The 72,089-nt window shown below is 34.6% G+C and overlaps 2 protein-coding genes and 1 pseudogene across 2 annotated transcripts; 2 read left to right on the plus strand and 1 right to left on the minus strand.

The window, feature by feature from the left end:
* Nucleotides 1-18,846: 18,846 nt before the first annotated feature.
* Nucleotides 18,847-27,003, plus strand: LOC115979728 (ankyrin repeat-containing protein ITN1-like). Its single transcript, XM_031101791.1, has 4 exons — nt 18,847-18,984; nt 19,066-19,145; nt 24,274-24,742; nt 26,847-27,003. The coding sequence occupies exons 3-4, from the start codon at nt 24,328-24,330 to the stop codon at nt 26,951-26,953; spliced, it is 522 nt and encodes a 173-aa protein (XP_030957651.1). The 5' UTR covers nt 18,847-18,984; nt 19,066-19,145; nt 24,274-24,327; the 3' UTR covers nt 26,954-27,003.
* Nucleotides 27,000-49,379, plus strand: LOC115980676 (ankyrin repeat-containing protein At5g02620-like). Its single transcript, XM_031102905.1, has 4 exons — nt 27,000-27,050; nt 43,887-44,416; nt 45,040-45,114; nt 48,570-49,379. Exons 2-4 carry the CDS (start codon nt 43,904-43,906, stop codon nt 49,263-49,265), a joined length of 1,284 nt encoding a protein of 427 aa, XP_030958765.1. The 5' UTR covers nt 27,000-27,050; nt 43,887-43,903; the 3' UTR covers nt 49,266-49,379.
* A 16,037-nt stretch (nt 49,380-65,416) lies between these two features.
* On the minus strand, nt 65,417-69,492 carry LOC115978705 (annotated as a pseudogene).
* Nucleotides 69,493-72,089: the final 2,597 nt, after the last annotated feature.

Consider the following 72,089-nt stretch of genomic DNA (forward strand, 5'->3'; position numbering starts at 1 on the left):
GAAATACAAAGTCATATATTCGTAAATTTACAGAGATATACGAAGAAGCGTTTGAAGGCGAAAGGCGGTCATTGTCAACGAAGTCTGAGAGAACTCTTAAAAATGGGCACTTGGCGTTTGGATCCAGAGGTGCAAGACAAAGGACAAGTAGAAAAAGAAACAGGGACAGAATCTGTAGATGAAGGCGCAGGAAAGGCTACAGCCATTGAAGAGAAAGGGCAGACTGCAAAGAAAACGACGTAAAGAATGCTGTTTCTGAAATCAAAGATGTGACAGGCAACAGCATATCCAAATCGGAGATTCTAAGGTCCGCCGGTGAGACCAATTTGTTGGTAGCCACGATCATCGCAACTGTCACCTTCACCGCAGCTTTCACCGTGCCTGGTGGATACGAAAGCGGAGGTGACAATAAGGGATTGGCAATATTAAGCAAACAAGCTGCTTTCAAAGTATTTGTGATAGCTAATGCTTTAGCTTTTGGTTTTTCCACTGCCTCAATATTAGTTTACACGTATTCGGCTAATATTAGAAGGGTGTTATTATTGACTGACAGAAAAAGAAAAACAGAGCTTGCCCTTCTATTGGCATACTACTCTATTATAGCAATGCTGATAGCATTTATATCAGGAGCGTACGCAGTGGTGCCACACTCTTTGGGGATTTTTGAAGCCGTCTTTATATGTTTTTGCTTCTATAGTGGCATGCGGATTTTCTCGCCGTAACTTATTGATAGAATGGGTGTTTATCTTTTATTTTTTTTAACTGACTCTTGTGGAATAGCCTCAATCATGTTCATGATTGCTTGGATCATTAATCTACTTATGAAGCTTGGATCATTAATCTACAAATGTACTAATAATATTTTAAATTATGGCACATCATCGATAGGTCACTTTCATTCCTCATGTTTGAATTTATTAGACTCTGCTGAATTATAATTCCCAATGAAATAAATGCTTGTATAAAATGTTTCACACCTTGCTATATACAATTTTTCACATAATGTCCACATTTTTATACAAGCATAATGGACATTATGTGAAAGAATGTACACACTATTAGATGAAAAACAATTAAAGCATTAAAATTAAAGAAGGGACTTTCTTTTTTATAACATTTTTTGTATTGGAACTCTAACTAACTAAATAAAACAAATATATTAATCAATCAAATTAACTATATTTATCTATATTTAATTAATTAAATTCATTAAAAATATAATATTATCCACATCGAATTATTGTATGATCATATGACTACCATAGTTAAACAACATCAACTAATAAGATCTGTTTTGTTAATTAAAATTAATTTTTGTTTTTACAAATCAATTAAAATCTTAAATTATCCTGCGGATGCATGTTTATTGTAAGATTTGTTGTAAAAGTGAAAGCTCAAATACTAAGATTGATTGCAAAAATATTATGAACTTGACAAAGATTTAGCAAATAAGAATGACGAAAACTTGAAAAATAGACAACCACCCACAAAAGAGAATACTAAAGAATTATATGGTTCGATGATAGCCTACATTTATAGGCAACAACAAAAGTAAAATTTCACTAACAAATATGAAGATACAAATATAGTGTAGAGACACTCTCATAACTAATACCAAAATCCTCAAAACCAAATAGCTACCTCGCACAAATACAAAGATTATGGACAGCACCTAAAATAAAGTGAAAATTTTCTTTATACCGCACATAAAATAAAGTGAAAATTTTCTTTATACCGCACACCACCCTTTAAAAGGCATCTCTCTATGTCAAACCAACAAACTAATCCATATAGAAATTACAGCAGAGCACAGACCAAGTGCTACCAAACAGTTTGTGTCACTCTTGCCAAGACAAAGCCACAATGCAAAAATAAACAAATAATAAATTCAGAACACTAACAAACGAGATCTCTCAAACTAATTCAATGTTTCTCCCCATGTGGGAGGACCCAGAACTAAACCCACCGAATTTTTTATTGTCTATTTAATATTTATAAGACTTCAATACCTATTTATTAGTGGACAAGAAATACCTTTCTTGGTGGACAAGATGAATACAACCCTTTATAGACAAAGAGACCTATTACTTGTGTTGGAGCATTTTAATATTAAATAATTAAAATGAGTAAATGTTATAACATAAATGTAAAGATGTGAGAGTGAATATGGAAGATGAAGAGTTGTGAAAATGTTTAATTCCACATTGAAAAGGAGAGAGACTATTTTATTCTTTTTAATTGTGGTGATTAATGGGCTAACATGAATTGTCTCAGATATTGGGCTAGATACGTGCGCAAGGGGGAGGTAAAGAGTGGAGGTATCAAAAATGGAAATGAATCAGCTTGTTGGAGATCTCAACAAGCCCTTTCGCTTTAAGGGAGCCCATTTCAAGAGGTGGAAAGGAAAGGTGCTCTTCTACTTGAGTCTTCTCAAAGTCTCCTACATCCTTACTGACAAGAATCCGTCAAAAGTTCCTACCGATGAGATGAGTGAGGAAGAATATATTCTCCATCAAGAAAAAATAGATAAGTATACAAAAGATGAATATAATTGTTGCTCTTATCTATTGAATTGTCTTGCCGATCATTTCTATGATTATTATGATACAACTTACAATTCTGCTAAGAAAATTTGGAAAGCTTTACAAAGCAAGTATGATACCGAGGAGGCAGGTGGAAAGAAGTATGCTGTTAGTACAAGACTTCCAAATGATTGTGGCAGGATTGAGATCCGAAGGCATAAAGATTGGAGAGAATTTGGTGGTAGCTGGCATAATTGATAAACTACCACAATTTTGGAGGGAGTTCCAAAAGACTTTGCGGCACAAACAAAAGGAGACATCCTTGGAAACTTTGATCACATGCATCCGTGTGGAGGAGGAGGCTAGAGGACACGATGCACTCATGACACAAGAGAGCAATGGTAATTCCATCACAAAGGTAAACCTTATTTCATCCAATAATAATATGCCCAAAAATCATTTTCCTAGAAATGTTCAATTGAAGCCTAAAAAAAGAGCCTTTAAAAATAATAATAGACCTCAAGGATGGGGAAACCCAAATAAAAATTACAATAAGAACTAAGGACCCCCTTCACAAGATCAATTTAATAGATCCTGTTTTGTCTGTGGCAAGAGTGCACATATTGCTCGATTTTGCAAATTTCAGAAACGTGAATTTGTCCTGCAGGCTAACGTAACCGAAGAGCCTTTAGTGGCTATGATTACAGACATCAATATGGTGCAATATGTTGAAGGGTGGTGGGCAGATTCCAGTGCTAATAGGCACGTCTGCTATGACAAGAATTGGTTCAAATTATATACTACTTTTGAAGAAGAAAAAACTATTATGCTTGGTGACTCTAGCAAAACCAAGGTTCTTGGGAGTGGTGAGGTTGAATTGAAATTCACTTCTGGACGTGTGCTAACATTGAAAGATGTACTTTACACTCCGTCCATGAGGAAGAATTTGATGTCAAGTTTTTTGCTTAACAAGGCTGGCTTCAAGCAAACTGTGGAATCTGATAATTATGTAATCACTAAAAAGGGATTATTTGTGGGTAAGGGTTATGCTTGTGATGGAATGTTTAAATTGAATATTGAGAATAATAAAGCATCTACCAGTTCAGTTTATATGATTTCTTCTATTAATTTTTGGCATGCTCGTCTGTGTCATATAAATAGTAGATATGTGGGAATCATGAGTAGTTTAGGATTAATTCCAAGACTGTCAAAAGATTTTGAAAAATGTGAAACTTGTAGTCAAGCTAAGATTACAAAAAGACCTCATAAAAATGTTGTAAGAAATACCGAATTGCTTGAGTTAATTCATTCCGATTTATGTGAATTTGAGGGAATTTTAACTCGTTGAGGAAATAGATATATTATCACTTTTATTGATGATTTCTCAAAATATACAACTATTTATTTGTTGAAAAATAAAAGTGATGCTTTTGAAAAATTTCAAGATTTTTTAAAAGAAGTTGAAAATCAATTCGGTAGAAAAATAAAAAGAATAAGAAGTGATAGAGGCCGTGAGTATGAATCAAGTGCATTCAACTCATTTGTTCAGTCTTTGGGAATTATCCATGAAACTACTGCACCATATTCACCTGCTTCTAATGGTGTGGCTGAAAGAAAAAATAGAACTTTAATTGAGTTAACAAATGCCATGTTAATTGAATTTGGTGCACCTTTACATTTTTGGGATGAAGCTATTTTAACTGCATGTCATGTTTTGAATAGGGTGCCACATAAAAAGTCACACACCACACCTTTTGAGATGTAGAAAAGACATAAGCCAAATTTGGGATATTTGAGAGTATGAGGTTGTCTCGCTTATGTAAGGCTTACTAACCCTAAAATGCCTAAATTAGGTATAAGAGCTACTACCTGTGCTTTTCTTGGTTATGCGATTAATAGTGCAGCCTATAGATTTTTTGATCTTGAAAACAAAATAATTTTTGGATCTAGTGGTGCAATTTTTCATGAAGAAAAATTTCCTTTTAAATTGAAAAATAGTAGGGGTGAAGAAAATATTTTGTCACAACCTAGTTCTTCTACTTCACATTTACAAAATCAAGAAAATTTTGAAATGGAACCTAGAAGGAGTAAAAGAGCTAGAGTTGAAAAGGATTTTGGTCCTGATTATTATGTTTTTAACATTGAGGAAAATCCCCAAAATTTAAAAGAGGCTTTAACATCACCTGATGCTATATTTTGAAAAGAGGCTGTATATGATGAGATGGAATCTCTAATTTCTAATAGAACTTGGAAATTAGTAGATCTTCTACCAGGTTGTAAGACCATAGGTTGTAAATGGGTCCTTAGAAAAAAGTTGAAACCGGATGGATCAATAGATAATTTAAAGCTAGACTTGTTGCAAAAGGCTTTAAACAAAAAGCTGATCCTGATTTCTTTGATACATTTTCTCCGGTAACAAGAATTACATCTATTAGATTGTTAATTGCTATTGCTGCAATTTTTTATTTGAAAATTCATCAAATGGATGTAAAAACTGTTTTTCTAAATGGGGACCTAGAGGAAGAGATTTATTGGACCAACCCAAAGGCTTTGTAGAGCCTAGACAAGAAAGCAAGGTATGTAAGCTAACTAAATCCCTATATGGCTTAAAACAAGCACCTAAGCAGTGGCATGAGAAGTTTGATTCCTGCATGATTGAGAATGGTTATAAATCAAATGAATGTGATAAATGTATTTATTCTAAATCATGGAATAATTTACATGTTATTATTAGCCTCTATGTGGATGATATGTTGATTTTTGGCTCAAATATGCATGTTATAAATGAAACAAAAAATATGCTTAAAAGCCATTTTGATATGAAAGATCTTGGTGAGGCTAATTTTATTTTGGGCATGAAAATTACAAAAACATGTGATGGAATATATCTTGATCAATCACATTATGTTGAGAAAATATTGAGAAAATATAATTTTCATGATCACAAAAGTGTAGCTACTCCTTTTGATTCTAGTGTTCATTTATTTCCTATGAATAATGATGATGAGATTTTTAATCAAAAGGATTATGCTAGTATCATTGGTAGTTTGCGTTGTGCTGCTGATTGTACTAGACCTGACATTGCATATGCAGTAGGAGTGCTTAGCAGATTTACTAGCCTATTGAGCGAGTTATGAGATATTTAATTGGTACCAAAAACTATGGCTTATTTTATAAAAAGTACCCTGCTGTGATTGAAGTTTTTAGTGATGCCGATTGGAATACTTTGTCAGGTGATTCTCTCTCTACCACTGGTTATATTTTTACTTTAGGTAGTGGTGCTATTTGTTGGAAATCTAAAAAGCAAACGATAATTGCTAATTCAACAATGGAAGCTGAATTAATAGCATTAGCTTCAGCTAGTGAAGAGGCAAATTGGCTTAGAGATTTGTTATATGAAATTCCACTTTGGGAAAAGCCAATTCCACCTATATTAATTCATTGTGATAGCACTGCCGCAATTGGTAGAGTTAAAAACCGTTACTACAACGGTAAATCCAGACCTATAAGAAGAAAGCACAGTACCGTGCGATCTTATTTGAGTAGTGGCATCATAACTGTGGATTATATTAAATCTAATGATAATCTTGCAGATCCATTTACCAAGGCCTTGGCAAAAGATAGAGTCTGGAATACATCGAGGGGGATGGGACTAAAGTCCATAGAATCATGAGCCATGTATGAGGATACCCAACCCAAGGACCAGAGATCCTGAGAATTGGGTTCAATGGGAAAAACGAATCATATGATGGTCGTAAGAAATGCACTATTTATTTTTTTAAAATTATTTATTCTGTAAATAATTTTTTAATTGTTCATCCCTATGATGTAAGTGCATTTATCCTGTAATGTGGAGAGGTTGAGTAAAAAACTCTTAATGAAATTTGTAGCTCGTATGAGTGGGGTGTCAGAATTGTAGGAGCACCCTTGACAAATTTCACCTATGTGAGTGTGGGGGTGGGGCCGCTCCCTATGAGATTTGGACTTAATCTCAAATACACTCATGAAACCGGGATCAGCACATGGCCGTAAAGTGCTAGCTATAAAAGCTCATGTCAACACCTGGGTTGTTATGTGTAAGCAGTGATGCTTAATTTCCCTAAAGCAGTCCTAGTTCAAGTCGGAGACCACTACGACTCTGGAGTTGAGATCGCTGTTTTACTAAGTGAAGGTTCAATGCAGAGCACACCTTCATGATGCATAGTGACCCATCTTTGCCTGGTAATCTCTCTTTAACTAAAATTTAATATTAAAATGAGTGGGGGATTGTTGGAACATTTTAATATTAAATAATTAAAATGAGTAAATGTTATAAAATAAATGTAAAGATGTGGAGTGAATATGGAAGATGAAGAGTTGTGAAAAATGTTTAATCCCACATTGAAAAGGAGAGAGACTTTTTTATTCTTTTTAATTGTGGTGATTAATGGGCTAACATGAATTGTCTCAGATATTGGGCTAGATACGTGCGCAAGGGGGAGGTGAAGAGTGGAGGTATCAAAAATGGAAATGAATCAGCCCCTTGGATCCTCCTACTTGACAGCCCATTCAGAATAATTACCATATCCGTTGGTGAGTAAATGGCCCGAATTAATACTCCATTTTTATTATGGACAATGAAGAGCCATTAACCCACTTAATGGACTATCCGTTTGGGCCTATTCATTCTTCAGAAACTCCTCATCTCACCATTAATTGTGTAACTCCAGCCCATCAGATTAATATCCAACAATTAATCTTGTAACACCCACTACATCAGAATAATTGGACCTAATTAATCAGAATAAATTGGGTAGTAATTTCGTAAGGCCCATTGAGCCTATAAATAGACTCATTCAGACCCAATCCATGTTACTGCAACTTACAATACACACAAAAAAAATAGAGAGATTATTGGCAAGGAAGGGTGTTCTTTCTGGTGGAGTTTTGGGCTTGAACACTTTGTGCAGAGGTTGTTCTAGCCATACGACACTTGTTGGGCTGTTGTATCCTGGGGGAGACAAGTCAGAGAAGGTCTGCACCGGTTACAAGATTTAGCCAACCAAGGGTTGAATCTCCTTAAAGAAAGCGAGTACCGCGCCTCAGTCCAAATAGTGTTGTGTATTTCCTTTCTTTACATCAATAATATTCAAAAGTATTATTCAGTTTCTCTTTGTGTATTATTTTCATTATTATTGTGTTTGCACCAACAACTTGTTTAATAAGGTATTGACTTTTCTTCCAAACTAAGAAAACCAAATCTTTTCAAACTAGAAATTTGAGGCAAGATTCCTTGATGAATTTTCTCTATTTAGGCTTAAGGAGAAGTTTTCTAGATTGGCTTGGTTTAAATCAGAGTAAGAAGGCCTTCTCTTTAAAAAATCTTGGTTAAGAATATCTTATGTAGGTAACTTTAGATTTAGTGGAAATCACACTTGTAGCAAAGCTTGGATTTTGATTTTAGGCAATCTCACTTGAGTGAGTGTCTCGTATTCTTTCAAAATTTATAGCAAGTTTGAGTTTTACTTGAACGAAGTTGTTGTTTTTCATAATTTTCTATCAAAACATGACACAAACTTCTCACCTAACTCAAAAAACAATAATTTCAAACCTTTTTGGCTGTGTTTGTCACATAGAATTACTAGACATTTAAAACCAAAGAGCATCTGCATTAGTTTGTGAAAATATTTATGTTTATTTAAACATAAGATCTTATTTTTTCAATTTTATATACTCACTTTTCAAAACAACTTATATCAGATTATCTATTTTACACTATATTTCATTAAAATATTATATTTTCTTGATTTTTTTAATTATTTCTATCTTTTCACATGCAACAACTACTGTAGGGACACAATTTTTGACGACCCAAGGATGACGTTAGGCTCGTATATAAAGGGCCCAAACAATGTAATTTGTAGAGAGTGGGTTTGGAAAGGCCGGACCTTGGTTGTTGGGCAACGGTTTAATCGGGATTTTCATGGAAGCCCGTACGAAGGTGGATTTGGCCTGTATAGCTAAGCCTTACACGGATATGGTTTGAAAGGTCTGACTCCTCGGAAGTAATCCGAGGAGCAGTATCTTCTCACCATTCTTCCTCCTTTTTTTTCCTTCCCTTCTCCCGGGCCTTCTTTTTAGTTCTCTTCTCCATTTTATACTAGTATTCGATTCCCTTTCTTCATCTACGTGTCAGTTTTTCCTTGTTTGGGGCAATTACTCATCCTATCAATCCTCACGTCAGAGTGGTTGGGAAAAGCTGGATAGCATGGTGTGAGTATGGGTTTGTCAGGCGCTGGGCTCCGCATTAAGGTGTTGGCAGCTTTCTCCCTTGAGTTGCTTTTGTACTGAATTTGTCCTTTTCTTCAGGCGTTTTTATGAGATGTTGGATGTGAGGTCGTCCTCGGCCACGTTCTTGGGCCTTCAGGGAGTTGCATTGCGCGTCCTCGACGGTTGGGCTTTATAGGACAAGGCTTTGGGCCCTTAACACAAAGTGGGCTGGGACCTCATATTTCGGGCCCCACAATAGTCCCTCAAAATCCTGCTGCCCGACTTTATTGTTGGGGAGTAGGGTTTGGGTAACGTCGGGCCCAAATCATGACTCGCCCAGTTCCGCATTTCATCAACATCGGTGTTGCTGTACTGGCCTGGGGAGCGCGATAAGGCGTGAGACATCCTTCTAGATTTTCCCAGGCGGCGCCTTGGACGTTTCAGTGTTCAAGGCCCGCCATTAATGCGCCTCCTTCACGAGGTTATTCAAATCTTTGCAGTTGTATATGATGTCGGAAATTGTGCCAAGACTATCTCGTCAGTAGCACTTATTGGAAACTTGAATGGATTGAATGCCACCGGTCTGCTCCATATTTAAACAGGGTAAGGGATTATTCTTTGTGCACATAAACCCTTCTGCTTCCTTCAGAATCTTAACCCTTTATCCATAACCAGTTTCCATATCCAGTGCCACTTTCCCATAGTATAGTATGTTTGAGGCTTGGGTGGAGGTGGAGGAACTTCACCCGCCACAGAGGCACCGGATCCTTCCAAGACTTAAGGTGGTGTGGTCTGGGCAGGGGAGGCACAGATTTAAGGTGTCATTTCACTTGGATAAGGTGGGAACAGTACCCTCACCTCTTTCAGTTAAAATCCGAAGCAGGCTCTGGTCATACCAGATTTTTGGTATGTCAGAAGAAAGGTTTTTCGCCATCAGCGCCGTCTGCCTTGTCGCAGGCAAATTTTTGTGGAGGCTCCTCAACTTCCGGTTCCCGGCACCTTTTCTTGAACGGTGCGGGCCTCAAGTTGGGTTCCCTGCACCTTTTCTTCAGCTGCGCTAGCCCGTAGCCAGGCTCTCTCTGCACCTTTTCTTCAACGGTGCAGGCCCCACGTTGGGTTCTTTGGTTGCCTGAGTTATGGGCATGTAAAAGTATTGAGGAATGGCTTCCTTAGACGAAATTTTGAAGCGGCAGCGTGGCTCTTCTCTGCACCTCTTCTTCAGCTTTTCCTTCATTCCTTTGTATCTTTACTTTTCGCTTGTGTAGTTAGTTTTAATATGAGCTTATTTAGGCTCCTTCATTGTACACTGTACTGTTCTTTTGTCTTAATAAGAAATGAATTTGTTTAATCTCAGATACTTTTCTTTTCAGCAACTACTTTGTGCATGATTATTAAATATGCGCTTTCCTGTAATGATACTTAGAGCAGGAAAAAACCTTAAAACGAATTCCTACTAGTTTAAACTTACTGACATTATCAAGTATAACAATGGTAATTCTCAATAAATTAAACTCTTGGAACTAACCGGGATAACGGCCGAGAGCTGTGCGATGCATGCAAGACAAATGTCCGAGAACGATAAACTCTAAATAATTCATCCGAGAGGGTAGCCGAGCAGTGAGGGACTTCGATTGTGTTTTTGGTAGCATATTGCTCTATTTTGCATCAATCCCTTTGGTACTGAGGATCCGAGAGTAGATTGGGGAATCCATGCAGTTTACGGATTAACCCAACTGTTAATGGGGAGTTCTCCTCGGATAGATTCTAAGGTCCATGTAACGTAGTTTTTCTTTTGAGTACTTAGTTTCCCCATAGGCTTGAGTCCGAGGACCATGCAAGGCCTTGGTTCTGTCCAAAACTTGTGATTTTTTCTTTTGAGTACTTGGTTTCCCCATAGGCTTGAGTCCGAGGACCATGCAAGGCCTTGGTTCTGTCCAAAACTTGTGATTTTTTTTCTTTTTTGTACTTGGTTTCCCCATAGGCTTGAGTCCGAGGACCATGCAAGGCCTTGGTTCTGTCCAAAACTTGTGATTTTTTTTCTTTTTTGTACTTGGTTTCCCCATAGGCTTGAGTCCGAGGACCATACAAGGCCTTGGTTCTGTCCAAAACTTGTGATTTTTCTTTTTTTGTACTTGGTTTCCCCATAGGCTTGAGTCCGAGGACCATGCAAGGCCTTGGTTCTGTCCAAAACTTGTAATTTTTCCTTTGAACGTAAGCCCCTAGACCAGAGCGGGGAGAGCTGGCTTGAGGCCAGAAGCCCCTAGAGCTGCCCGCGCTATTGGCACTGCAAGGCGTAGCCCCTAGCAGAAGTTTATGTCAAAGCAGCAACTGCATGTCGCCGGAGATGGAGGAAACCTCACGAACCTCTGCTTGCTAGAGAGTTGACTCCACCGCCACCTGTGTCAATGCGCAAGCCTTCCCACAGACGGCGCCAATTGTAGGGACACAATTTTTGACGACCTAAGGATGACGTTGGGCTCGTATATAAAGGGCCCAAACAATGTGATTTGTAGAGAGTGGGTTTGGAAAGGCCGGACCTTGGTCGTTGGGCAACGGTTTAATCAGGATTTTCATGGAAGCCCGTACGAAGGTGGATTTGGCCTGTATAGCTAAGCCTTACACGGATGTGGTTTGAAAGGTCTGACTCCTCGGAAGTAATCCGAGGAGCAGTATCTTCTCACCATTCTTCCTCCTTTTTTTTCCTTCCCTTCTCCCGGGCCTTCTTTTTAGTTCTCTTCTCCATTTTATACTAGTATTCGATTCCCCTTCTTCATCTACGTGTCAGTTTTTCCTTGTTTGAGACAATTACTCATCCTATCAATCCTCACGTCAGAATGGTTGGGAAAAGCTGGATAGCATGGTATTAGTATGGGTTTGTCAGGCGCTGGGTTCCGCATTAAGGTGTTGGCAGCTTTCTCCCTTGAGTTGCTTTTGTACTGAATTTGTCCTTTTCTTCAGGCGTTTTTATGAGATGTTGGATGTGAGGTCGTCCTCGACCACGTTCTTGGGCCTTCAGGGAGTTGCATTGCGCGTCCTCGACGGTTGGGCTTTATAGGACAAGGCTTTGGGCCCTTAACACAAAGTGGGCTGGGACCTCATATTTCGGGCCCCACAACTACCATCTACTTTCTTATTTTATTATCATCGAGATATCTAAAGAAAGAATAAAAAACCAAATACAAAATGAATAGTATCAGCATAAATTTATACAATTATTATAGCAAATATGTATTTTTACACAACTTTATATAACCTAATGTGGGTAAATTTTGAGTTTGGTTGGCTAAAATGTATTAATTTTTCTATTATACATTTATTGATGTGAGTGCTCTAAAAGATTGAAATATACCTTTAACTATTTATGTCCAAAATTTTGAAATATACATCTAAGTCTAATTGGTCAATTTGAAGATATTGAATTGAGTGAGAAATAACCGTCAATGTTCAATGCATAAAGAAAAAAAAAATTTGTTTAAAACATGGATTATGCTATTCATTAATTATTCAACTATTAAGATATTAAGAGTAATTGGGACCATATGTGTGGTCGTGATCAGCTTTGTGAGGTTTGACGTAGATCAAACATATGATGTTGAAATAGCTCCACTTTGTCAAAGTTATGTTATTGTCCGTGAAGCAAAAGAGGTGGATAAGGGAGAAGTAACATTTAAATACTAAAATTCACCTAAAATAAACACTAGAAATTTCGTTGGTCTATGTGAGTGCCCTTTTGGAAAATTACCTAGGCCCTGAGATTGGTGGAGATCCTGAACTCTACAACACAGAATATATAAATTGGGCAGATAATAAGGAATAAAAAGTACACAACACAAAATATGCAAAATGAAAGGAAAGGGATCCCCGAATAGGGGTGATATTATGCTTTATTAAATTGAAAAATTAGAGTATATTGAGCCCTACTTTATAAGGATGTACCACAAGGCCCAATTAGAGCTCAAAAGTCATAGTCTTGAGTAATTCTCCTAGAACTCTCAAAACTTGTGAGGTTTGAATCTTCTTGAATCCAAGTGGCTCCTTCAAGTGCTGAATATTGACCATTCTATAATGCTTCTAAGCTTAATTAATGACTTAAGACCTTTTCTTATATTTTTCTCTCTTGATTGCTTGAATAGCTCTGAATGATCTCCTCTCTTTTGGCTTGGATTTCCCACCCCCCCCCCCCTTTTATAGTGCTCCTTTAGGGTTCTTTAAATTACTATTTTCTTCCTTTAACTCTTCTGGGTACCCAAGCTGTTGGCTTGTCTGGGACATTGATGGCTGGTCCTTTTCCCATTCTTCCATATTTCATTCTCCTTGGAACTGATGGCTGAAAGTCCACTTGCTAACTTTTCTCTTGTGGAAGATCCTTGTGAGGTAAACCTAGATTCTTTTATGAGACCCAAGATTATCAATTCCCCTCCCAAAGCTTCAAAAGGGACTTATTAGAATTTTGAAGTTTTGAGGTTGACTTTCCACAATTTGTCTCTTTTCTAAGAATGGGGTGGATTCCCTTCTGTTGATGGTGTAGTTGGAAAGGGTCTTGACCACTTTCCTCTTCCTCCTTTCTTGCTCTGCCTGAGGTCCCTTGGTTCTCTCAAGAGGTATTGACCCCGAAACTATCATCTGTCCCTATCACTCTCCTTTGGCCCCCTTGAGCTGACATTAATGGGGCCTCCTTCGTTCTTCGTGCTTCCTTTGAGACATATCCTGAGCTGTCTATATCCTGCTTAGCATGCTTTGGTCTTTCGCGAGAATTTGCTTCCTAAGCCTAGTAGATCCTTGTGTATTTTTGGGCCCAGATCCTACCTATTCTTCACTTTTCCTTTCTTTTCATTGGGCTTCTTTGATCATTAGGATTTTTTTTCATATTGTTGGGCCAACTTTCCATTTATCCTTCCTTTTCTAAGGCCCAAGACCCATCTTTTTCACTCTCACAGGCCGGGCTCCTCTTTATTTCATCACCTTCTTTATAATCTTTCATTTCTAGCGGGCTGGGACTTTCTTACTTCCATGGGCCTGGGTCTTGATCACATTTTGGACCTCAACAGTCTATAAATAGGCTATTTGAACTCTCCAAAATCAATAAATAACCATTCCCAAAAATTCTTTTGTGTAACCTAAACACTATTGAATCCATTTCTCTCTCATTTTTTTTTTTTTTCAATATTAAAAATTCTGTGATTTTTATTGAAGAGTTGAATTTTTGTTTCAAATCTGAAACGCCCTAGCCATATCACAGAAAACATTGGAGGGAACAAATCCCTTACACAGAAAATACTAAATAATTTGAGAGGTAAGGCATAATATACAACTATACAATGACGCTCAAGCCTGCACACATAGCCTCACAAATATCGTCGTAGGTCATCAATGGCAAGCAATAAATGGCAAATCCCTTAGCAGTCAAAACTCAAACCCATGCCGCAAGCTCACTTCACAAACCATTTTTCACAGCTCAAGTTCCGAAAACTCAGGCTTCCCAATCCAAACACCAACTATACATTTGGGCTTTAAACACACTAACCTCATCCTAGCCCAAAAACTATGAAACAAGAACAAATGGTCCCTACAATTAAAACTTAGCCATGCATTATATATGCCGCCCAACTATTAAAATCAGGCTACTTCCATTTATCAAAGCTAACGCACTCACTAGCCATTCTTAGAGCATCTCCAGCAACTTTTTCAAATTTTTGTACTGTTTGAAAAATGAACAGTAACATTTTATTTTTACCTACCTACTTTTTTAAATACACTTCCAACAAATTCTATATCTCATTCTCTATCTTATTTAAATATTATTTCTTCATTCATTATTTATTCTTTTTTTAATCATCATTTATTCTTTTTTTAACAACTATATTTTTCAATAAGAAGTGTTATGTTCACAATATTTTACGCAATACTTTTACAACAAAATTTATGTGGAAAGTTGTTACTAATTCTAATTTGAACCCACCACTGAAATTATTTTTTTACTCGCCAATATTAACTAATAACAATCTATTACTTAAAATTTATTGTGAAAATATTGTAAAAATATTGTGGTAGTATTTTTCAATTAGGATTTTTTATTTTTTATATTATTTTTCTTCCTTTCATTTCATTTTCATCCACGTTTCATTTCTTTTTTTCTTTTTTCTTTTTCTTATTTTTCTCCTCCACACAAGACACACAGCCCCCCCTTCTTTTTATTTTCTTTTTCAACTCAAGAACCTTCCAGCGCTTCACATCAGAGAAAAGAGAGAGAGAGAGAGAGAGAGAGAGAGAGGAGAGATTGGCTTGGGCCTCCACTGCATGCATCTCCACCGCTGCTCGACGTCCTCTCCACCGATCGGCTTGGGTTAGATTGGCTTGTTCTTTTTTTTTTTTTTTTTTTTTTTTTTTTTTTTCATATTTGCTTGTTCTAATTCAACTTTATTTTAAGAATTGGATTTTGTTTTGTGTTTGGATTATGTGAGAAACGGGGTCAAATCGGCTTGTTCTTTTCTTTTTCTTTTTTTCCATATTTGCTTGTTCTGATTCAACTTTATTTTAAGAATTAGATTTTGTTTTGTGTTTTGTGTTTGGATTATGTGAGAAATGGAGAGAATGAGAGAAAAAAAGAAATCCGGAGGAGAGAGAAAGAATTGATATAATAGTAGATAGGATAATTTTTTAAGCAAAAAAATTGATTTGAAGGTGCTAAAATGTTCTCTAGATTTAGAGAACTACTGTAGCAACTTCAAAAAAAATTTGGAGAACCTGCGCATTTGGAGAAGCTGCTGGAGCGTGAACAGTAACATTTGGTGGTCCAAAAATGACTTTACAGTGACTGTTGGAGATACTCTTACACGTGCATCAAGAAAGATTGAGCTGAGAAAAGCTTACTCTCGTATGTGCCGTTACTTAGTGTACAAGCCTATTGGGCTCTAGGCCCACCGTAGTTTACTTGATCATCAATCATCACACATATATATTATACTACACATATTTGTATAGCACTTGTATTTTATATTGAGCTCATGCCTACCAATATTGAAGCAGTCTCTCATATTACAGTTTCAAGTTTTCAATAATCTCATTATACAAAATTTGAAATGAAATAAAAACAAAAACTTCAATTCAACAGAGTTATATTCATTCTTTGGAAACCAAACAAAGAGAGAAGAACACTTTTATTTAAAAGAAAAACATTTCCTTCTTATTACCTCTTTTAGTTTTGGTGATGGTAAAGAAACAGAGAACTAAAAGTCAAAACGTGAGAAAAATTAATGGATCAGAAAAGATCAAAACGAGTGGAAGGCATTGGGTCTCTGAAATGTAAACATGCATGCATCGTCACCATCTCTGCCTTGCATCGTCACCATTCTTGCCTTGTGCCGCCGTTGCTGTTCTTGCCTTGCACCATCACCGTTCCAGCCATCAAATCCTAGCACCAAACAGAGATCTCATCGCAGCCACCTGATGAGCAAGTTTGTTTCCTTTGTAATGGATTTCTTTTGGTTGTTAGGGTTTAGAAAATTGGTTTGAGGTTGATTTTAGATCCATGGGTTTGGTGTTTTGATTTGGTTTTTTGGAGTTTCAAAGAGAAATTTGGCCACCAGATTATCTGGGTTTTGTGTAAACATATTTAGTTAGATTTGTCCCCATCAAAGCCACTGGATTGGACTCAACATAAAGATACCAATCCAAAATGAGAGGGGTCTCCATCTAGGTTTGCTCTTGTTCTTTTTCTTTTTCTTGGTTTCTGTTTGGTTACCGAGAAAGTTTTCTGCGGAAAATTTGTTGAATTTTTTGTATTCCAAAATATCAATTTCTTTTTGGTTTTTACTGATCAAGATGTTTGTAAATTGTATAGAGGTGACATATTTTGGAATATATTTATGAATTCAAGGATTAAAAAAAATGAAGAAGGTGATTTTGTGATTGGTTGCCATGAAAATTGAAGAAAATCAAAGAAAATCGGATTCCTAATTCTAATTTCCACCTTTAAAATTGCAAAATTAAAATTATTTTTATTTTAATTGGGAAAATGCCAACTTGGCATTAAAAAATATTTATTAAATATTATTCTTGTTATTTTATTTGCCATGTCAGCATCAAATGAGCTTACTGTGCCCACTGTTTGCCCTGTAAGCATTTTCCATTAATGAGTTAATGGTAGGAACCAAATTGATTGCATGTTGAAAATAGCGATGACCAAATTGACTGTTGCCAAAATATAGGGATTAAATTGACTATAACCACAAAATGTAGGAATCAAAATGATGTTTTCACCAATAATTTTTTAAAATAAAAAATATAATGTAAATGTAAGGGTTTTTTTTTTTTTTTTTGGTGTGTGCTTGACTTCAATTTATTGGTTCAAGCGTAGAAATAGAGTTTGTATTATAATTGTTATTCTTAAGTTAATTCATAGTTTAAGTTGACTGTAAATATATATTTCAAACAAGTTAAAAAAAAAATCATTACTATATGAAATTAAAAGATTAATCTAAATATAAGACATACAAATAAATCATTTAAATTTTTGATAGTAAAATAAAAATTTATATAATTGGAAGTATAAAATATTAATAGCATGATCAAATAAAAGAAAAATTAAAAATATTCTATGTATATATGCCTTGATTTTAAATATATATATATATATATATATTGCTTTTATTTTGAATTAACTTAGAAGACTGTCATTTCAAATGATAGAAAAAAAGAATCTTAAAAGGTATATAGCGCTATAAAAGGTGTTTTTATTTTTATTCTTTAAAGTACCTTTAAGGCGACTTGCTTGGGTGGGGGGTTTCAACCCCACCCCTGACTTCGCACTTGAATCTTGGGGAAAGAGGATTTGGAGTAATGTTAGAGACAACAAAGTTTACAAATTTGGTCATAATTTGTTATGTGGTGAGATATAAGTGATAGAGGTATAGACCCACTATTTTACCTTTACCATTTACAACTATCCATGTGGCAAGTTGTGAACTTTTTTTTGTGTCCCTAACATCTTCTTTTGCACCCACCAAGCACCAACAAAGCAGCTGCCCTTTCGTAATAAACAATTTAGGGGTTGTTTGGTAGACTTGTTTAAACATATATTTTCAGTTTTTAAACAACATTACACGTATTTTCACATACTTTTTTATCTATATGTATTTCCAAAAAAACTAAAAATTATTATTTAAACATACGTATCAAACGGGCCCTTAACCTTTCGATGTCATATGGAAACAAGTCCTAAAGATATAAGGTATATATATAAAAGATGTTTTTATTTTTATTCTTTAAAGAACCTGCTGGCCGGGACTTGCTTGGGTGGGGGTTTAAACTTTAATCCCCCTCCGCAAATGAATCTCTACTGGATAGGATTTGGATCTGAGTAATATTGTTAGAAATACAAAAAAGTTAATAATTTTTGTCACAATTTATTATGTAATAAATTATGAGTAGTGAAAATATGAATCCATCATTTACTTCTATCACTTATAATTTGTCACATGAGTGTGGCAAAAATTAATAGTCTTTTAAAAAAAAAAAATTTATTCCTAACATTTTCCTTTGGCCCACCAAGTACCGACAAAGCAGTTGCCCTTCAGTACCTTTCCGCGGCATACGTTAACAAAAGTAGTCCTAGAGATAAAAGAGGAAAAATATCGAAGCGAAAAGGCAAAGGAGGAAAAAACATGAGTGGGGTTGGGGGTGGTGACTCAGAAGCTACGTGCCAAAAATAAGCGCGTACAATAATGGGAAAGGAAATTTCTTCCTAGTTTTTTGAGTGGAAAAGTCAGAAAGTGAATCAATCTTATAATGTCTACTCTCCGTAATGTATTCACACTGAACGACTCCGACTTCCGCGTTTATGAAATTGCATTTTCTAAAAAGTGAATTTGACTACAGATAGTATTTTCCTCAAATCACAGTAGACTATCATTGCTATTCTTATTATATGTTTTCGCTTTTCAATCACTATATAAGAAGCAATGACTCTTCAAACTCTTTTTCATAAAAACACAATCAAAATACTCCTACTTATCAACCATGAATGATGAAACCCAGCTGCAGTAGTAGAAAAGAATCCTCTTTTCCTGTTAAAATTCAACTGGCAGTGTTTCATTTCCCCACTCCCAATCCCGCACCAGCCCTTTTCGAATCTTTAGCCTCCCCTTTCTGAGTCATACGGATTTCTTACAATTCCATGGTTTTCTACTTTTGACTGAGTTGACCGCTTGGACAGGTATAATTCAAATACCAGAACGACTTTAGAGACCAGTGTCTTTTCCAATAAGCAATAACACTTTTTTTTTTTTGGTATCAGGGGCAATATTCTGTTATGTTTATTTACTCTATTTCACAGAGGGACACTACAAACTTTATTTAAAAGCTCTCTTTACAAAGGTATCACGTTTCCTCTCTTTGTGTGTGTGCATTTCTTAAAAATATATGTATACTTGACCTCTGTTAAATTAGTTACTGAAAACTTTAAAAATGTAGGTAGAACATGAGATTGGTTTAAGCCATTTTGTGAAGAGTGTTTGAATTGTATCGTAAGCTATTTAACCAATATTGCCTGTATCGTTATCTATTGTTATTATATAAACTATTGTGTAACTCCTAGCATAGCATGGGTACAATTAAAACATCACAACATGGTTCAAATTATACATAGTATTAGATTACACATTTTTTAAATTATATATTTCTAAAATATATAATAGTTTCTCATTATATATATATATATATATATATATATATATATGATTTAGAATTTAATTGGATTTAAACTTTTCAATTTTTGTACTCAATAGTTCACTTACCACAAAAAATAAAAAATTAGATGGACAAAAATCAAAAATCAAAATCTAATATAACAAATTTTTTTTTTTTTTTTTTCATAACAGATAGCTTCAAAGTCTAGTCATCCAAAAATTATTTTAAAACCACAATACTGCCTAATTAAATTGTTAAAGAAAAAGAAAAACTAAGAGCTTTGTAGTTCAGCTTATTGACACTTTCTGATTTTCCATCTGAAACATCTAAGGTTTTAATTTCTCCCACCCTCAATTATCGATGTATCAAAAAAAAAAAAAATTGTTATAAAAAGCCTTAATTTTTATGATGCTCATATGGTTAATGGCATCTTTAAAATGACTCATTCAATTAACGTTTTTTCCTTGGTTTTATCTTATTTATCCTTTCTATTGTCTCAAAGGTCTTAAATTGTTAGTTCAAAGAATTAATAGATACAATTTTTATACTTTTTTTCATTTATCCTTTATTTTATCTTAATAGATTCACGTTTACTTTATAAATACAAAACATAGTGTGAATAAAAAGATATAATTTCTACCCCCTTGATCTATCATAAACCCCGACAACAATCTCAGTTAACACGCAACACTAGTTTAATGACTTATAATACGTACTTACTGGTTTTTTTTTTTTTTTGGGATGACTAGACTTTGAAGCTATCTATTGTGAAAAAAATTGTTATATTAGATTTTCAATATAATTTAATTTGAATTGTAACGTCCAATCGGTTTATGGATTTGGAATATGCATTTAAAAATATTTTCTACACAATATGAAAATAATTTTCAAACTCAATTCTACATTTCTAAGTTCTACCTCTCTAGTTATTCATTCTAATTTTGACCATTCATAACTTTTTCAACAATTATTGAAAATTATTTGGGATGATATTTATTGTTAGTATAACTAGCTTGTATCCCTATGCATATGCATGGATATACTTAAAAGATATATATTAAAACTCATAATATAATTCCGACATATATAATTTAAATACTATTGATATTTAGTCATTTTTATATTTTGTTAATTCTTTAAAAAATCTTATAAGAATATTATTAAGTAGAAAATGTAAATTGTCCATATTTTAAATTTTTTTTATTAATTCTTAATTTTTGATTTTTTTTTTTACAGTTCATTTATTCTAGATTATTTGGTTTTTGTACTCAATAACTCACTTGGATGAATATTTATTATGTGGTCCCACAATTGACTCCAAAATTAAGAAATAAAAGTCTCTAAAAATATTTCTCAAAAAAAAAAAAAAAACTGTCTAGAAATAAATAATTTAGCTTCAATTGTAGAATTTAATTAGATTTTTTCAAAGTTATATATATATATATATATATATAAATTGCCTAAGTTCAAGGATCAAAATCAACCAAACGGATTGAACGTATTCTAATTTCCATTTAGTACTTCCATTCCATTTATGATTACCTACTTAAGAGGAGGTGTAATGGCCCCATGTTGTTCTGTACTTATAATGTATATCAAAAAAAGGCCTATGGTTTATTAGCCCAAATGGCTCCATCCACCAAAAAAAAAATTGGCTGGGGGTGTCTGAAAGTATTGCTTTTCCATTTAAAAAAAGAAAAAAAGAAAAAAAGAAATGTTGTTAAAGTCTTGGGATTGTTCGGCTTTTAGATGATTTGTCTGAATGTCATTGATTGCTGAAGTAACCGAATGCGAGTAAATTGGAGTATTGTATAAGGCAATCATCAAGGATTCACAAGCAGCTGAATACAAAAAAAATTTGTGCATGACAGTCCGGATTTTAGACAATTGCCAGTACGTGCGCATGCAGTTCGAGTCTTTATGACAAGAGAACAAGCATGATGTCTATCTCTTCTCTCAACTCCATTTTGGAGAAGATGAGAATGATTTCCACGGTATTGGGCTCTATGATGACTATGATTGCCCACACTGTAAATAATTTGGGTCCATAGATTTGTCAGAATTAGGATCTTGGATACGGGAAAATTATATTGGGCTAGTAACATGCCTCAAACGCATAGGGTGAAGGCCCAAGGGTGGCCCAGTGGAAATGGTATTGATATTTCTTTTCGCTTCTGAACCTTCTTCCAAACCGACAGCACCCCCCCCCCCCCACCCCTCTTTCACATTTTACCTCTTAGTTACATTCATAATATTTTCATAATAAATTTTAGGTGGTAAATTGTATTGATATTTCTTCTCGCTTTTGAACGTTCTTCCAAACCAACACCCCCCTTTCACATTTCACCTCTTAGTTACGTTCATAATATTTTCATAGCAAATTTAAGGTGGTAAGTTGTTATGAGTTTAAATTTTAATTTGAACATATCATTGAAATAACCTTTTTGCCTATTAGTAATAGTCATTAATAACCTGTTATTTAAGCTTTATTATAAAAGTGTTGTGGACAAAACATTTTTCTAAACAAATAATTATAGAAGCAAACATTGGCCACTAGTAACATGAATCATATGGATCCTCTTACAATCACATCTTTAAATCTTTAACAATTTTATGGATCCTCTTACGAGCTATTGTCTTCAATAACTTTTTTAAGTGTTCTATTATTTTTAGGCTAATTGGTCTATATTTCTTCACCCACTAGGGGAATTAAGGCTATAAACTAGCTTATAAATTTGTACATATGCATGAGTACAATTTAGGATACAAACACACATTTTTACCTAGTAACGTATTGTACATATTTATAGGATTACATAAAAGAGTAATAAATTTGATTTAAGCCTTTTATATTTTCGAGGTTTAGATGAATGGATTTGCATAAAAATATAACTAATACAAAATTAGAGTATAATTGAAGGGACTCTTAACTTGAAATTGAACTTTTAAAACTCAATAAAGAAAGAAGCTTTATTTATTATGTTGTTAACATGTCACCAATCACATTTATTACCATTTGAGTTTGAAATTTATTTTATAATAAAATTGGTAGTAATTTTAATATTCTTTCTTTTATATCACAAATCACAATTGTCAAAATCTGTACTTAAACTCTGTACTTTCAAAAAAAAAAAATTAATTTAAAAATCAATAGTAATGATCATACCTTTGAAAGAAATGTGAATAAATTTTTTGGATGAAAATACCATTATATAAAAAATAAAATTACAAAGAGGAACACGTTGTATACATTTCCGAGTTTTCTTCAACCAGTTGGAAAAAATTATCACCCATAATATTCTATGTACCAATTGCTTTCAACAATTTTTTCTTTCCTTAAACTAACTCGATCCTTAGTCCTTACCATTAGACTATTAGTATTGTTGTGGATTTCAATAATTATTATTATTTTTATAATACATGTTAGATCACTATTGTCAACGTTGTCCATGGATATACAGGTACGAGCACCACCCAAAAAATAAACAAATGAATAAATAAATATATAAAAAAAAGAAAGAAAGAAAGGGGAAACTAAATTGAATTTCTAAGAGTGAACAACTAAATGCAGGTTATGAGAGGCTATATCTATTTGTTAAATATTTACAAAATTTTAAATGATAAGTTATTATTAGCTGTTATTGGTGGCCAAAAAAAAAAAAAAAAAAAAAAAAAAAAACAATTTCAATGGTAAGTTCAAATTAGAGTTAATAACAACTTACTACTTATGATTTTTTATGAAAGTATTGTGAATGCAACACTTTTATATATATAACCCTTTAATATAAAAATTAATTAGAGTAATAACTAGTTTATTGATATATATATATATATATATATATATTTGGGGAGAAATAGAGTTTATTGAGGTGATCTTATTTATGTAAGTAAGTATTATTATTGTGGTCCCCTTTTGACACCAAAATTAAGAATATTTTAAAACACATGACACAAAATTAGCCTACATTTGAAATTTAATTTAGAATTTAATAAGATTTTCTTTTGGCCTTGACTTTGTATATAAAAAATATGTGTGGTTAATTATAGACAACGGTTGTCCTTCATCAACACAAGCTAAAATTACTGCTGTGATGTTGGGCCAATACTAGACCAAGATTTCAGGGAAAAACAGTGAAGGCATACAATTGGGGCCCTGTAGGCTAGTCTTTGTTGAACACATCAACTAGCTTCACGAATTCAGTTCTTTCACCGCTGCACTATTTGTTATAACTTTTAAGGTGACTTGTTGATTCTTTTTCTTCCAATCATTTCCTTTAACAAACAGAAAAAAAAATGTTAATAAATGTTTTAACGTATTGGATTAAAAACTATTTTTAAAAATATTTTATTAAAAAAGATAAAGTAATTAATTTTTTTTGATAACTATTTATAAAAGTGGTATTAGAATTTTTTCAATTTGGTTTATTAATAATTGACACGAAAAATAAATTGGAACACACACGGTACCTTATCTAAAACTCTGAGGATAAAAAAAGGCCTTCAAAATATCCCATTGTCACATTTGCCACCCTGTCTAAGTTTCTGGAACCCTTGTTTTTAGTCACACAGTAAAAATGTATCACATTGGCTAATTGATACTAATGCTTGACTCTATACTTTATAGAATATAGGTCTATATGTGCAGTGGGTTACCTCCACAATCAAAGCTTCTGAAAGCGAAAAAGAGGAAACCAAAATCTAAAGAATAAGAATCACAATGAATCCTCAACTCTATCATGCTGCTAGCTCTGGCGATTTAAGTTTCTTTGAGACATTGACAAATTCTGATACCCTTCTCGATGTGACAACCGAGAAGAGCACTGTTCTTCATGTTGCAGTGCAATGCAATCGTCCCCAGGTTGCAAAAAAGATGGTTGAATTACGTCCAAGCCTTCTGTATCAAACAAACTCCAAAGGCAATACTCCGCTACATGTTGCTGCAAGGGTAGGAAGTCATTCAATGGTAAAGCTCCTTATAGAATATACCAAAAGTTTGGATGTTGAAATTGGTGGCCGGAAGATTCTGAGCATGGTGAATCTGGTGAAGGATACCGCCCTGCACGTCGCAGTGCAATATGGTAAATCTGAGGTTGTGGAAGAACTAATTAAGGAGGACCCAGAACTGGGTACGTTTATAAATAACGCTGGGGAATCCGCACTGTTCCTTGCTGTGGATAGAAAATTCTACAAGATTGCTTCTTGTATCCTAAGTGCTGCTCCAGAATGCTCCTTTGCTGGAAGGGACGGCATGAATGTCTTGCATGCAATGGCCATTCGCTCAAGTCGTAAGTCTTTTTATTTTCTGATAAAAAGTTAGAAGACTCAAGTAGTAAGTCTTTGTCATTATAGAGTATAGACTACATACATTTATGGAATTTTATGATGATATGGTAATGTTACATGTTATATTGGTGGGGGGAAATTTCTCAGGAAAATAGGTCCTTAATTATTTTTGCACTCTCCTCTTTTAGGCTCGTTGTTTTTGTATATCTTAAAGGAAGTTTAATTAACATGCTATAGGCTTATAGCCTTGTTGTGAACTCTATCATTATTTTAGAAATTGTAAACTGTTATAAATCAATAATGATAGAGTTCACAACAAAAAGTCACAAAAATTTCTCAACAAATCTCACTTCAACTGTAAAAAAATTATATTCTTCATGAAAATATCTATTTGATTTTCTTTTTATTTTATTTCTCTTTCAAGATAACTCATTTGAAATGTCACACCTCCCATTCAAAATATGAGTTAGGCACATGACAATGGCCACATACCCATAATTTTACTTTACAAGTGCACAAGGTTCACTAGAGTTCAATGACTATTCTCTAAAAGAAATTCAATAACAAGTGACAACATTGGCCAATCTTCGATATATCAATAGTTAAAAGAAAAATTCCTAAAATATTGCTATTGACAGAAAAGTACACAAATTTCGATTCTTCCATTAGTCACTAAACAATAATGTCAAATCCTAATATTCTTCTCGCACACCCCCTCAACAACAACTCAAATGTGCTACTCCTCAATATCTAAAACAGAGAAAGAAGGGGTGAAGTCAATAGCTTTGTAAGTAAACCAAATTCTCTATTAGCTAGATCATAGATGAAGCATATATACAAGTAAAATAAACAAACTATTCAAAGGATAAAATTCACAGGCGTAGCAATATCATCTTAGTTCAATGAATTTCAAAACATCAAAAATTTCATTGGACTTGAAATGAAATTTACACATGTTTGATCCAAATTTTTAGGAGATATAAATTTTCTAAATAATCAACTGAATCAAATAAATATATAATATTTCAATAAGTTAAATTTTCTAGTTATTTTCTTTAAATCAACTCAGCTAAAATAATTAAATAAAATTTTTTAAGGGACAACAAAGGAATATTTAGTAAATCAAACATTGTATTTTAAGAAAAATATGACTAGCCAAGAATCAGATTAGTTACTTCATTCAATGCTTACTAAAAGAAAAAATTTTGCAACTCTTCAAGATCACTCCAACATAACCTAAATCCATCATAATCAATTCAATTACTAAGAATGTTAAAAAAAGAAACTAAAATAATTTATCCTATGGTCTAAGTATAACATAGCAAAAATAAATTTCTAGGATATTTACCTCAAGAATCTTCAAGCCTCCACTTCTTGGAATCCTTACGTTAGGTAGTCTTCTCTCTTTGGGTTATCTAAGTTAGAAACAACTAATCAGTCTATGGGTTTTCTTTTAGCCTTATTTTCTCTTTCCCTAGATCACACGGGTGTTACTGAAATGTTTATCATTTTAGTAGTTATTTATTTTTAAAATTAAAAAGAGAATTTTCACACTCAGAACTCATGTTAAGAGGCAAGTAGTTGTTTTGTTTGTTGTTACTAGTAGAATGTTTGAATGGTCTAATACTTTTGTATTTGCAGTGAACTTAAATTTGGGGCATAAATTCTATAAGAAACGGTACCAGGTTTTATTATTATGAATTTATTAGAGTTAGCCCTGCAGATTTTTATTTTAGTTCAAAGGTTTTTAAAATAAATTTTAGAGTACGTTCTTGCGTGTAATTGATTTATTTTTGAATTAGTTTGAAATTACTTGATAACTTTGATTAAAATAATTCTAGATATTGATTTAAATTATATCTTAGAACTTCTTATTTGATAGTTTGACAATAAAACATGGCTCTGGCTATCCATGAATTTTTTTGAATATAGAGATGTTACTTTATTACACAGTGTGTGTAACATGTGAAAATCTGATATGCATAAGATCCATGTGTGATGTGTCCAACCTCTCATAGGATCCCCACCTCACATATTGTCCTTTGGAAGTTAGTTTTCTAATATGATGATTGCTAAAGCTGCTGGCTTTTGATCTACCTGATGCAGATGTTGAAATTACTATAGGAGATACGTTCGTTTCAAAAGGAGGAGGAGTTCGCTTCCTGCGTACTCTTTTGTGCGCTCTTAACGTATATCTTTTTTTTTTTTTTTGATAACCTCTTAACGTATATCTACCCCCTGCTTGGGTGGTCTTTGAGCATGAAGTACACCCGAATCATGATCAGCTCAAATCTGAAACCATTCCAGAAGGTAAATAAAATGCAACTCAAGAACTCATTTTTCCCCTTACTTTTTTTTCCCATTAAATCATAAAATCATATTAAATTAGTATATAATCATTAATCAAACAGAGGACTCAGTCATCTTTCTTAAATTTATTAGATCGATTAATTGTTATTGATGGGTATAGTGACAGCGAAATCTTGAATGCCAGTCTATTGTGAGAACACGTAAAATAATACTCCTCCCATCCCAGTTTGTTTGTTCTCTATTCCATTTTGGGATATCCCAAAATATTGTCCTATTTCTAAAAATAAAAGTTATTAATTTACCAATGTTTCTATTATACCCTTACTTTATTTTCAAAACTATTTGAAAAGAAAACTATCAAATATTTTAAAAAATTAATCTAACTGGGGCACCTTTTTAGTTGCCTCATTAAATATAACTATTTAAAAAAAAACTGATAAATTTATTTAGGGGTAGTTTTGTAAATTTATACATTTTTATAAGACAGACAAAATAATAAATGATGTTTCTTTAAAAAGTATGACTTTTCAAACAGGGCAAATAAATTAAGATGGAGGGAGTAAATGACAAGAAACACTACATTAAATGTAATGTAATTGAGAAAAATCTATATCTATAATCACAGGAAACGCTAAGTCACCAACACAAGAAAAAAAAAATTTATCAATAATTAATATTACAATCATACTCACAAGCTATTACATACTTCACAAGCACAAACAAACTCAACTCTCTAATACATCCAAAAGTGTTCTCATACAAATACACTAAGCAAAGCTTAGTCTCTAACTTTTTTTTTTCTTTTGGAAAAAAATTGCCTTTTAATTCTCACATCTATTAAAAATGTTACTCTACCACTCTATATATGGGGACAACCACATGTCTCTAATTCTTTTCTTATTAATATGAGACTGACCATTGTCAAAAAAATATGAGACTGACACCCGAAATAGGAATTCTTACACTTGCTTATTATTCTTCTAACTGATATATGATTTCGAAACCAATTAGTAAATCTTTAAACTGTTCTTTTCTTTTGCTGGACTCAATAAATTTCCACCTTCTGCCCATGTGATCTCTTTACTATTACTTCATTGGGTATTCCTCTTATACACCCTTTGTGGGTTAGGTGTTGATACCAGATTTTGTACAGAACTTACCGGCCTTGAACTAAGTGTTTGTAATGTCTCCTATCCTAATTTAGGCAATAAAATGTCAAAGAACCGTCAACTATGTTCGGTGATTAATTTATGTGCTCAAAAGGTGTTAGGAACCCTGAAATATCTACCTCATAACGATTACCCTATTACTATCATTTTCAGCATTTTAACAGATTTTATATATGAAAAACTAGAAAACTAGGGTTTTGTATTCAAAAATGATTTTTGAGGAGGAAAACCTGGAAACCGGAGTTTGATCTTTGACACAATTTTTATATGGAAAACCATAAAACAATAAATTTTCTACATGGAAAACCTAGAAATCAGAGTTTCATATTTGAAAAGGTTTTTGATTTAGAAAACCATAAAATAAGGATTTTGTATTTGAAAGATTTTTGACATGGAAAGCTATATAACCAATTTGGCATTTGATTTATTTATTTATTTATTTTGTGTGGGCATAAAATGTTAGATTAAGCGTGCATTTGGATTGGTTGTTTTGCCCAATCCGTGTTTCTGCATTTTTTTAGTGGGTCTCATGGGTACTGTTTACGAACCCACAAACGTCAAGAAAACATAAATTACTAGGTAAATTTGGGCCTCACAATACTATTTAAAAATTATTTTTGCTGCAGTATTTTCAACAATAAGTTTTTAATTTTCAGCAAATAAGCGGTATTCAAACATACCTTAATTTTTTTTTTTAGAAACAAATACACACACAAAAGAAAAAGGGAAAGAGATTTTAATACAAAGACACATCACAATTCTACTCAGGGCCGGCTCAATGAATTTGGGGACCCTAGGCAAAATCTTTAAATGGGGCATTTTATTATATTTAATTATTAATTCATATATTTTTTTCAATTAAAATTTATTTTTCTTGCTTTTTGAGAGGCAAAATTACTAATTAAATTTTTGCATTCAAGTTCCGCTAACATTTCCTTTTCAATTGGTAATATGACTAATCCACTTAATCTTTCTTGTGACATAGTTGATCTTAAATAGCATTTTATTAATTTTAATTTTGAAAAACTTATTTATGCGGAAGCAACTGTAACATGTATAGTTAGTAATATTCTGAAAGCAATACATGCATTTGGAAAAGATTCTAGCCTCTTTATATAATTTAGTACATTAATTGGAGAGTTTTCATTTATTTGCAAAACTTCTTTTAAAACTTTTAATTCTGAAAATAAATCTAAGCCATCAATATCGGAATAAGTTTCATGTGTGAGAAAATATTCAAGATTAAGACAATTTTTTTCAAATTATACAATTTTTTGATGGGATATTATATAATATTATATAATATATTATTACTATTTGGGGCCTCTTTATCAGTGGGGGCCTTAGGCCACTGCCTAAGTGGCCTATAGCTTCAGCCGACCCTGATTCTACTCAAAAGTTAAGAGAATTTTTAAGGGAGGGTAGGACAAGTTATACTATATATATAACACACTCTTTTAAGCAATGTGAGATAATAACCCATTCTTTTTTTGAGAAACAAACACGGGGAATGAGTTCTAACACAAAAGTATATTATAACTCCATTCAAAAGTCATGGTAACTTTTAAGGGAAGGTGAGAGAAATTATACTACACACAACACACTCTTTTAAGCAAATGAGACAATTACCCATTCTTTTTTAATTGAATGTTTAAATTCATAATTTTATGTCAACTTAAATTTTTTGATACAATCGATAACTTATCAAAATATTAGAGCCATTACTTTGATCCTTCAGTACAGTCTTGGTAGTCTTTCTTTAGATGCCTTATGACTTTGTTAAAGGCCAACCACCGCCACTGTCAACCAAGATTGGATCACCAAAGGTTTTTCCCATCATGATCCCAGTTCAAACATGCGTCAACCTAAGCAAACACATGCACGGGTCCATAGTTCAAAGAGTTGCAAACACATTCCCCCCAGAGTCAGCCCGAAAAACTACTGCAAGCACTCGTACAGTCGTACGCACCAAATGTAGTTTTAGAGTTCCTTCACATGCGCCTATGCACCCGTACGCACCCACAAGCGCTCATACACGCTAGTATGCCTTAGCACATACGCCATGTGTTGTGCCACAACAAAACTACATCCACATCAGCTCCTAGTGTCATGTCAGCAGACGGAACCATCAACTTGGACCCGAAACGTTAACTTGACTCATGTGTATTGACTAGACCTTTTACTAGCGTTGACTTTGACCATTGCCTTTTTGCTAGGATTGATTTGTGTGTCGGTGCTTCGTAGTTAATTTTCGCGTCCTGATTTCATTTTGAAGTTTGTTTTTGCATTTGAGCTCTCTTTATGGAGCAACAAGAGATTTATTTCCAATTCAAGTTGTCCTTGACGGCGGCAACTACTCTTACTAGGCCCAAGCCATGTGTAGCTTTTTTAAAGGTTGCAAGTTATGCCTTTATGTGATTGGGCAACACAAGGATCTTGAATGCAAAGAGGGTGAAACTGATGAATATGTTCTTTGTCTTAAACATTGGGATGGCTGTAACCATCAAATTATCACTTGACTTTGCAACACCTCCACTCCTACTGTTCAAATGGAATTTGGGGGATAGAACACATCCAAATAAGATTGGGATATGCATTGTTCCCGGTATTCTAGATCTGATGGCGCTAGAGAGCATAAACTTATGGTTACCCTATATCAACTTTGATAAGAACTTGGCAAACACAATACTACCTTTTCATAGCTGAATGCCTTTCCTCTGGGATTAATTAGCAGCATCTAAACCTATTATCAAGACTCTATCTGAGGCCAAAATTATCAATTCACATCATGAAAGAGTGCACTTGCATAAGTTCTTAATGGGTATACATATGAATGAGCTAGTTCGTGAAGAGATTCGTTTACAATTCCTCTACGAATAGTTCTTGTTATTCTAGCCTCTATCACTACTGTTGTTACAGCCCTTGTAGTATCTTCTGGCCCTACTTGGTCCAAGATAATAATAACAAGAGATCCAATAAGAATTGTTGATGCCTTGCGGTGGTTCGACCACCCATCTCGGCGACCCTCGCTTGGAGAGCCCTTGTGAAGGCTCAGGTGCAGGTGCTGTGAGGGAAGGATAGTGCCTCCTTGGTGTGTGACGAGAATCTGGGTCACTTTTAAGGGAATTACCAAGGGTAGATAAAGTCACCACCAATCATTAGGTTTTTTTAAGGTGTTATTGGTCACCTAACTTTATTTGATTTTATTACCTATCCTTAGTTAAGAAAAATGGCATTTTTCCTAATCTAATGTGGATGGATAAAAAATCATGATTCTTGAATTCGGAAGTCTGGTTACGTGTGGGGAAGGTGTTAGACACCCCAAAATGCCTATCCATGAACAGTCCTTTGTTTTTGTAAAACTTTAATTTTCGAACATTGGCAATAAAAAGCAAGCTATTAGCATTAGCTCTCGGGGCTTTGGATTTTGAGGTTTGGTTTCGGAAAGGGTGTGGTCTTAATTGATGATTTCCTAGTGTATTTGGAATTGATGCCAAATTTCCACGACGAAAATCTGACAGCATTTCATCTTATTTTTGCAGCGGAAATCTAGCAGTGCTTCACCTCAGGTGCATCATACCACGCAAAATGCCATTCTCACCAAGCTTTCATTGTGAGAATACGACAACAGGGTGCCCCATTTTCATGGCGAAAATTCGGCAGAGTTTTGCGTTTGGTGTGCTATGGCACATCAGCAGGGTTTCACGTCGATGTATATAGTGCGTGTTGATGTGCATCGTATACACAGGGAAACCAATGTCACTTGGTGACATGGATCGAAACAATCACACTGTGGTGACTATGCACACAGTATGGCATGAATATGCGCTTGCAGCAGATGCTTTGAGCGCATACCCACATCACAAGGTCAAGAGCTCTCATGACTAGAAAGGGTCGCTCACATAGTCAAGAGAGTCTGTCATACAAAGTGCACAATCACCCACACACATGTAGGCACACACACACACACACACACACACACACACATACACATACATACATACATCATGCACAATGCTATCACACGGAGCAGGAAAGTAAAACAAACATTGCCAACGTCCCAAGGGTATGGCCCAGCAAGATACAAGAAATGTAAAGCAGACATTGCTATACCTAGGGAATGCGGTCCAAGCAAAGTGTAGGAAAGATAAAGGGTACAAGGAAAGGGGGAATCCTAATACATGCTCTAGAGAAGAGGTTTAAAAGAGAGGAAGAAAGATGTAACCACTTGGGGAGGCTAGACCTTCTAATCTGCTGATTATTGTCCTTTGTGGGCTTGTGTCTTCAAGCTTGCATCCTTGCCTTTTTTGTTCGCTCCTCTGGGTCATGCCCCTACTCCAAGCGTCCTCGCTCCATGCATGTACATGTGACAAACAAGGAAAATAAGCCAGCAGACAAGCAAAAGAGATAACAAAGGAGACAAAGAGAGCATGCAAAGAAACACAAACAAAGAGAGCCAAACGGGGCAAACAAACTTGCTAGGCATATGAAAGGGCAAACAAGCATGTTATCAAGCAAAAGGTGGTGTCTTAGGACAAATGTAGGTTTGGATCAAGTGTCTATAGTTTCATTGGATTGGAGTACGGACGGCACAAGCAAGTAAGGACTCATGCATGCATGAACATGTAGGCAAGAGTGTGAAAATGCAAAAAAGCAAAGAAAGCCTAATGGGTGGCACAAAACAAGCATGGCAAGCATATCATCACACGGAGCAAAGAAAGGGTATGTATTGAGCAAACTGGCATCACGTGGATGCATTCTCACAAGTGGTTACACCCAGACAAACCACAAGAGGGGCAGATGTAACCACACAAGAACAAGCCCCGGGGAGGGGGAAGGGGAGAGGGGCAACAAAGCATGGCAAAACCTAGATCTAGAGAGGCAAGCATAGACATAAAGCATAAAAGCAAGCAAGCAAGCATACACATGTATATAGGAAATGATCCAAATCCTTTGATATGAGCCTAGGTGTATGGATGTAGGTCTCGACCACAAGATCTAGATCTACACCCTACCAAAATGGCCAAAACACAAGAAAGAGATATAACAAGAGACAAAAAGGCTGTAGAAGCACATGGCATAGCAACCAATATATAGATCTAGACACACAAACATGGCATAGAGCACATAAACAAATAGATCTAAACAAAAACATGGAAATGAGCACATAAAAGATATAGATTTAAACAAAAGTATGGCAATAAACATAGGCATGTAGATCTAAGCATAAATATGGCAAAGAACACATAGGCATGTAGATCTAAGTAAAAGCATGGCAAGGAGCACATAAAGATATAGATCTAAACAAAAGCGTGGCATAGAATACATAGACATGTAGATCTAAGCATAAACATGGCAAAGAACACATAGACATGTAGATCCAAGCAAAGACATGGCAAGGAGCACATAAAGATACAAATCTAAACAAAAGCATGGCATAGAACACATAGGCATGTAGATCTAAGCATAAATATGGAAAAAAGCAAGGAGACATGTTAGGAAATCTATAAAACATGCTGGAAAAACTATAAAACATGTTAGGAAGAAAAATAAAGCAAGAATATGTAAGGAAATTAAATGGGTGTGGATTGTAGCTAAAAAGCTACATCCACACCCTTAAACCTCAAATCCAAGGTATTGAATCAAGGAGAGGAAGATTGGGAGCAAGAACACTACCTCTTAATTGTTGTGAGAAAGGAAGAATCAAACCTTTTTTGATGTGTTTAGGAGAGAATTTAGAAAGGAAAAGAGAGAGAGAGGATCTGCCTAGAAAATGCCCAAAACTGGCCAAAATCTTTTTTATTTTTTATTTTTTTATCTAGGGGGGGGGGTCTGGGGGTATTTATAGGCCAAAAGTGACCTTTTAGCTATCGGCGACCTTACAAGGTGTGCCGGGTTGACATCAACTGTTTCGTCTTTTTCTACTTTTCTGTTCGGACTTTGATCACATAATTGAAGGCCTTTTCGAACTCCGATTAAGCTGATCTTGGTGTCCTTGGAAATCTCTGGATGTTTAGTTTCTAGAACACTAAAGAAATTTAAAATCCAATAATCGGATCAAAAGTTGTGGCTTTGGGAAGCATGTTGATGCACTTTTTACGGTTTTCAGGATATCTCAACTATATTAACTCCAATTTCGACCCATGAATAGTCGTTGGAAAGAGAATTTGATATTTTACGCAATGGTGATAGTTCCAACCCATTATGACATACAGATCAAAATTAGGGTTTTTGGTGCCCCTAAAAGTCAACCTCAGGTCAAACTTGACAAAAATCTCCGCATAGCTCGGGTTTGATGTAAAAACATGAAAAATGTTGTTTTGGGATAATTTTGACCTAATTTGACTTTCGGTCAACCTAGGGTTGACTAGAGGCATTTTAGTCATTTTGTCCGAAAAAGGCACTTTGAGTGCTTTGATGCTAGAACGGGTTGTGCCACATCATATGGTTTTTACAAGATTTATGTCATTTAAAAATTCTATAATTTAAGGGACACACCATGGAACATTTTCGTACTCATGCTTGTATACTTCAGAATATGACCGCCTTAGCTAACTTTGAGTTTGCTACACCACAGGTTGTCTTATTATTCATCCTTGTCAAGTATAGATCTTCGACTACTCCAACCTTCTCTATGGTAGATGTGCAAGCTCTCATCACCTAGGTTCTATTTAAGTCTTCTAGTGCATCCAATTCTAAATTGTCCATGTTCAGAAGAGTGCGATTAATATTGCACCAGTATGAAAGAATGAGTTAATTTAAGTTGAGGGAACCACAAAAGATAGAGGAATACCAAAACTAACACTAGTAGAAGTAATAAAATTGGACATGACAATTAGGGAATTAACAAAAAGATCGTGAGTTTAGGTAGAAGAGAATGGAAGAAAATAATACATGTGATAAGAGTAATGGCTATATGTGTATTTTGAAAGCTCACTAGTATAAATACTAGAGTGATTTTAAACACCAAATTTTAAATTATGGCTAGATTGCTCTTAATCTACTCTAAACAATGTGAAATAAGACTAATAGCTATGGAATCAACTAATACTACTAAATAGTACATGGGTGAACAGAAAGATGCAATGCTAAAATGTAAAGCACAGTAGGGAAAAGAATAGAAAACCCAAGATAACACGTGATGTGTTATCGAAGAAGAAAACTGAAGAACTTGGCATAAAAACCTCTCCATGGCCCTTCAAGCCAAAATTATCCACTAGTGATTAAGTTGGAGTACAAAGATAACAAAAGAGACCTTCCAAGCTTAATCTACCCAAAGTACTTGAGTCCTTTAAGCTACATCTATCAATGGACTTCTTGGAGTCTTGTCTTCACTAGCTTCCTGGATCGCGCAATACCGCTCGATTGTGCCACCCCTTACCGGCTTAATTTGGCAAAGACCCGATGCTTCCCAAGCTCCAAAACACTCTCTACACTCTGAATGGGTGTGGGTTATGTTGGGTTAAAATCTCCTTTCAAGGTATGACAATGGGAGAAGGGAGAAAAAGAGACTACAAAGGAATTCTCACTTAAGGATGAGTAGTTCTCTCTAAAAGGTGGGTATTGTGAAAACCTTTCTCTAGGGTTTTTCTTCTAATAGCCTCCTTACAATTTTGTGGGTAATGAAGGTATATATAGTGTGGGTGAAGGATAGAAGAGTTACACAAAAATATCTAGCTGTCTGAGAGCTTTAACATGAAGCTTCAATGATCCATTTGAATCAAGTTATACACAAATGACACTAAGTTAAAACCTATACCATGCATAGAAATGAATGTATATGACCCCTCACGAAAAGAGTTTACATTGATTAAAGCTTTTTATTTGGCTTTCTTTTTCAAACTTTGAATAGTATTTCTCAAACTTTATGAGTAAAGATTGTTAGGTTCTAAATATTTAGTCATAGATGTTTAGGTTCTAAATATTTAGTCATAAATGTTTAGGTTCTAAATATGTTGTATGTTGGCAAACCGAGAACAAAAACTTGTCTAGGATTAGATCTTAGGGCCTTTGAAGTAATTTAGACATTGCTCAGGCTGATACAAGTCAAGATTCAAGAACATACAACCTGTAGAAAAGAGAATTCAAAAATTGAAGAGCTCGATCGATCAAGAGAGAGCTTCGACTGATTGAACTGGGATTCTGCAGATTTTCAAATTAGGCCCAACATCCTGCGAAACATTTAAGGTTTGAGTCTAACATTGCTAGGTATAAAAGGAAAACTCTAATACACATTTTTCCAAGTCTTAAGAGTTACTAATGTGAGATCTATGAGATTTTGTAACCTTATAACTCTACAAGCACTTATCTGAGATCAAATTCATAATTCTAGTACTGGTAAAGTAAAGTTGCAGCCAAGCCTTTAGCTATCAAGCGTATTGAAGATTAAGGCATGAATAGGTGGTTCATTTGAAAACAGATCTAGATCAAGGAAGTCTATGGAGTTCAGAGCCTAGTTTAGTATCTATGTTAGATTTACTAAGAATTGGTATTCTTGATTGTAAATCTTAACTTGATATAGTGGATTTTTCTCTTGAGATAGTTCCCCCTAGGTTTTTTTTACCTTGAAATGAGTTGTTTCATTGGTTTTCCTAGGTCATCACATCTTGTGTTATTTACTTTTCCTCTATGTTTATTTCATGTGATGAATGTTTAACCTAGATCTGAATAATTAACTTAAGTAACAACTTGGTCAATAAATTAGGTTAAACAAATTGTGTTTTCTAGGGGTCTAAAACTTAACAAAGATGCCTTGAAATTTTTTATATTTCTTTGAAGAACAAGCCTTTGGCTTTGGCATCGTTATTTTTTAATACAATTTGCTTCACCTTTCCTAGTTTAACTAGTTTTCGAAGAAAGACTTTTGTAACTCTTTCTCTTTTAGAAATTGACGTTTGAAGAGCTTTTGAGAAAAAAAGTGAGGATATATATAAGAACAAGTCTACGAATATGTCAAGGTCAATCAAGATGATTGGTCAAACACATATGAAAACCTTGAAGATCTATTTACAAGAATCAAACATAGATTTCTAGATTTCACTCACATTCAATATATGTGCATAAATAACAAGACTAAACTCATAAATATACTATGCCATTAGTATGAAGGTACTAGGCCAAACTTTACATGATATGTGCTTAAACAAACATGATCAAACTTTTTGGTTTTTTCACTTTTTATGTGTTTTTAGAGTTTTTACTCACACAAATGCATAAATGTAAGAACAAAACAATAACAATGCATATAAAGAGATGCATTATGCACAAATGCATGAGAATGAAGCACCTAACGCACAAAAATTCCTACAAAGATCGAAAAAATTTAGATCAAGGACCAAAAGAGCATAAGTTCAATCATAGGAATCCTTCCTCACCCAAACGGAACGAGCGTTTGGAGTGAATGTCTCATAAGAAGTGAGACGAGGGGTGGAAGAATGAAAACCAGAGATATACAAAGTCAAGGAAGTGATAGCATTAAAAACTTGTTTCAACAGCTTCCAAGAAGCTCAAGTTTTTCTTTTCTTTTAGTTTTTTAAAAGCATAAAACTTAGAGCAATGAGGTCTTCTATGACCAAAAGCACCACAATGGTGACAAACAATGTGTTTAGATCCATTAGGCTTTCTAGGGAGGATCTAGCAACATGGTTTTGTTCTCTTTTCAACAAAGAACATTGAGGTCTAATATGATCAATCTCATCGCAATGGTAGCAAGTAAGAACAAACTTAGATCCGTCTAAATCCCTATGATGAGGCCTAAATAAAGGTTTTGGCTTAAGAGCCTTTCTCTCCACGTTATGATTCCTTTTATGTGGAGGTATGTACAACGATTTCTCATTAGAGATAGAACTCACAACAGGCACAAAATCGGGTTTTACAATAAGATTGCAACAAAGAACTTCTTCATTTTTAGTAGGTTCCCCAATCAAACAATTGACATGCATCTTAAGAGATTCATTTTCACATTTAAGATCACCAACAAGTTTGTTAGTCAAAAAAAGTTTAACATCCAAATCTTTTTTCAAACATTCAAACTCTTTCAACTTTATCAAAGAATTTTTAGCAAGTTTCTTATACTTCTTAACCAACTTGTTAGATTCATCAAGTTTAGTGGTTAAGACATCATTTTCACAGACAAACTTACTAAATTTTTCTTGGAACTTTTTAGCATTTTTCTTCAAGAGTTTGGCATTTACAGTTTTAGAAACACCCAAAGAGTCATGTAACATGGCATCACAATCATAAGGAAAAACACTCATAGAGGCATTTTCAAAAACACATGGCATGTTACATTTAACATCATCAACAACATGCAAAGAAGCACATAGAGCATTATCCATGGCAACTAAAACAAAGGGTTAAGGATCACACTTAGGTAATTAAACCAAAACCAGTGTACCCACTCTAATACTAATTGAAAGCTCACTAGTATAATTACTAGAGTGATTTTAGACCAAAAATTTTAAATTACGGCTAAATTGCTTTTAATCTACTCTAAACAATGCGGAATAAAAGTAATATATATGCAGTCAATCAGGACTACTAACTAGTGCATGGATGAATATAAAGATGTAATGCTAAAATTTAAAGGGTAGTAGGGAAAAGAATAGAAAACCTAAAATCACGTGATGTGTTATTGAAGAGGAAAACTGAAGAACTCGGCGTAAAAACCTCTCTATAGCCCTCCAAGCTGACATGATCCACTAGTGAATAAGTTATAGTACAATAATAACAAAAGAGACCATTCAAGCCTAATCGATCCAAAATACTTGAGCCCTCTAAGCTCCAGCAACCAACAAGTTTCTTAGAGTCTTGTCTTCACTAGCTTCCTGGATCTCACAATATTGCCTTATTGCATCACCAGGCAGTCAAGAAATGGAGACCTTATCTTGTAGGAAAGCCATTTATCATCAACCAAAGCCTTAAGTTCTTTCTTGAGTAGAGGGTTGGCACACCTGCACAACAAAAGTGGATAACTAAGTTTTTGAGATATTCTCTTTTGGTTGAGTATAATCAAGGGAGGGAGAATAAGGCTGTTGATGACATTGATAGAAGATTGGAAGACTCAAATTCTTTAACTACAGATTCTGGTGCCTCATTTTTTGATGTCATTTCCTTGCCCTTTTTGGCTAGACGAAGGACAATTACAAACAAGAGAATGAGTACCAAAATTTGTTTGATTATATTGTAGACAATAGTTCTACACCAACTGGTTTTTCTTTGCATAATAGGGTTTTTTTCTATAAGGGTCGATTCTTCCTTAGCAACAACTCCTCTTTAAAAGCCTTGGTGTTACATCATATCCATAATTCCCCTCTTAGAGGTCACTTTGGCTATTTAAAGACTACACAAGATAAAGAAGACGGTTTTTTTGGAAAGGAATGAATAAGGATGTCCAATGTCATATCCTGTGTTGTGAAGAATGTCAAAGGATCAAGGTGGACACTACCAAAGCTGCTGGTCTATTGTAGCCTTTCCCTATTCTTGACAAGCATTGGTTTGATATCAATATGGGCTTTATTGAAGGCTTACCTAAGTCTTACAGCTATGAAGTTATATTGATGGTGGTTGACAGGCTAACTAAGTTTGTCCATTTCATTCCTTTATCTCATCCTTACATAGTTGCCAAGGTAGCTACATAGCTACATTTTTCATGAAGGAAGTATTCAAGCTCCATGGCTTGCCTAAGTCCATTGTTAGTGAAGGGATGCTGTTAAGAGGCATTGAGTTAGCCATATCTCTAGCTTACCATCCTCAGTCTAATGGCCAAATTGAGTGGTGAATAGAAGTTTAGAGCAATATCTCAGAGCCTTTATTGGTGACAGACCTCATGCTTGGGCAGATTGGCTTCACTTAGCTGAGTATTGGTTTAACACCAATTACCATACATCAACTAATCTGACTCCCTTTGAAGCTTTATATGGCACTCCTCCTAAATTTTTGGATTATATTCTTCATACAACCTAAGTGGCTACAGTTGATCAGATGCTGCAAATGTGACAAGATCTTATTTCTCTTTTGAAACAGAATTTGGTTTTTGCTTAAGCTCGAATGAAAGCTCATTATGATCAACATAGAGCTGACAAATGTTTTGTTGTTGGTGATTGGGTTTATCTTAAGCTTTAACCTTGAATGCTCTAAAATGTGTGAAAACACAAGAGTTGTTTAGACCCCAAGTTAAAAACTACGGCTCGATAGATTTTACTCTAACTTATATTAAGTGCGGAATATAGTAAAAGCGGGTGGATGAACAAATAAACTACTCTAAGCTATATTCAATATAACACAGCAGTAATAAGGAAGCAAATAGAGTAGGGAAGAAGAATGCAAACACTAGATAACACGCCGATGTGTTATTGAAGAGGAAACCGAAGAACTCGGCGAAAAACCTCTCCGCCGCCCTCCAAGCGGTAATTGATCCATTAGACAATTAGTTGGGATACATGGGTCAGCAAGAGACTCTCCAAGTATAATCTACCTGATGTACCTAAACCCTCCAAGCTCCTACTCCAACAAGACTTTTCGAAACCGTGTCTTGTTTAGTTCTCCAGATCCCGTAACAAGCTCCATGTTGCATCTGCCATCCTTGGCTTTTTCCAATGCTTTCCAGCAGCACCAAAACCTCACTGAACACTCTGAAAAGGTGTGGTAAGTATTTGGGCTATCAACCTCTCAAGGATATAAAAATGGAGAGGTAGGAGTTAAGGAAAATCCACAAGAAAAATGTGTAGAGATATATGGGTATAACAATCTCCAACTCTCAAGGTTTGTGGCTAGAATTTTCTCTCAGAAGCACTCCTCAACAATTGTGGGTAATGTGGGTATATATAGTGTGGATACAGAAAGTGTATATCAGATAGCACAGTCTGGCAAAATAGAATATTTCGCAAGTGTCTCGCGGGAAAGCCTTACCTGCAAGCTACTCGCGAAACACAGCTATCTTCATCTGTCCAGACTTTTTGCATTCCAATCATGTGAAGGGAACATGCATCATTTCGCAAGATGCTTAGTCGCAAGCTACCCACGAAAACTCTTCTATCTTCAATTGCTTGAGTCTTCACACACTTCCTCTATATCACACAACCCTTACAATTAAATCCCACAATAAATAAAGGATATAAAAGATTGAATAAAATTACAATCAAATTTTGGCACGGAATTAAAGTCAACAAAACACATAGTTGTAAATTACAACTTTATAAACCTTATAAACAGCACTAGGCTTAAGGTGGGACATGTGACTTATAAGCTAGCTTTGCCTGATGGTTATTTGATTCATCCAAATGTTTCATGTTTCTTGTTTGAAACTTAAAATGTGGTTCTTATCTCTACTCTTTCACCTGTTGACTCTACTAGTGTCTAAGGACGGAACCAGGATTTGAACCTAGGGGGAGCCAAAGTTTAAAACAATTTTTATTTTTTTATTTTTTTTATGAAAATAAAAACTAACATTTATTTCATATTCAACAAAATACTACATATAAAATAAGTGTTTCTTAAACATTTGATATTATAAAAATGTTGACAAAGTATAACATACAAAAAAAGTATTTTTTAAACATTTCAACACATTTATCAAAATGGAACTCGACGCTCTTTTAAGTCTCGAAAGTCGTCTATGATTGATTCTGTACCAAATTTTGAAGTAATCTCCTTCTCAATGTACAAAATCATAGAGTCCATTAGAAAATCATCAGATTTTTTCATTTGAAAAAAATTTAATATTGTAGTGGACTTACTCATGATCTACAAATTTTTTTTTAAAAAATGTTTCATTATTTCCATATTTCGTAGTTCTATACACCAACTAAAATAAAAGGGGACTTCTCAACCCCCAAAAAAAAGAAAAAATCTAAAACCAAAATAATCACAAACAGACAAAGTACAAGTTTATATATATTACTAATATTAGCCACATCACACAAACTGACAAAGACAAAGTTCACAAGTTCATATATATTACTAATATTAGCCATATCACACAAAGGGACAAAGTCACAAAGACAAAATTTTTGATAAAACCAAAACAATTAGACCAAAGACTTTGGTCAATTGGTCTCACAAAAAAGTCACTAATGACTTAGCAAACACTAGTCTCACAGATTCACAAAACTAGATAAAAGTAAAACCAAAAAAAAAAAAAAAAAATTACAATTTACAAACATTGAAACCGATCCACACAAAAGCCACAATTACAAAGTAGTTGAGAGACACAACACACCAGTTAAAAAGCCACAACTCACAAACACAATAGTCAAATACCACAATTCATAAAAAACCTCAGAGGGCAAAGGGCTAATCGGATAAGGCAAAGCAATATAGCAAAGGATCTGAGGAGGAGCAGCAGCAGCAACAGTCTGGATCTGAGGAGGAGCAGTAGCAGCAACAGTTCAGATCTGATATGAGGAGGAGTAGAACAATAGCAGTAGTGATGAAGATTGGAGGCATTGATGAGGTTGAGTAGAGGAAGAGTGAGGTTAGGGTAAAAATTTGAGAATTGTTATTTAGGTTTTCAGTCTATATTTAATTTTTATTTTGTAGTTTTTAATTTGTCGTTTTTTTTTTTTTTTTTTTTTTTTTTTTGGATGAGAGTTTGTGGGTTTTTTTTCAGATTGCATTTGGGTATACTAGGTTTTTTTTTTTTTTTAATTCGGGGGGGGGGGGCATTGTAGGTCCGTCCCTGGCTAGTGTCCTTAACTCAGAGCCTCCTGTAGTGCTTTAGCATAGGTCTATCATTGAAGTCTTAGTTCAATGGTAAGGCCAGTTCAAAGAAGATGCTACTTGGGAGTCCCTCTACAACCTCTAGCACCAATTTCCTTACCTTGTATATGTGTTTAGTTAGTTAGAGACGTGTTGATGTGGCAGTGTTGGTTGTCAAGTTAGTTTCAATGTTGATATGGCTATGGTAATTGTCAAGTTAGTTATTGGTAGTTAAGAATTGTAAAACAAATTGTGGGAATGTATTGCTAGTTGGTAAGTTACCTATAAAGGATGTGAAACATAGATGTAAAGGGATTTTATTCTAATGTATACAAAATTCTTCTTCATTCATGTCTTCTCTCTCATTTTCTCTTCTTTCTCTCTATCTCTCTCTTCTTGTATTCCAAAACTTTTGTTCCTTCTTAATTTAATCCACAAGAAGTTGCAAGTTCTTATCAGTAAGCCATTATGATTGAAAAAGTTGAAATAAATGATTGACTATTATCATTTTAGTATCTATTTTAACTTCACTGCTGTGCATCCTTGACGCGATAATCATTTCAGAAGTATAAGTGCTTGTGAGTTGTAGGGGGTAAGGACCGTGGTTCAAGTCTTCAAGGTGGAGTTTCAGTTTCACACACATATACACTTAGAATAGATTAAAGTAGAATTTCTATCTTATAAAAAAAATAAAAATAAAAATAAAAGTATCTATTTTAAATTCTTTAAGATGTATCAAAATCATTTCACTCATTTTAAATTGGATGTATAAGATTTTAGAAACTCCATAGTCATGCTCTTAATATCTGGCAAGATAAAATAAGAAGATTTACTTCCCATTTATATTCCAAGCAATCAGCATCATCTTAATATATTTCAAAATCAAATTGAAAATTACTATTTTAGGAGAAATTCATCATACTTATATACATGCGTAGAAGTGATAACCTAAGCAATATCCTGTTCTTAGGTTTTGTGAGAAAGGTGATGGAAAAATGTCCTTCTATGATTGTACAAGGCGAGAACTTAGGCTGCACTCCTCTGCACATTGCAGCAGGTATGGGTAACATGAAATTGGTCAAGCTGTTTTTAGAAAATGATACTTTGCCTGCATATGTAAAGGACAGAGAAGGTTTGTCTGCTTTTCACATTGCGGCCAAGGAAGGCAATGTTCTTGTAATGAAAGAACTCATCACAGCGTGTCCAGATATCTATGAGTTGTTGGACAACAGGGGTCGGACTGCTCTCCATGTTGCTGCAGAAAGTGGGATGTGGGAAGCTGTCAATTTTTTTCTAGAGAGACCAGATCTTGAGGGTCTTATCAACGAGCAAGATGAAGAAGGAAATACACCTATGCATCTTGCAGCTGTCAAAGGATATTACAAAATTCTCATAAAATTGGCAGGTTGTAGAAATGTTGACACAAATGCGACAAACAAGGAGGGCTTGACAATAATGGACAAAAATCGTTCCAGTGTAGCATTAAGAATCAGACTACAGGTATGACTCCTCTGTCCTGCGGAATGCAGTATCAATGCATCATAGGAAATTAGGAATTTTGAACAAAGAAACACTCCAAAATTTTGCTTTTAATGGAGTATTAAAAAGACGGTTGATTTGGTGGGGGAAATTTTATTTTAAAAAGGGAAGTTTTTAATATCTATTTACCACATGGTTAAAGGTTAATACTAAACTACAAAAGAATTAAGGGCACCTACAATATAATTTATTTATTTTTTTGCTTAGTGTAGATTTTTTTTTGGGCAAGTCATCAGCGTGTACATATCACTTGTATGTGCGCCATCGCCGCTCTTTCTATCTCTCTTTTAGTCCTTCACTTCCCCCGGTCCCTCCTCTTCCCTCTCTCTTCCATAGATGGCTTCATCACCCCCAAAACAATGCTCCCACTAGTGACGAGACTCAGCTTTGCACGATGAATATTTTCTTTGAGATAAATTTTTTAGGGTTTGGTCAAGTTTAAATTTTCAATCATGCTTTTTAGATGTGAACTAGTGAGTTTAAGGTTTTGCCGTCCATGTTGATTGGCGTTGAGATTATTTTCGTGGAATTATGGTCTCGCTATTTCCTAGTTCAACCCTGTAGGTGTATTTTTGTGCTTTTAGGCTAAGGCTTTTGCAGAGGGCAAGGGAGTTGGGCTTGACTATCTCCTCAAGATCCCCTGGAAAGGGGCGGAGATAGTAAAGAGATAGTCAATTTTAAATTGCCCCCTGGCTCCTTCAAAACTTTCGTAGCTGTAGTTATGTTATGATAAAACTTTGCTTGACTATTTTTTTTTTTTTTGGATGAGAACTTTTTTTTTTTTTTTTTTTTTTTTTTTGAGAAACAATTGATGAGAACTTTGCTTGACTATAAACAAACAAAACAACACCTCACTGTAAAAACCTGACACTAGACTATATAATACATAAAATAGAAAAAAGAAACTGACACATAGTTAAAAAGCAACAAAATTTGTCCGAGTCACCGACACATAATATCACTATTTGCTTTTATCTTATGCGGTGGTGAAAAATGTTGTGATAAATAAAACAACAAAAATTCCCAACAATTTAATAACATTTCTAAATTTTGAATTTTGATATCATATGGGTCCACATTAATTTATAATTATTTTTTTTTAATAGTCATGTTACCATGTATGAGACGGTAAGCTATATTTGGAAAGGTTGTAAAATTGTTGTGATTTTTTATTATGTCCTAAATGACTCACATAGCATTAATGTTTATATTGTACCACCTTTTCATTATTCTGTCATTCATGGCAACTCTTTTTTTTTTTTTGGTAAACTATATATTTGGTCCCTATCATTTACACCATATTTCAATTTGATCTCCAACCTTTCAATTGTGTCATTTTGGTCCTAATCTTTCAGTACCGTGTCAATTTAATCTCTACTGTTATCTCTTGAATGAAAATTGCTAACGTGGTAAACAACCAAAATAGAGAATTAGTTTATTACCACATCTACAGAAACTAATTTTTTATTTTGGCCGTTAGCCACGTCAACAATTTTCATTCAATAGATAACGGTAGGGATTAAATCGACACGGTATTGAAAGATTAGGGATCAAATTGACATAGTTGAAAGATTAGAGATCAGATTAAAATATGGTGTAAAGAATAGGAACCAAATACTTACTCTTTTTTTTTTTTTCCTTTTTTGTTTCACAACATTTTTATTAGTGGCTCACTGGCTCCCATATTTACACAAAATAATGATTAAAAATAAATGCTGGGCTTTGGCTAAAATAAAAAATTGATGCATATTCTATTTTGAAAGTATGGTCACTCCACAAATATTAATTGTTTGTGAGGTGTGAGGAGTAAGGGTCGGGGTTCAAGTATCCAGAATGAAACTTTACACACATATATATTTAGATTTGGCTAGAATAGAATTTCTATCTTGTATTAAAAAAAAAAAAGCTTTTAGATTGATTTAGTTTCTCAATTTATTTTAAGGAACAAATTAGATGTTTAAATTTTATATATTTAGATTAATTTCTTACTTTGATTGTTAGTAACTATTAAATTGTGTTTGTTTCTTTATTTTGATTATATAAAATAGAGACTTGTACATTTTACATTTATATTAGATTTTACATGATAATTATACAAGTGTACATTTTTTTTTTTTTTTGTTATTAATATCAATTAATATTTTTTGACATTAATTTTACTTTTAATCTTGCCATTTTAAACTGAAATCCTAGCTTTGCCATTGCCTTTGAAATCAGTCTATGCATAAGGCAAAACACTCCAAACAAGATATATATGTGTGTGTGTGTGTGTGAAATGTCAGTCTGAAAATGTTAGCAACAACAATAAATAATAACGAAAGCAGACATAATGATGAGAGCAAAAGGATTCTCTACAAGATATAGACTAAAAAGAGCCTGAACTCCAACTTACATAGCCTTATTTTCTTACAAGGATATAAAGTTATGTAGTTTGAAGAGTAGGTCAAAATAGCTATCCTCTTAAATGAGATTATAGAAGATTTGGTTTCTTGTGTGAGAGAGGGAAAAAGTTGCCTAGTGATGTATGTTAATTATGCCGTATTTACTCTCTTTCTAAACTCCTTTTTCCCCTTTAGGTTTCACTTGCTTTTCCCCCTTCTCTCTTTTTTCACTCTCAATTTACTATTTCAATTGCCTTGGTTACCGTGTTGTTGTTGCTTCCCTATTCATGGGTAGGGTTCTTATTTATACCCCAGATCAAGCTTACATGATTTCCCATTTTTACCCTTATTCTCACTTACCATTTTTGTCTGCTACAGACAATCATCACGTTAAACTACTATTAACTACCTTCTACCTGCTGGATTCAGATCTTCTAAATTTCTTAGGGTACTTTATCAAATAGATTTCCTTAAAATCTTAACCATTCTTTAATGATTTAATGATTTAAATTTTGTCATGTTAGCATTCTACTAACAATAATCTTAATTGTTTTGTTTGCAACATTATTTTATTATTTTAAGAATATTATTAGTAGAATGCTAACATGACAGAATCTAGATCATTAAATCATTAAAGTGTGGTTAGGATTTAAGGAAATCTATTGATAGAGTACCCTAAGAAATTTAGAAGATCTGAATCCCTAGCTACTAGCAATGGGTTCAATCCCGTTACTTGGATTAGAGACAAACCTCCTCTCCTCCTTTTGGGCAAAAGCCAATTAGCCATGACACCCTTACCTCTCTCTCTTTCCCAAAGAGGTAAAGCCTCATTGATTCCTTTTGTCCTCACTTCCTAATATGCATCAGATAGTTCCCATCAACTTCCTACTCATTTTGGCAAATATGCTCTCCTAACAAAGTATCTCTCAAAAGGGGTCTTGCCAAGAAACCAAAATTAGGCATTTTTCCCTTTCCACAAAACCATCCCCTTAGATTCTCATCAGCTGTGGGCCTTGCCTCCCTTGCGCATTGGCTGGGTTGCAGGTCGACAAAGCCACTCCACTTCGTCTTTCTCTCGTGCTTTGTTTCTTTTCTTCCTCATGCGCTTTCTACTGCTGTTACCTTGTGTTGTTTTACCATATTTATCTTTTCAAAATTGGAGTTCATCCTTATCCCTTATATTGGGTTAGGCCTGCTTGCTCTCTTGGTTTCTTTTCTATTCTTTCATTTAATTCAACTGGACACCACTTATTGGGCTATATTTTACTTCTCAACTTATGGGCTTTTCTAAGGCCCATTTTATTCTTCAAAAATGATCATTCTATCGTGGCTACCTCCTATGCTTTACTCTTCTTCTAAAGAGGGCTTGGGCCAACTTTGGCCTTTATTCTCTATTCTCAAAAATACTTTTCCTATTTGGGCCATTACTTGGGCCTTGTTTATGCAATTTTTTTTTCTTTGGACCTTTGGAATACAGCCTAATTGCTATTTCTTTGCTTATACCTTAACTCATCTCTTGGGTTTTCTTGAGCTTTTCTCCTTACCGGGCTTTTGGGCATGAATTGCCAAAAAGGGGCATCAACAAGCCCAGACATGTGGCTATGCTTGCGGAGTTTGTGGGCTTCGGAGTTCGGACTAGTGTTTATTTGTTATCCAAAATTGCTTGTATATAACGCTACTTTAAATCGTAATATGTGTTAGAAAAACAAAATCATATATTTGTAAATTTACAGATATATACGAAGAACCAGTTAAAGGCGAGAGGCGGTCGACGAAGTCTAAGAGAACTCTTAAAAATGGGCTCTTGGCTATTGAATCCCGAGGGGCAAGACAAAGAACAAATCCAAAAAGAAACGGGGACAGAATCTGCAGATGGAGGTGCAGGAAATGCTACAGCCATAGAAAAGAAAGCTAAACAAGGGCAGACCGCAAAGGAAAATGAGATACAGAATGCTGTCTCTAAAAGCAAAGAAGAAATGGAAGGAATCAACATGTCCAAATCGGAAATTTTAAGGTCTGCGGATGAGACCAATTTGTTGGTAGCCACGATCATCGCAACGGTCACCTTCACGGCAGCTTTCACCACGCCCGGTGGTTATGAAAGCGGAGGTATCTATCCGGGATTGGCAGTATTAAGCAAACAAGCTGCTTTCAAAGCATTTGTGATAGCCAATGCTTTAGCTTTTGGTTTTTCCACTGCCTCAACATTAGTTTACATGTTTTCGGCTCATGTTAGAAGGGCGCTATCATACCCAGACGGAATAGCAAAAACAGAACGTGCCCTTCAATTGGCAGAATACTCTATTGTAGCATTGCTGATAGCATTTATATCAGGAACGTACGCAGTGGTGCCACACTGTTTGGGGATTGCTGAAGCCATCATTATATGTTTTTGCTACTTTACTGGCCTCCAGGTTTTCTCGCGGTAATTAATTGGTAGAATGGGTGATACTGCTACGTCGAATTAATGGGTGTTTATGTTTTTATTTTTTAATTGCCTCTTGTGGAATAACTTCGGTCATGCACCTTCATGATTGCTATTATTAAACACGATCTATATATATCTATATATTATGAAGCTTGAATGTACTCATAATATTTTAAATTATGGGTGACTTTCATTCCTCAAGGGTGAATTTATGAGACTTTCGCTGAATTATAATATCATCTCAAAATATTTCACATAATATTCACACTTTCATATTGGGTATTCACATTTTACACATGATGTGGCGGACATTATTTGAGTGTGGACATTATTAATTAGATATAAAACAATTAAAGCATTACAATTAAAGAAGTAAAGAATGGACTCTCTTTCTCATAACATTCTTCTTAATTGGAACTCTAACTAACTAAATAAACTAAGTATATTAATCAATCAAATTAAATATATTTATCTATATTTAATTAATTAAATTCATTAAAAATATAATATTATCCACATGGAGTTATTGTATGATCACATGATTATCATAGTTAAACAACACCAACCAATAAGATTTTTTTTTTCTTTTAATTAAAATTAATATTTTTACGGATCAATTAAAATTAATCATGATTTATCCTATGCATGCATGTTCAAGGTAAGATTTGTTGTAAAAGTAGAAGACCAAATACCAAGATTGATTTTAAAAATATTATGAATTTGAGAGAAAGATTTAGCAAATAATAGGAATGAAAAAAACCTGAAAAATAAACACACACAAAAAAGAACACCAAAGAATTACATAGTTCGATGATCGCTTACATTTATGGGCGAAAAAAAAAAAAAAAAAAAAAAAAAAAAAAAAAAAAAAAACTTCCCCAACAAATATAGAGATACAAATATGGTTTAGAGGCAATCTCACAAGTATCAAAATCCATAAAACCAAATAGCTACATTACACAAATACAAAGATTAGTGAAAATTTTCTTTATACCGCACAACATCCTTAAAGACATATCTCTCTTTATTAAACGCAACAAACCAATGCATATACAAATTACAGCAGAGCACAGACCAAGTCCTACCAAACAACTTGTGGCACTCTTGCCAAGACTAAGCCACAATGCAAAACAAAACAAACAATAAAGCCACAACGCTAACAAATGAGCTCTTTCAAACTAATTCAATGTCTCTCCCCATTTGGGAGGATCCAAGGGCTAAAACCATTAAATCAATTGCGGTATTGTCTATATATAAAACTTTTATACTTCTTCTTTAGTGGATAAGGAATACATTTCTTGGTAGATAAAGAAATACTTTTTTTGATGGACAATGAATACAATCCTTTACAGACAATGAGTACTATTATTTGTTTAATAAGGTATATATTTTTCTTCCAAACCAAATAAAGCCAAATCAATTCAAATTAGAAATTTGAGGCAAGATTCCTTGGTGAATTTTCTCTATTTAGGCATAAGGAGAAGTTTTCATTGGCTTGGTTTGAATTGGAGTATGATGACATTCTCTTTAGAAAATATTACTTAAGAATATCTTCTATAGGTGACTTCAGATTTAGTGGAAATCACACTTCTAGCAAAGCTTGGATTTTGATTTTAGGCAATTTCGCTTTGCTTGAGCGTCTAGCATTATTTCAAAATTTATAGCATGTCTGAGTTTTACTTGACCGAAGCTGTTGTTCTTTTGAATTTTGAATGAAAACATGACATAGACTTCTCACCTAACTCAAATACATCAATTTCAAACTTTTTTTCCTTCGTGTTTGTCGCCTAGAATTATTATACATTTAAAATTTAAAAGTATTCCCATCAAGTTATGCAATTTTTTTTTTATTATCTATTTTAGTATAAAAATTTATTTTTTCTATTTTACATATTTACTTTTCAGAACACCTCATATTATATTATCTATTTTATACTATATTTCATTCAAATATTATTTTTTCTTGGTTTTCTTAATTGTTTTTCTCTCTTTTCACACATAACAACTATCATTCACTCTCATCCTTTATCCTTAAAATACGTAAAGAAAAAATAAAAAACATAATGCAAAATGAATAGTGTCAGTGTAAATTTACTCGGTTAATGTTGCAACCTTGTATTTTTACACAACTTTGCATAAATTGATGTTGGTGAATTTTGGACTTAGTTGGCTAAAATGTGGTATTTTTTCTATTATACAAGCTATAATATGAGAGCACTAACAAATCGAAATATGCATCTAATGACTAAGTCTAATTGGCCAATTGGAAAATATTGAATTGAGTGGATAAATAACAGTCAATGTGCAATGGTTGAAGAAAAATATTTTGCTTAAAACATGGATAATGCTATTCATTATTTATTCAACTATTAAGATATATTAAGAGTAATTGGGACCATATGTGTGATCATGATCGGCTTTGAGAGATTTGACGTAGTCAAACATGATGTTGAAATAGCTCCACTTTGTCAAAGTTATGGAATTGTCAGTGATGCAAATGATAGCACCTAAAATAAACACTACAAAATTTGTTGGTCTATAAATAAGGCTATTTGGGGCCATTTGACACATATATTTAAAAACTGAAAATTATTTGAAAATATTTGTGAAAATACATATAGATGAAAAAGTGTGTGAAAATATGTATAATGTTGTTTAAAAACTAAAAATGATTGTTTGAAAATACAAACCAAACACCCCTTTGAAGTTTGAACTCTCTAAATTCAATAAATAACCATTTTCAAAAAAATTTTTGGGGGGGGGGGGGGGGGGAACTCATTGCAACCTAAGCACTATTTACTCAAATTTTCTCTCATTTTTTTCTTTTTGTCAATATTAAAAATTCTGTGATTTTTATTGAAGAGTTAATTTTTTTTGTTTCAAATCTAAAACGGCCTAGCCAAATCATAGAAAACATTAGAGGGAACAAAACCTTACACAGAAAATCCTAAATAATTTGAGAGGCACGGTATCCAAAAAAAAAAAATAAAATAAAAAATACAAGGGCAAGACATAATACAACTATACATTGACGCTCGATCGAGCCTGCACACATGCTCTCAGAACACAGTCGTAGGTCATCGATGGCAAGCGATAATGGCAAATTCCTTAGCAGTCAAATCATTGTTTACAGCCCAAAGTTCAGTAAACTCAGTCTCCCCAACCCAAACACCAATTATACATATGGGCTTTAAACACACTAAACTCACCCTAGCCCAAAAACTACGAAATAAGAACAAATGGTCCCTACAAATAAAACTAGGCCACACATATATATATGCGGCCCAACTATTAAAATCACGCTACTTCCATTTATCAAAGCCAACACACTCACTAGTTACAAGCCATCCTCACACGTGCATCAAGAAAGATTGAGCCGAGGATAAGCTTACTCTCGTGTGTGCCGTTACTTAGTGTACAAGCCTATTGGGCTCTAGGCCCACCGTAGTTTACCTGCTCATCACCCACCACACACATGTATATCTTGTACTGCAGCATATGCCTACCAATATAAAGGCAGTCTCTCATACAATACAATTTTATTTATCCAATATGAAGTTGCTCTTCAAGGAGAAATTTTAGTTTTTAACAAAACAATTGTTTACCTAAGAAATTTTAATTCTTTACGAAGATATTATTAAATATATTATTTTTGAAATAAAAATTTATCAATTTTGAAAATTAGTAATTTTTAAAGTAAATGTGAATCTATTAAGATAGATAAAGGATAAATAAACAAAAATGTATAAAAATTGTATCTATTAACTCTTTGAAGTAAGTAACAATTTAAGACATTTTCAGATAATTAATACAATGGATAAATAAGATAAAACCAAGGAAACAATGTTAATTGAGTCAGTCATTTCATAGCCGCCATTAACTAGATGAACATTAGAAAAACTAAGCCTTTTTATTAATTTTTTTTGTACATCAATAGTTGGAGGTGGGGGAGATTTAAAACTTGGATGTCTTAGTTGGAAAACTAGAAACTGCCAATAAATTGAACTACAAAGCTCATGGTTTTTCTTTTACAAATTAATTAGGCAGTATTTTAATTTTTAAATAATTTTTTGGATGACAAGACTTTGAAGCTATCTATTATGAAAAAAAAATGTTATAATAGATTTTCAATTATTCTAATTTGAAATGGTGTCCAATTAGTTTATGGATTTGGAATATGCATTTAAAAATATTTTCTACACCATATGAAAGGAATTTTCAAACTCAATTCTACCTTTCTCCATGCTACTTCTCTATTTATTTATTCCAATTTTGACAGGCCAAAACTTTTTCAATAGTTAATGAAAAATATTTGGGATGATATTTATTGTTAGCATAATTGCCTTAGTTCAAGGAATGGACTGAAGTAAATCAAAATGAGCTGAAGTTGACCAATTAGACTTAAGTGAACCAAAATAGACTAAATTCACCAAATTGAACCAAAACCATGTGTGGGACTACTACTATGCCTCTCCGCCGTCACTCACACTCTCTTTGCCTCTCTGCCTCTCCTCATCGTCTCTCCTCACCACTTTGTGTTGTGGGAAGGTTCTGTCTCTCACATATACACACATTTATTTGTTTTGGCATTGATTTTGCGCTTGATTCTTGCTCCTTGTTCATCATCTCTGGTCTTTCTACCACTCTCTTTCCTCAGGTAAATGACATTCTTTTTCCCTCTTTTGCTAGTTTGGTTTTGTGTTCTTTGCTTGTCGTTTACTTGTGTTGTCTTGTTGAATTTATTGTCTGGGTGTGTGTTAGATTTTGGTTTTAGAGTTTGAATTCAGCTGGGCATGTGTCGAATTTGGTTTTTGATTGAATTTTATCAACTGGGTATGTGTTAGATTTGGTTTTTGATTGCATTAAGGTGTTTGGTTCTATATGGGGATATGTCTATTTATAGAGAGGAGTGAATCTATCTAAGTTTTTTCACAAACAGAGCATGTAAGACTTGGTAATTCTTCAAGCATTCTCAATTTCTTGTTTAATGGTTGAACCTTTCTTTAAAAACTAATAGTCTGTACTCTGTACACATTTGAAATGTAGTACAATTTTGATGTTGAGTGTTGACAAATTTATTTGACAATTGTGAATACGTTTTTGATATTGACAAATTTCTGTAAAATCTGTACTAGGCATTTCACAAGGCAGCACTAACTTAATTTGCTTAATCTCATTCGGAAAACACTTTCCGAGTTTCCTTGAATTGCATGCATTATTTAGGATTGTTCCACAATATTAATGTGAATTTTTTTCCCCCTACATTTTTCTTTTACACAAAACTAGATATATTGCTTAATTGAATATTTATATGTAGAAGGTTTCAATCCATTCTGTGAATATAATGTTGATTTGTCTTTGCTAAATGGAGAATATTTTATTTTGGAGCTCGATATGATTTAACAATTTAATGAAACAATTTTTTGTACTCAATCTTATTGACCTCATCTTATTTGTCTTGCTTTCTCTCTTTCTCTCACTCTCATTGCAATTGCCTACATGTCTACCACATCCTCTACCTCAACCCCAGCCCCAAGGCCCGCAACTAGCACGACATCAGAATCACAATCGTTGTTTGGAGAGGAAGTTGAGTCCATTCCGGTTGAGAATCCACAACAACAAGGCACTAAAAGAAGAACAACTTCAGACGTATGGAATCATTTAAGAAGAAAAATATTGATGGGAAAGTTAAGGCCCAATGCAACTACTGTGGAAGACTTATGGCTAGAGCAAGTACACCAGGGACGACTCATTTAAAACTGCACATAGCAAAAAGTTGTCCAAGTGCTCCGAAGAAAGCAAATCCTCCGAGGGAAGGAACAGATATTAGGAAGCAAGTTCTTGTCAAACAACACAATAGGGCAAGAAGTAAAGGGATCTCAAGCCCTAGTATTTTTAATGAAGAGGATCAGAAGGCTTCGAGGAGGGGCCTTGCCTGAATGGTCATTTTGCATGAGTACCCTCTTTCATTTGTTGATCATGTTGGGTTTCAGGATTTTGTTGGTGGTCTTCAGCCAAATTTTAAGATAGTAGGAAGAAACACATTGAAGCGAGATATCAAAAACAATTATAATGAAAAGAAGGAGAAGACTATGGTAGAAATTGACAAGAATGAAAGTAAAGTTGCAATCACAATGGACTTGTGGACTACAAACAACAGTAAGAGATCATTCATGGTAATCACAACGCATTACATAAGTGACTTTTGGACTTTGGAAAGCTGAGTTATAAGGTATTTTTTTTCTTTGAGTCATTCTGTTGTACTAGTTTTTAGATTATTAGGCAAGCTTATTAACTTTCTGCCTTCTTTAGTTAATCAAATTTATGTTTATTTTTTTTAGGTTTATTCGTATGCCATCTCCACATGATAAGTATTCTCTTTCTAAAATCCTTTTGGAGTGTCTTTTTGATTGGAACATTGATTTGAAGTTATTTGCCACATGCTCTGTTTGTGAATTACCAAGTCTTGAGAATGCTTGAAGAATTACCAAGTCTTACATGCTCTGTTTGTGAAAAAACTTAGACAAATTCACTCCTCTCTATAAATAGACATATCCCCATATAGAACCAAACACCTTAATGCAATCAAAAACCAAATCTAACACATACCTAGTTGATAAAATTCAATCAAAAACCAAATTCAACACATGCCCAGCTGAATTCAAACTCTAAAACCAAAATCTAACACACACCCAGACGATAAATTCAACAAGACAACACAAGTAAACAACAAGCAAAGAACACAAAACCAAACTAGCAAAAGAGGGAAAAAGAATGTCATTTACTTGAGGAAAGAGAGTGGTAGAAAGACTAGAGACGATGAACGAGGATCAAGAATCAAGCGCAAAATCAATGCCAAAACAAATAAATGTGTGTATATGTGAGAGACAGAACCTTCCCACAACACGAAGCGGTGAGGAGAGACGATGAGGAGAGGCGGAGAAGCAGAGAGAGTGTGAGTGATGGTGAGAGATTGAAATGAATAAATCAATAAATCACCTATTAATTATAAATTTATAAATCAATAAATCATAGCTAATATCATAAATCAATAAATAACCTATTAATTATAAATCAATAAATCATAACTAAGATTATAAATCAATAAATCACCTAGCTAAGATAACCATTTAATCATAATCCAATAAATCATAGCTAAAATCAACTGCTAAACATAAAAATAAAATAAATCCAACAAGTCCAAGAAATAAGTATCACAAGTCCAAGAAATTAAAAAGCTACAAAACAAATCCCACAAGTTTAGAATAATTACAAACCAACAAATTAATCCAACAAGTCTAAGAAATTAAAAAGGCTACTAAATCAATACAAAAAGTCTAATCCTCCACAGCTGTGACACAACTCCCATCCTCTTTTTTAGGCTCCCCCCATCTTCAAGATTTGATTGAAGTGTACAATCTCCAGACATAGTTGAAGAACTTACAAAAATTAATTAAAAAATGTAATAAACTTCATCAAATTATAAGTAGCAAATATAAAATTTCCAAAACAATTCATTCGTCAAAATCAACATACCACTGGTGTTATCTCTGGGACCTATAAATACGGTTTCAAATTACATCAAAAATAGGAAAAAAAAAACACACAATTAAAATAGCAATCAAATCCCTCCAGAACCTCAAAATAAAAAAACAATCAAATGAATTAAAATTACATAGTTTGAACCAAATCAATCAGCATTAATCTGATGTCCACAACAAGTTTAGACATAATAAATTTTACACAACAAGAAGACAGGCCCTTTAATGATTGAAACAGGAATGTTAATGGTAATGGCAAACTGCAAACTACAAACTGGTGGCAGTTGATTATATTGCTTAATTTCATCTAAATTGGTGGTAGACAATAGTTTCAATAAAAAAGAGAAGATGAAAGAGAACTCACTCTTGATCAAAGAAATAAGAAACAACAACTATCATCTCTGATACCCCATCATTATCAATGTCTGCTATGACCTGACAGGATAAAAAGAATTTTTTTTGGGATAAGTTTACGTAAACCTACCAACAAGGCTCATCAGTAAAATTTAAAACAATAATAATCAAATTTTCAATTTTAGACTCACTGGGGTGCACAAGATGTGTGAGTTAATATGCACATAATCCACTGTCTCATGTACCCTTTCAGTCCATTCCTCCTCTCCCCAGAAATGAAACTAAATCCAACCACATTTTCTTTGTTTCTGCTTTAGCGAACTAAACTAAAAGCTATGTTATCAAAACCAAATTATAGAATGCGAGAAAAAGAAAGAAAAGAGTGGAGCTGAACAGAAAATACTCTTTTTCTCTCTCTCTCTGCAATTGCAAGAAATCTAAAATCCCAAGGAATTCAAAATCCTAATTAACAATAACAGTAATAATAACAGTTGTCTCTTTCATTCTCTCTTCTCTCATCACCAACTCAGCCTTTTCCTTTTCCTTTTCCTTGTAACAGTAATAATAACAGTTGTTTCTTTGTTCTCAATATCGACCCATTCAAAACTACTTGATAATAATCATTTTATAAGACTTTATAAGATTTCATTTTGACCCTATCTACATATTGATCATTTCAATGTCATTAGATTCTTAAAAACATAAGCATAGAAACTTCAATATATATATATATATATATATATATATATATATATATTGTAACTAAATCATAACCACATTTTCTCATTTTGGTTGCATTAGCAAATGCATTATGATATTCAAATCCGCTCTACTCTGTTTCCAAACATTTTAACATTAACCCCTAAAAATTCAAAGACATAACCATTAGATCATAGCAAAAAAAACATAGTCAAGAGATTTAAATGAGAGAAAGAGAGAGAGAGAGAAAACGAACCTAATTGGAGGTGCAAGTGATGGCTGGCGGTGACAGATCAGAGGTTGGGGGTGAGTGAGAGGGAGTGACTGAGTGAGAGTGGGAGAGGAGAAAGTGAGTGGGGGCACTTGGGCTGAGTGATTGTGTTGTGTGAAATGGGATTAGGGTTTTTTATTTTTTATTTTTTATAACTTATATATATATATATATATATATATGGGGGTATTTTAGCATTTTTAACACACACACACACACACACATATATATATATATATATATATATAAACAGGTTGGGTTGGGTTCGAGTTCGGGCCGGGTTTTTGCAAAAACTCGGACCCGACCAGGACCCACTTGGGGGGTTTTTTTTTTAAACCCATACCCGACCCTATAATTTATCGGGTCGGATAAAATCCGACCCATTAGGGTTAGGCCGGGCTGGGTATCCGTGGGTTGGATATAAATTGCCATCCCTAAAAAAATTACATATTTGAAAAATTGGAAAAAAATACATGGCTTTGGGTCCTAGTTACAATCTACCAAAATACATGGCTTTTTGTCCTAGTTACATTCTACCCAAAATAAAAGTAAAGACAAGGCTTAGATCTACTTATCCAAAGACCAAAATTTGGAGGCTAGGTTATGGAATGGGAAGATGTTAGGCATTCTTTTCACCCAGACAGAGTTTGGTCTTCTAGACTCTTGTAACCTATGTACCTTTTCTATGCATGCTATGAATGATATGTTGAACATGTAAAACAAAAATAAATCACACAAATTTATTTATGAATGAATCCTCTTCTTTGTTTTAAAAAATTTAGATATGTTTTAGTGATTTAAAAAAAAAAATGATTTTATTCGTTAAAAATACCAGATCTGTTTTGTAATAAAAAAGAGTGGTCTTTGGTGGGAGAAATTCAAATCTGTTTTGGTGATTAAAAAAATTGATTTTAGTTTGAAAAAAAAATTAGACCTATTTTTGAGAATTAAAAAAAAAAAAAAAGGTTTTTGATGACAAAAAGTCAGATATGTCTTTTTATATGTTCAAAAAATATGGAAAAAGGTTTTTTTATGAAGAGAATTTCACTCATAAAATAAATTTATGCTACATGAATAAAATAAAACAAACAACCATAAACACTATCATGTATAATATTTTTCTTTACTTCAAAATCTGCATATGTTAAGAAAAAAATCAGATTTGTATCTAAGAAAGATACAAATCAGTTTTTGATTTGAGAAAAATTCAGTTCTGCATCTAATAAAGATGCAGATTTGTTTTTATTTTAAGAAAACTTCAGATCTACATCCAAGAAAGATGAAGATCCATTTCTATTTTAAGAAAAATTCAGATCTACATCTAGAAAGATGCAAATCTGTTTTTAATTGAGGAAAAATTCAGATCTACATTCAAGAAAGACGTAGATCTATTTTTATTTTAAGAAAAATTCAGATCTACATCTAATAAAGATGCAAACCCGTTTTTGTTTAAGAAAAATTCATATCTACATCTAAGAAAGATGTAGATCTGTTTTTGTTTAAGAAAAATCCAGATCTACATCTAAGAAAGATGAAGATCTATTTTTTTATTTTAAGAAAAAGCATTGATCATATGCAGATTGTTGGAATTAAGAAAGAGATCATGACAATTACATAAACAAAATCAAGATCATGCTTTAACAAGACAATGATTAACAACTCATGTTATGGATAAAGGAAAACATGCATCATCATAAACATGAAACATAAAAGAGAATAGGGTGATTGAAAACAACCTCTTGCATGAGCACTCCTTGTTCTTAAGAGGATGTTTTAGGGTTTAAAGAAACTTATTTAGTTATCTTTGAAACCTAAAACCCCTATTTTAAGCAGCAAATATCAAAGAGGATTAGTAAGTATTAGCAATTTGAGAGCCTCAAAATGTGTGCCTCTTAGAGCATAGAAAAAAAGGTGCTGAATTATAAGACCCAGCGTCTATTTATAGAGGCTAGAAAACTCCAAAAAATAATGTGAATTGGGACTCATCCTTCTGCGAAAAGATCGAAAAGGGTGTGCCTTAACGTCACTTGAAGAGCGTTGGGCCAAAGCCCAAAAGAGGCCAATTCGGCACTCCAAAAGTGCCGAATGGTACTCTTGGATGCTGAACAGTCTTTCGTGTTCGGGTGCCATTTGGACTCTCCTTCTAGGATTTTTTGATTTGGTCCTTGCACCTAGATGTGTTGTCATCCTCTGTCTATGATTTTTTAATCTCTTTTCTGAATAATTCAAGCTTTTTAAGAACAATTATCTTGTAGATAAATACCCTAAAATAAATCTTGATAAAGTTCAGATTATTCACAATTTTATTGTTATCCAATCATTCCTTTTATTCCTATGCATACATCCCTATTTTAGACACTAATTATCAACCAATCACAAAATTATTTAATTAATTTTAATTGTTTAATCAATCAGAATTAAATTAAATGGATCATGTGTGGTCGACCTACCTAGACATAATACATGTTGACCGTGCAAACTTGATCATGTAATATCTTTCGATCTGGTGGTTCAATTTAGAAACCGGACACACCATTGCGACTGTTAGAACCTTAAGATCATTTTTATGATATGTAATGAATGATATAACGCATGTAATGCAGTCATGATTTTTGGGGTACATGGATGGTCATTCAAGTCATTCTCCTTGATTAAATCATGTGTGCAGAATTGAGTGTCTACACACATTTTTTTTTATGTTGTTGTCCAATTTCTCCATTTTTGAACTTCAAATTTCATGTTTAGTTTGCCTAAAGAAACTGCCCTTAAACATTTCACATAATGAGCAAAGACCAAAGAGCCCTGTGGTTTAAACCCAATTGAGCTAAAACCAATGATGAGAAAAAGCTTAAATCTAGTGAACATGGGGCAAATCTGAGACCAAAATAGTGAAGAAAAATAAGAGGAGGGAAGAAGAGGAGGAGAGTGTTTTCTGAAAGAAAGGGGTGGGCAGAGTGTTCTAGAAGAATATTTTTTTATTAAATTGTATTAAAATAAAATATTATAAGGGGTTTTGTATAATGAAAATTCACTAACTCAAAAGATACTGATTTCTATGTAATTGATAAGAAAATTAACTTCTAGGAAGTGAAGGCATTTTAAATTTCACCATTTTGTTTTTGTTTTTTCTCAGCTGCCCGTATAATTTGTAAACTTGTCACATTAAATTTAAATGATCCTTATATAATTCAATTAATTTGACCAAGATATAAAGCCATAATATGTGATATTATAGGATTTATTGATTTGATGATTGACATATATTTACAAACTACAAGGTTATCTTTAGGAGCAAGGTTTAAGATTCAAGAAGAAACTCGTAGCAATTGATGCCGGACTATTCAATGCTGCAATTTCTGGGAATGAAAGTTTGTTTGAAGAAGAAGATTTAAATCTCGAGCAGGTGACACGGAGGGGGAACTCTGTCCTTCAGGTGGCCTTAAAATCTGGGAAGGTGGAGATCATGAAAAATGTGCTCAATTTGCAGCCATCACTTTTGTAGATGGAAAATTGCAAAGGCAACACTGCACTACATATTGCAGCAAGTTTAGGACACTTTGACATGACAATGTGTCTAATAACTTGTACAAAAGACCAAGAAGTCGTAATGAAGGACTTGCTACTAAGAATGAAAAATCTGGAGAAGAATACAGCACCGCATGAGGCTATAAGAAATTATCATTATGACATTGTGGAGTTACTAATTAGGGAAGACCCAGAGTTAGCTTCATTTACAAATAATTTTGGTGAATCCCCTCTCTTTTTAGCAGTGGATCGATCGAGGATTTTACAAAATTCCTCTTCACATTATAGAAACCGTTCCAGAATGCTCCTATGGCGGAAGGAACAACATGAATGTCTTGCATGTAGCCGTCATTTGTGCACAAAGTAGTAAGTACCCCCAACAATATCTTGAGTTTTTTTTTTTTTTGTTATTAAATTACCGATTATATAAAAAACTTAAGCCATTAGAAAATAATAAATTTAATCATTTAATCATTTAATCTAATACTCCCCATTTTACGTGTGTGCTGTCGAGATACCATAATAAATTACCAATTGTCCAAAATATTTAAGTTAGTAGAAACTGGTGTATTTAATCATCTATATATATCTAAAAGCTGAAACGTAGCATTTATTGTTGCTATGCTCCAGTTGAGCCACATCAGCATCCACGTCATTACCCTATTTCTTTATAATTTTTATAATTCTTTTTAACATTTACTCATTTTTTAAATATTTACACTTTCTCCCTCCCATACCTTTCCATCTCCCCACTACCCTCTACTTTAATATCACTCTTCATTTTTCCCTTATTTTGTCTCTTCTTATTCACACCATTTTACTATAAATTTGCCATTCTCTCTTCAATTCTTTGCATATTTTTCCATCACAAAAACAAAGGTTCTCTCTCTCTCTCTCTCTCTCTCTCTCTCTCTCTCTCTCTCTCTTGGTTTTTATTTTTTTTATTTTTTTATTTTTCTTGCATCTCTACTTTAGGTTGATAAATTTTTGTATTTTTTAGAACTCTACTTTTGGTTGATGTGATTTAATTTTGTATTTTAAGTTTTTTTTTTGGTTCTCATTGATTGTTGATCTACTCTAATCGATTATTTAAAAAAAAAAAAAATCCTAATACATTAATTTCTTCTATCATGAAAGAAATGTGGAAAATACTCGAATTGAAGGAAATACCACTTGAAAAAAGATTAAATAAATAGAAGGAAAATCAAGCAAATAATATCCTTGGAATGGGAGTCAGATGATCAGGTACTCTAATTTTTTTTTTCAATAACGTTACACTAATAATATATTTAGTTTTCAATAAACTTAACAAAAAAGTAATTTTTTTTTCTTTTCTATTGTAGGAAACTGTATTCACATACAACAAAAAATATTGAAACAAACTTTGGATGATACCGTATCGGATGCTCAAAGTGTAACAAAAAAGTTAAATCTTAAAATGAGGTTTGGTGCAACCATTGCAAAAGTAACTCTGATTTTCCATTTCCAAGGTAAAATATAAATTATCAATTTTACAATCATACAATATATATAATAGATATTATAAAATAAGTTACATCTTGATGTAAAAAAATTAATAGAAAAAATAATTACATGGAGAATAAGCTCATTTCATTTTTTTCCCTTTATTTGTTTCCCCATGTAGGATACAACCATTTAGTCTACCCATTAAATATATATATATATATATATATATATATATATATATATATTATTTTTTTTCTTCTATTAGTCTTACTCTTTAATGCCTTCTACTCCATAACCAAAATAAATAAAAGTTCTCTTTAATGCCTCTACAATTTTCACCTTACCTTATGCGGTAACACCTCCAACTCTCTCACCCTCTCTCTCTCATAGAGATCAACAGTTAACACTTTCACATATATGTGAAATAAATATATTAAATTTTATAAAAGTAATGGGATGCAATTAATTGTCAACACTTTCACATGAATGTGAAATTAAGGATGACAATTTCTGCCCGATCCATGGGTACCTAGCCTGGCCTGACCCTAACGGGCTAGGTTTTACCCAGCACGATAAGGAATAGGGTCGAGTATGGGTTTTTAAAAAAAAACTTGAAGCGGGTCTAGGTTGGGTCTGGGTTTATCAAAAACCTGGCCCGAACCTAGACCCAGACTCCACCCATTTATTCTGAAATTACCAAAAACCCCTTATATATATATATAAACAAACCCTAACCCTCATTTCAGCTCACACCTCATCCTCACAGAAGCACACTCAATCATAACACCTCACCCTCCTAGAAGCACACTTATAGTCACAGCACAGCATAGCCAGCCTCACTCACTCAGTCTTACACCTTACACAGTCACACGGCTTTGTCTCACTCACTTTCAATCTTTCTCACTCTCAAGCACCGCCGCCTAAGCACTGCCAGCCCAAGCTCTTTGTCTCTCACCGTCGGTCCAAGCATTCACCACAGGTCCAAGGTCTCATCACCGTCCCCAATTGTCACCACCGTCCCCAGCTATCACTGCCAGTCTGTTCTCTACTTTTCTTAATTTTTTTTTTCTTAACCCACACTTTGGTGATGGTGCCAGTCCCGAGTTCATATCTTTCTCTCTCTTGATTTGCTGTTTGGTTTCCAAGAAAATCGATGGGAAAAATAGAAGCTTGATGCCAAATTTTGGATCTTTTTATGATTTCCTATTTGGGTTTTGATCTGTTTTTTGTGGGGTTTCTCCAACTTTTTGTGATATTTGTTTGTTTTTTTGTGAAACGCAGGAAGATCTTCATTGGAGGATTGCACAAAGAGACAAGCTTTGGTAAGCCTAAGTCTTTAATGGATTTATTTGTTTTTAGGGAAAAATTTCTATTGTAAAGTAGGAATGCTTTGGAGTGAAAAACTATGCTCAAAACAGGGGAGAATGAGCTTCTGCCACGTGCTATGCATATGTGGGGATGGGCCTGCATACACAGCTTTGACCTTGCGTACGCAAGGTTGACCTTACATATGTAAGCCATGAATCAGAAGAAACTCTAACCATCCTACTTAAGTATAAAAGTAGCCGTTTGAGTCCAAAACCTTCACCAACATATTTTCAACTCAGAAAGCCCTTTTTTGAGGTCCTGCAATGGCAAAAACTCTCATATTGATGTCTTAGCTTGGATTAGGAGGCTTGGTCCCAATTTCAAGGATTCCATCTTATGTGAACCCCGTCAAGAATAACGAGACCCAACAACGAAAGGGAACCCAAGATCGTTCTATGGACAGATTCAAATGGGAGACCTCGACCCGTTGTTTATGACAAACAAGAACCTCGGTATAAGGAAGATGCCACAAACGGTAGTGGAAACTCCGTTTGATAAGTCGAGATGAACGCCATGGGAATTCCTGATAAGTTCGAGTAGTTCTTCAAAGAACCAAAGAGAATAAACCTCACAAGTTTTATCAATAATATCTGAAAAACGTTTACAGGCGTAGATGACTATTTAAGGGCTCCTTAAAACTTGACAGACAAGAAAATATATTCTAAAATAACTCCTAATTGATACCTAACCATATTAGGAATAAAGTTTGACCTAAAAAGCATTAAATGCACCTAAAAACAAGGAAATAAATCACCTAAACCTAGAATAACGTTTTTTACATAGACCCAAAATATTTCATGTCAATTCTTAGCCTTGACTAGATCATTCTAGAACTTGAATCAAGGTGACGATTTTTTGTTGCCCACGTGGACCATGCTCAATGGGCCTCCACGAGTTTGCTTGAGCCCATAACTCTTGGATGAGTCCGTTGAGTACATCCTTGAACTTCTTTGCTCGTGCTCTTGTAACCAGCCCAATTGGTACTTGAACGAGATCCTTCGAAGCGGTGCCTTGATCTCCATCATTCCCTTCCTCTTGAAAAGGATTTGCCCTCAAATCATCACTTACATCAAAAGGACTCAAATTATTAACATTAAAAGTGGCACTTACATCGTACTTACCAGGTAAATCTAGCTTGTAAGGGTTGTCATTGATACGCTCGAGGACTTGGAAGGGACCATCTCCTCTTGGGAGCAATTTAGAACATCTTTTCGCCGGGAATCTTTCTTTTCTCATATGCAGCCAAACCCAATCTCCGGGTTCAAAAACCAGTTTGCGATGTCCTTTATTGGCTTGTGTGGCATATTGCTCCGTTCTTCGCTCAATGTTGAGTCTTGCTTTCTCATGAATCTGCTTCACAAAGTCAGCTTTCTTTTTGCCATCTAAATTAACGTGCTCCGTCAAAGGTAAAGGAGATAAATCCAATGGAGTTAAAGGATTAAAGCCATACACAATTTCAAATGGCGAAAATTTGTAGCAGAATGAACAGCTCTATTATATGCAAACTCAACATGTGGTAAACATTCTTCCCATGTTTTGATGTTCTTTCTAATGATTGCCCTCAATAGAGTAGACAAAGTCCTATTTACTACTTCAGTTTGACCATCAGTTTGTGGATGACAAGTAGTGGAAAACAATAGCTTAGTACCTAGCTTACACCACAAAGTCTTCCAAAAATAGCTCAAGAACTTAGCATCTCTATCCGAAACAATTATCCTAGGCATGCCATGTAATCTCACAATCTCTCTAAAGAACAAATCAGCAACATGTGAAGCGTCATCCGTTTTGTGACATGGAATAAAATGTGCCATTTTAGAAAATCTATCCACGACCACAAAAATTGAATCTCTTCCACATTTAGTCCTAGGCAATCCTAACACAAAATCCATTGAAATATCAATCCAAGGCTCACTAGGAATTGGTAAAGGAGTATACAAACCGTTGGGCTGCACTTTCGATTTAGCTTGCCTACATGTGACACATCTACCACAAATCCGTTCGACATCTCGTTTCATGTGAGGCCAATAGAAGTGTTCTTGCAAAATAGCTAAAGTCTTTGCAACTCCAAAATGTCCCATTAATCCCCCACCATGTGATTCCTGCACTAATAACTCCCTCATAGAACAATTAGGCACGCATAACTTATTTTCTCGAAATAGGAATCCATCAAGCTTAAAAAAATTACCAGAGGCGATTTTCTCACAAGCTTGATATTCCTCACAAAATTCGTGGTCTTCAACATATAATTCTTTAATGTGTTCAAAACCAAGCAATTTTGCATCAAGTGTGGAGAGTAAGGCATACCTGCGAGAAAGTGCATCGGCGACTACATTCTCCTTACCTTGCTTGTACCGAATGATGTATGGAAACATCTCTATGAACTCCACCCATCGCGCATGCCTTTTGTTTAGCTTGTGTTGGCCCTTCAAGTGTTTCAAGGACTCATGATCGGTGTGAATCACAAACTCCTTAGGCCATAGGTAGTGCTGCCACGTCTCTAAAGCCCGAACCAATGCATACAACTCCTTGTGATAAGTTGGGTAGTTTAAGGCTACCCCGCTGAGTTTCTCGCTGAAGTAAGCAATTGGTCATCCTTCTTGCATAAAAACGGCTCCTATACCAATACTTGAAGCATCACATTCAATTTTAAACGTTTTAGAAAAGTTGGGCAAAGACAACAAAGGTGTGTTAGTCAGCTTCTCTTTGATTAATTGAAATGCCTTCTCTTGTTCTTCTCCCCACCGAAATCCAATGTTCTTCTTGATCACTTAGGTAAGCGGTGCGGCTAAGCTACTGAAGTCCTTCACGAACCGCCGGTAGAAACTAGCAAGTCCATGAAAACTACAAACCTTACCCATACTTGTGGGACTCAGCCAATCTTGGATTGCACGTACCTTCTCTTCATCAACCTGTATACCTTGTGCACTAGCAACAAATCCCAAAAATACAAGCTTATCGGTGAAAAAAGTGCACTTCTTTAAATTAGCAAACAACCTTTCTTTCCTTAGCACATCTAAAACGGATTTCAAATGTACTACATGATCGTCTATGTTTTTGCTATAAATGAGTATATCATCAAAATAGACAACAACAAATCTGCCTATAAATGCACGCAAAACATGGTTCATAAGTCTCATAAAAGTGCTTGGAGCATTGGTCAAACCAAAAGGCATAACTAACCATTCATACAAACCATATTTTGTTTTAAAGGTGGTTTTCCATTCATCTCCTTCTTTTATCCTAATTTGATGATAACCACTTTTTAAATCAATCTTAGAAAATATGCAAGAACCATACAGCTCATCTAACATATCATCTAAGCGTGGGATAGGATGACGATACTTTACCGTTATGTTGTTGATGGCTCGGCAATCAAGGCACATTCTCCACGTCCCATCCTTCTTAGGTACAAGTAAGACCGGAATTGCACATGGGCTCATGCTCTCCCTCACGTGCCCTTTCTCCAACAATTCACTTACCTGCCGTTGAAGCTCTTTTGTCTCCTCGGGATTGCTTCTATAAGCTGGTCGGTTTGGAATGGTTTCACCGGGAACAAAATCAATTTGATGTTCAGTCCCTCAGTTTGGAGGTAACCCATATGGTGTTTCCTCGGGGAAGACATCCTCGTACTCCTGCAAAAGAGAAACAATAGAACTAGGCAAAGCAAGGTCAAGTTCGTTAGTGTTTAAAAGTGCCTCTTTGTACAAAAGTACAATCATCGGCTTATTTGAAAACATTGCTCGCTTGATCTCACTCACTTTCGCATAGAAATTCTTTTGTTTTCTCTCTGATTTTCTCTCAAGGGCCGAACTTTGATTTTCTTTTTCTCCCTCATTTTTCTCGGCCTCTCTTTGATTTTCACTCTTTTTCTTTTGCTCACTCTCTTTCTTTTGATCACTCTCCTTTTGTAATCTTACTTGATCCTTGTATACTTGCTGCGGTGTCAATGGTACAAGAGTGATTGATCGTTGATTAAGTACAAAAGAGTACTTGTTCGTAAAGCCATCATGCTTCACTTGCCTATCGAACTGCCATGGAGGCCTTAGCAATAAGTGTCCCACTTGCATCGGTACTATATCAGGCAACTCCTCATCTTCGTATTTATCGATTCGAAATGCAACTAACACTTGCTTGTTCACCCTGATCTCACCACTATCATTTAGCCATTGCAACTTGTACAGTCTAGGGTGCTTTACCATGGGCAATCCCAATTTCTCCACCATAATTGTGCTTGCAACATTAGTACCACTACCACCATCAATAATCACACTACATACCTTGTCTTTAACGTAGCACCTAGTGTGAAAGATGTTCTCCCGCTGTATTTCATCAACTCCTTTTGCTTGCAAGCTCAATGCTCTCCTCGCCACCAATGTCAATGCGCCAGGGGCTAAATACTCCTCCTCGGAAACATCCTCTAATGGCGGCATGTCGTCGGTGTCGGAATCTTCATCATCGGTCACAATTTCACCATTGGCTTGCAACACCATGACTTGCTTGTTTGGACATTGACTTGCTATGTGGCCCCTGCCTTAACATCTAAAACATTTAATATCACGATTCCTAGAGGTAGAGGCTTCGGTTTTACCTTGAGGAACGTGGCTGGTGGTCGTGGACTTGGGCTCGGGTTTAGGTGTTTGTGACTTGTCCAGCGGCTTAGCATGACTCGATTTCCAAGAGATAGAACTAGAGTTATGGCCTGCACATGTCCCATTCCCTCTCTTGAGTTGTTGTTCCACTTTGATAGCCATATGCACCATATCTTCCAATTCCACATAATGCTGCATCTCTACCTTATCATGGATCTCCCGGTTTAAGCCAAGCAAAAATCTAGCCATTGTAGCCTCCCGATCCTCCTCTACATTAGCACGGATCATAGCAATCTCCATCTCCTTGTAGTAGTCCTCTACGCTTTGACTCCCTTGTCTAAGACCTTGTAACTTTTTGTACAACTTTTGGTAGTAGTAACTTGGAACGAATCGCTTTCTCATCACTACTTTCATCTCCTCCCATGTGTGTATTGGGTGTTCTCTATTTCGCCTCCTGTTTATCACAAGTTGATCCCACCAAGTAATAGCATATTCAGAAAATTCAATCACGGCTAATTTTACCTTCTTTGTCTCGGAGTAATTGTGGTAATCAAACACGAACTCCATCTTCTTCTCCCACTCAAGATATGCCTCAGGATCAGACCTACCTTGAAAGGACGGAATCTTCATCTTAATACCACCCAAGTTGTTATCTTCGCGATTCCTAGCTTCTCTAAATCTTCCTCCAGGTCTCCTATTGCTAACAATGGAATCCCGATCTTCTTCTTCATCAAAACTAGACCCATAACGCTCTTTATCCTCCTCCCTCGGTGGAACTCTTTCCCTTCTATGCAAATTACGACCGTTTTGTGGTTGCTCCTCACATCTATTCTCCATCTGATCTATCCGTTTGTGAACCTGTGTCATATCCATCTTCATCACACACCTCATCTCACTCATCATGGCCTTCCAAAATGCTTTCGGATCAGCCAATTTTGTATCATCTTCGGTAATGCTCTTACCACTATCGTGAGACATGATTGTTGCAAAACAAAGGTTAGAAGAAAAAAGGAAAAAAAAGGAACCTCACAAATCACTCCCTTACGTGTTTACACTCAAGAATGTGGATCACTCTCCACTCGTGTTTCACTCAAAATAATATGGCTTTTACCCTCTGATGTTCTCACCACTCTTGCCTTTTTCCACTCGATAATTCTCTTTCAGTTCTTTTGAAACTAAACAAACAACTCAAAATTTTCAGCAACAATTCACAAAGAACTAATCAAGGAATCTCAAATTTGAACGTAAGGAATATGAAAATTTTCAGATTAGAATTAGAAGGAATATGGCAGTTTTGGAATTTTGGAAGCACAAAATAGTGATTTTTTTTTTCCTTCTTCTTCGAGTCTTTTTTTTTTTTTTATTATTATTATTATTTTTTTTTATGATCAGCAACTAGCTTTTGAGAATAATGAAATAAGATTTCGAAATAACTAAGAGATGTGAGACCAGACCAATAGTTTAGACATCAACAAGACAAACAAAGATTGAACAGATAGGGTAAAGGAAATTCGGTTAAGAAGAGATAAATATGTTAAAGGATAGGCAAACCTGAACTAGAAACCTTGCTCTGATACCAAATGATGTGAACCCCGTCAAGAATAACGAGACCCAACAACGAAAGGGAACCCAAGATCGTTCTATGGACAGATTCAAATGGGAGACCTCGACCCGTTGTTTATGACAAACAAGAACCTTGGTATAAGGAAGACGCCACAAACGGTGGTGGAAACTCCATTTGATAAGTCGAGATGAACGCCACGGGAATTCCCGATAAGTTCGAGTAGTTCTTCAATGAACCAAAGAGAATAAACCTCACAAGTTTTATCAATAATATCTGAAAAACGTTTATAGACGTAGATGACTATTTAAGGGCTCCTTAAAACATGACAGACAAGAAAATATATTCTAAAATAACTCCTAATTGATACCTAACCATATTAGGAATAAAGTTTGACCTAAAAAGCATTAAATGCACCTAAAAACAAGGAAATAAATCACCTAAACCTAGAATAACGTTTTTTACATAGACCCAAAATATTTCATGTCAATTCTTAGCCTTGACCGGATCCTTCTAGAACTTGAATCAAGGTGACGATTTTTTGTTGCCCACGTGGATCATGCTCAATGGGCCTCCACGAGTTTGCTTGAGCCCATAACTCTTGGATGAGTCCGTTGAGTACATCCTTGAACTTCTTTGCTTGTGCTCTTGTAACCGACCCAATTGGTACTTGAACGAGATCCTTCGAAGTGGTTCCTTGATCTCCATCACCATCATCCCTTATGGTCTTTCTTGTGTCTTTCCCTACTATCAAATTAGGGTGGATGAGCCTTTTCTTTGTCAGGTATAATCACTATCTTTTGCCTAGGTTCTTAACCTAGTGGGATTCCTATAATCTTGCATGGGTTGCCTTTCGGTTTTCAAGCCATCGAGGCACCATATATTGTCTTTCATTATTGTTTTTATTTTTTCTCACTCATGCTCTCTATTTTTTTTTCTTTCTTTCTTTTTCTTCTCTTCTTCTCCTTCTCTCTCTTTTTTTCTCCCTCTCTCTCTCTCTTTTTAGATATGGCTACAAGAGAGGCTTCGGTTGCTTCAACCTCCTAAGGCATCTTAGGGACTGCCAGCTTCATCAAAATGAAATGAGCTTTGAGGCGTACATGGAGCTTATGGGTCATATCAAGGAGACTGACATTCAATGGGTCGTGGAGTGGTGGCACATCTCAAGCATGGTCCATAGTTGTTGCAAGGATTGTTGTGTGCTTTTGGTTGGACTTCGTTACTGCTCATACTACTCCACTTGTCGTATCTCAAGGCAATTTGGAGAACATCAAGGAGCTCCTAATGATGAAGGTGCCTTCCACACTGAGGTGTTCACTGATAGGATCTTGGATAGGATTAGTGAGGCCTGGCCATATCGTAGTGTGACGAGAGACATTGTTCCACCTCAATACATCTTTCCCATTGCGAGGTACAAGCAATGGTTGGAGGATGACATGAAGTGGATTCT

This window comes from Quercus lobata, chromosome 3 (assembly GCF_001633185.2).
Source record: "Quercus lobata isolate SW786 chromosome 3, ValleyOak3.0 Primary Assembly, whole genome shotgun sequence".
In the NCBI taxonomy this organism is placed as follows: Eukaryota; Viridiplantae; Streptophyta; class Magnoliopsida; order Fagales; family Fagaceae; genus Quercus; species Quercus lobata.

Coding starts and splice junctions, on each gene's coding strand:
- LOC115979728 (XM_031101791.1), top strand. CDS start 24,328: ATGGTTGAATTACGTCCAAGCCTTCTGTATCAAACAAACTCCAAAGGC. Junction 24,743..26,846: donor AATGGCCATTCGCTCAAGTC/GTAAGTCTTTTT, acceptor TACCTGATGCAG/ATGTTGAAATTACTATAGGA.
- LOC115980676 (XM_031102905.1), top strand. CDS start 43,904: ATGGAAAAATGTCCTTCTATGATTGTACAAGGCGAGAACTTAGGCTGC. Junction 44,417..45,039: donor CATTAAGAATCAGACTACAG/GTATGACTCCTC, acceptor TTGTGCTTTTAG/GCTAAGGCTTTTGCAGAGGG. Junction 45,115..48,569: donor CCTGGAAAGGGGCGGAGATA/GTAAAGAGATAG, acceptor GTAAATTTACAG/ATATATACGAAGAACCAGTT.